At 42.2% G+C, this 59,161-nt stretch overlaps 1 protein-coding gene, 1 non-coding gene and 1 pseudogene across 2 annotated transcripts; 1 reads left to right on the top strand and 2 right to left on the bottom strand.

Moving 5' to 3' along the window:
- Window positions 1-2,420: 2,420 nt before the first annotated feature.
- Window positions 2,421-43,617, bottom strand: NPL (N-acetylneuraminate pyruvate lyase). Its single transcript, XM_044003131.1, is given in 13 exon segments — window positions 2,421-2,713; window positions 4,474-4,513; window positions 6,133-6,198; window positions 6,200-6,218; window positions 6,676-6,722; window positions 6,875-7,023; window positions 9,920-10,012; window positions 17,997-18,072; window positions 19,345-19,402; window positions 26,668-26,755; window positions 30,071-30,144; window positions 40,932-41,002; window positions 43,561-43,617. Coding segments are annotated over 13 exon segments (990 nt in total). The 3' UTR covers window positions 2,421-2,561.
- On the top strand, window positions 25,489-25,606 carry LOC122727009 (annotated as a pseudogene).
- Window positions 43,618-55,158: 11,541 nt separating the features above from the next.
- Window positions 55,159-55,264, bottom strand: LOC122726965. Its single transcript, XR_006352956.1, has one exon. It is a non-coding gene; the product is annotated as a U6 spliceosomal RNA (small nuclear RNA).
- Window positions 55,265-59,161: the final 3,897 nt, after the last annotated feature.

Here is a 59,161-nt window from a genome sequence, read left to right as displayed (position 1 = left end):
ATTACTCATCAGTTTCCTTTGCCAGATCCTCATCCAGCTCACTCCCTCTAACCATAGGTGTCCCATTGAGTTCTATGTTGGGCCCTGTTCTCTTTCCTTCTATACTACTTTATTTAGTGATCTCATCAGCTCCCATGATTTAATTACCATCTCTGTGCTGATGATTCTCAAATCTACTTGTCTTGCCCCAACCTTTCTCTGATCACAGATGTCCTTGATGGTCTTCAAAGCCACTTCTTGGGACCAGCTGGTGTTGGTGATGATGTGAAGCAGCTTTCTTACCTAGTCCTTTGGCTTGAAATGCTTGATAATATATTGGCTAATTTGACTTGAATCTCAAGTCCAACACTTACTAAGCTATGCGACTGGGTGAGTTGACAAAGTCTCAATTTCTTCACCTGTACAATGAAGATAGTAAACCTTGTACTTCCTAGCTCACAGAATGGTAAGGAAAGGCCTTTATCTAAATGATTTATTATTATTTTGAATTTGATCAACTCAGGTCTTTTGACTTTTCATTCACTGCTTTTTTTCTTTCACTTCAACACAGTCTTTCACTAGAATGGGAGACTTTTGAGGTTTCACAGTGGTCCACTCCAGTATCATGGGCCAGCCTTCAGCCTTCAGCCTTGGTCATCTGTGTCCTGGTTAGGGTTGTGTTAAGGTAACATCCCTCATCCTGCTTAATGGTGGAAACTCTTACTATTGTTTAAAAACTCTGTGTCAATTGTAATCATTATCTCAGTCTCTTTTTCTCTTTTCACCTTGTCATTACTGTTCAACCACTCCTTCCATAAGGTGTGCAGAGGAAATGGAGGGATTGATGCTAGAGGCCTTCCTCCATTTTTCTTATATTTTTTGATCACCACTGGAGTCCTCAATCTATCTTTATTTCCCCCTCGCCTCACACCCTTCTCTGATCATAGATGTCCTTCTCGGCCCTCTAGTTCAAAAGACTAGAAACAGAAGCCTAGCGGGAGGTCTTACCGAGGGCTCTACCAGCAGAGACTATTCCTGAGAATGGGAAGAAGCTGATATAATTGTCATGGGGCAATAATAAGAGCTAGCATCGATATAGCCCTTTGCAAAGCCTTGTACACATATTATAGCATTTGATCCTCACAAAAACCCTGAGGGATGGGAGTAACATTTTACAGATGAAGAAACCGCGCCTGTCAGAGGTTCAGCAATAGGCCCAGAGAGAGTCACAGCGTCTGAGGCAACATTTCAACTCAGGTCTTCTTGGCTCTAAGGCCGGCACTCTATCCATCATTCCAGTCAAGTTGCACTCCAACTAGCAAAACTAGATCTAGAACAAATGAGGAAGAATCTAAAAAAAGTTTCTGTACCACTAAAGTGAGAGCGATGTGTTCAGAGTGTGGAAAACAAAAGCAAACTCATTGTATCCTCACTCCCTCTTCCTCTTCCTCAGCCTCCCCAAATTAAGCCTAGAGGTAAAAGAAATCTTGGTCAAAGGGGAACATGGCTAACTGGATAATCAGTTATTATAAAATCCCATTTCAGTCAACAGCTCCAGCCTTTTCACCCCCATGAACTTTTCCCTGGGATTGAAAAGGGACGGAGACGGCCTCAAATGTATTTTGTCTTTTCCTGTTAGACTGTCAACTCATGTCTCTGGTGCTTAACATAGTACTCTGACACACAGTGGTTACTGTATAAATGTTTTATTGATTGATTGACCAGATTAAGAGAGGGAGTCACTTAACTTTAGTTTCCTCACCTGTACAATGAGGGTGCTCAACTAACTGGCCTCTAAGAGCTCTTTCAGTTCTAAAGTGATAAAGGGAAACAGAGTATAGTTTGGAAGGAGTGGTAAAGAACTTAGGTGAGACACTAGAAAACAAGGTATGTGGAGATTGAGAAGGTAATACCTTCTCTGAGTTTTCTCAATATCCTCTAACAATAGACAAAGATGTCTGATAGGATTAACTTTAAGAAGTTGATAAAATCACCTATGTGGTAGGTAGACCAAGTATTGTCATTTCCATTTATAGACGAAGAAAGTGAAGTTCAGATATGAGTGATGAGGGCCCCAGGAAGCAATCCCAGGAGAGCCAGGAGTGAAGGACTTTCCTTTCCAGCAGGAGGGGCTTCATTCTCTAACCTTCAGATGCCAGACCCTGGCTACCCCAGGCTTAAAGAATGTTTGCTGACTTTGATTGGCTAGAACCCAGCACTCTGATGACCCTCATGCTCTCCATACTATCTCACACTTACAGTAAGCCCAGAACCCAGCAAGATACTGGGAAAACTCCTCAGACACGTGAGGAGGGGTGTGATTTTTCTCACTACATTTCATCCCATGAGAGTAAATGGAAAAGTCCTCTTTCTGTGCTACTTGATAAAATATTACTTTGAGACTCATAGTAGGTTTAAAATACTTGATTGATCAATTGGTATAAGCCTATCCTTTCTAAAAAGGAGTGTTTAATTCAGGCTGATTACAAAATTCCCTGAGAAATGTTATATAGCATAGTGGCTGCGTTTCATCAAAGACACCCAAGTGTGATTAGTCCCAGGCTTCTCCGTGCTCAGTCTGGTCAGTAAAAACAATGGCTTTCAAGGTTCTTCAGCTTGGCCTCAACATTAAGAGTAAATTCCTTGGAGGCTTTCTGCAGGGGCAGCCGAGGTGGACCCATTTGGAGTCCAGAGACAAGAGTCATGATAACTTTTGTCTGTGCAACTCCCAGACCTAGGCAAGGAAGGAAAGCAAGCACAATTAATTCTGCTGTTCTCTACGGAAATGTTCTGATGTCTATTGAGGCAACAACTGGAGTATCATGTTCACAGCATCACTGAGTTAGAGGTGGAAGAGAACTTAAACCACTTAATTTCACATATGGGGAAACTGAGATGCAGAACATTAGGAGGGATCTGAAGGTAATAGGCATTTCTAGGATGAGGGAGGACACAAGAACTCAATTATCATCTCTTTGCAGATAACTTATTCAACCCTAACCTCTCTTTTGACCTCCAGTCTCACATCTCCAACTGCCTAATTGACATCTTGAACTGGATGTCCTGTAAATAGCTTAAAACTCTTCCCAATAATTTTCCTATTACTATCAAGGGCACCACCATTCTTCCAATCATGCAGGCTCCCAATCCAGGTGTCATCCTCAACTCTTTACTTTCTCTCACCCCTCTATATCTAATTAATTTCCAAATCCTGTCGATTCTACCTTTACAGCACTTCTTATTTATGTTCCCTCTTCTCTTCTGACACTGCCACCAACCAGATACAGCCCTCGTCACCTTACAACAACCTACTGGTTGGTTTCCCTACATCGAGTCTTTCCACACCCCAATCCATCCTCCACTCTGTCTCCCCACCTCCCCCAATTCAATAAACTCCAGTGGCTCCCTATTACCTTTTGTAAGAAGCCTTCCTCATCCCCCTTAAAGCTTGTGCCCTCTCTCTATTGATTAGCTCCAATTTATCCTGTATATATCTTGTTTGTACATGGCTGTTTAAATATTGTCTCTCCCATTAGACTATGAGTTCCTTGAAGGCAGGGACAGTGTTTTTTTTCCTTTCTTTGTATTTCCTGAGCTTACAGTACTTGGCACAAAGAAGGTACTTAATAAACACTGTAAGGGGCTAAAATCCTAGCTATACTGTCTAAAATATCTAATGAGTGGTCACCAATAAATTATAAGCTTTAGCAAGAGTATTTAAGTGTTTAAGTATTTATTAAAGAGCATTAGGATCTAATGATCAGAGAGAAAGGTAAAAATCTAACTATTTCTAAGAGACCCCATCATCCGACCTGCCATGGTGAGGTCAGGAACCAAAAAGACCCAACATTTCCTTCTTTCTTTCAGAAGCCTCCTGTGAAACTGGGAATATCCCATCCACTCGCACACACAGTTCCAAGCTAACTGGCTGGTAGCTTTGATAGACAGTATCCACAAGCAAACGTCACTTCCTGACACCAAGGAAAAGCCGCATGGCTTGCCCTCAGACGCCTTCTCCTCATGGCAGAGCTTTAGGTGGCATCACTCCAATTGTTATAACACTCATTGACTTGACAAAGCTGTGAAAGTATAAAAAGGAGGAGCACCAGAGAATTGACCATAACTATGTCTACTTCGAAATTACAGCTAGTCTTGGGAGTTGTACTGAGCAGAAGGATAAATGGGCAGTAAGCTTGTTTTCCAAAAAAAAAAAAAAATCAATGCTTAGGCTTTATAAACTTCTCAAACACCAGGCACGGGCTTTTTTCCCCCCCTCTTTTTTTGTGGGGCAATGAGGGTTAAGTGACTTGCCCAGGGTCACACAGCTAGTAAGTGTCAAGTGTCTGAGGCCGCATTTCAACTCAGGTCCTCCTGAATCCAGGGCCAATGCTTTATCCACTGCACCGCCTAGCTGCCCCAGGCATGTATTTCCTATTTCTACTCCCTTTGTAATGCTCTATAGTATGGGAAATGGAAGAAAGATGTTGTACTTACCCATTTTGATTACATAGTTCAAAAATCTCTGGATGTGAAACTAGAAAAAGTATAAAAACAACCTATAATTAGTATTAGTGACTGGGTGTCAGCTGCCTATGAAAGAGGGGCATCTCATTGTTAGAATCTAAAGATTAGAAATTGTACTTTACTTTTGAAAGTTAAAATGAAGAAAAAGAGACATGTGAGGGGACAGAATGAAGAGAACAGGAAGAGGAAAAGCTGCAGAACGGCTTAAAAATATATGTAATTTATACACACACACATTTAGTGTTTTCATATTTATGCACATAAGTATGAATACCATAAATATAAATAAATAAAAGTAAAGTGCTTTAAGGTTTGCAAAGTAGTTTACAAGTATTATCTCTTTTTATTCTCACAACATCCCTATTAAAAAGGTGCTAATATTATTCTTGTTTTTATAGATGAAGGAACTGAGGCAGATAGAATAACTTGTCCAGGGTCATCTAGCTAGGGGATGTCTGAGGCTGGTTTTGAACTTAGGTCCTCCTGATTCCAGGTCCAGTGTTCTATCCACTGGGACACCCAGCTGCCCAATAATAACTGAATAGTTGATAATTAAAATACTTGGTTACAAAGGGGGCATAGTAAAGTTGGAAAACCATGCCTGTGGATTCTGGCTGAATCACCATGGCCTGGGTATAATGCTGCCAGATTAGGGTACATGATGGGCAGCTAGGGGGCATGGTGGATAAAGCACTGGCCCTGGATTCAGGAGGACCTGAGTTCAAATCCGGCCTCAGACACTTGACACTTACTAGCGGTGTGACCCTGGGCAAGTCACTTAACCCCAATTGCCTCACCAAAAAAAAAAAAAAAAAAGAAAGAAAAAAGAAAATGAGGATGAAGATGCTAAAGATGACACCCTTGGCCTCTCGACATCATACACAGATCTTGCAGAGAACTCTGTTTTGCCCCTCCTGGAGCTCTCCAGGGCTTTGAGATGCTGAAAGTTCTTCATGTTCCCTGCTTCTCTGTCTTCTTTAATTTATAAAGTACTTCACTAACTTTTTTTGTTTATTTGTTTTTGTTTTTTTGTAGTTTTTTTTGCAGGGCAATGAGGGTTAAGTGACTTGCCCAGGGTCACACAGCTAGTAAGTGTCAAGTGTCTGAGGTCAGACTTGAACTCAGGTACTCCTGAATCCAGGGCTGGTGCTTTACCACTGCGCCATCTAGCTGCCCCATTTCACTTACTTTTGAGGTTAGGGCTCTTTCTACATTTCTGGGAAATGAATCTTCTTTACCTATGCCTGTTCTTGGGGACCATTTAGTCCGACTTCTCAATTAGATTAGCTCAGGTCACCTGCTTGTGTGTGTGTGTGTATATATATATATATATATATATATTACAATAGACAATGGCTTCTACCAAGAGAAGCTGACTATTGTTTCCTCAAAGGGGTCTAGTTATACCTGTAAAGGACACACCGATTTTGAGGTATTCAGTTTTATTTAAAACTAGGGAAGAAAGAAAAAACAAACAAGCAACTGAGAGCTTTGGGGGGGATAGGGTGATTCTGCCAATAAGAAAAGCTGAATAGGGAAGGAGGAAAGGAAACAAAAAACTAACAGGATTAACTAGCACAGGGCTAATGGAAGAGTCACGTTTTATGTGAATAGAAGATGGTTCTATACCTGGTGAGACAAAGCTAAGGAAAGGTCCTGGCACTTAAAAGCTTCCAACATCTCATTTGTTTTTTTTGCCCAGGTAGTTGTAGGTGCTGTGAAGAAAAGAAGAAATATTAGTGATTCAGTAACTACAATGAAAAGATGCACCTCTGTTGTTTACAATATCTATGCTACACCTATCCACATAGCTATGATTGTACCCTCTCCTTCCCCTCCTCTCTCTCTCTGTCTCTCTCTGTGTTCCTCCCTCCCCCCCACATACTCACATACCCATCACCCTCCCCCAAAAGGGGAAGTATGTATTTCTTTAGAAACTGTTCTCCAGAAGGTTAACAATTTCTTTGGTTTTAAGTGGCAGCAACAGGGCTAGGAAATATCACAGGGGAGGAAGAGAAAAAGAGAATGGAAAAGTCACAAAAGAGGAAGAGAAGACAGAGTGATAGAGAATGAAAGAGGACAGAGAGAGTTGAAGGGTATATAGTGGGACCTGATCAGGTGTCACCAATAACTACTTAAGGTATCCCACAGATCAGAAGATAGAGCATTTACCTGCCAATTGCTCCAGTGGCTCCCATGACCAGGGCACTCAGCAGTTGCTATTCAGAAAAAAAAAAGAAACTTGTTTAGTTTTATATAATGCCCCTCATAATATCCCTTCCCCACCCCACCCGGCCAAGGAGAATGTTGTGGGAAGCCTCTGGAGGTTGTTTTGGACTAGGGGCTCCTGATGTAGAGGGAGAACAATTACCTCATCCACCCCATAAAGGAAAGTGAGTTGCTGTTGGCTGTTTTGATCCACACATTGTCCAAAGTCTAAGAGATCTACGTCGCTGAACTTCACCCCTTGAAAGCTGGGAATTTCGTCCTGAATGCCATCCAGCAGCTCTTCAACACGAACTATTCAGAACAAGGATTGCTCATTAATCCACATCCTAATAGTAACTAAAATCCTTCTTACATCATCCCTTTCTAATGTCAAGGTAGCCAATCCTGTATTCTGCTAAGTTAGCAGCCTGGCCTCCTCTGGAGAAACATGTGCTTTGGCCTCTTAATAAAGAGCATGCTTAGCCTGAGGCTTCTTGTTGGTTCCCATGTGTGTTACTCCTTGCCTTGCCCTTGACCGGATCTGCACGGAAGAGGCAACAAGGCAACTACTCAGAATATTTTAAAGGAAGCAATAACTTCTGACCTCACTCCTTTCTACTGAAAATGTGACTTGGGACCTTCTACTCTCACAGAAGCTGTTCCCCATGGCTACCACTATATTTCTCAAAGGAGAGGGTAACCACTGACAGGAGGATGAGCCTAATCCACTTCTGGCTTTGTCAGGATAGACAGTGTAGAACTCAGCAGGGGGTGGAAGTATGGGGCGGGGCGGGGGGGGGGGTAAAATGCCCTTCATGCCCATTCAATAGTTTACAAAGGGTTTCATGTTTGGATGTTTTAAATATTAACCTCTTGGAAGGGGATAACAGGGGTTATGGGTTACTTTTTCATGTTCTGAATATTTGTTAATATGCACTTGAGTCTGGTCTTTTGTGTTTTAAGCATTTCTTTTGTAGCCAAAAGAGATAGCTGTCTTGCGCTACAAATGTTTTTTAATTTTTTTTTTTAATTTTTGCAAGGCAGTGGGGGTTAAGTGACTTGCCCAGGGTCACACAACTAGTAAGTGTCAAATGTCTGAGGCCATATTTGAACTCAGGTACTTCTGAATCCAGGGCCGGTGCTTTATCCACTGCGCGACCTAGCTGCCCCCTTCTACAAAAATTTTTAAAAATTTTTGTTACATTTTAAGTTTCAAACTTTTCCTTCCCTTTCCTCTGCCCCAGCCCCATCTCTACTAAAGAAGGGCACCATTTGACACAGATATAGAAATAAATGTTAATCCATACTATGCATACTTCTATTTATCAGTGGTATACAACCGTCTCGTGGTTCTACTCATTTCATTCTTCATTATTTCATGCAGGTCCTTCCATATTTTTCTAAAACCAACCAGCTCATCATTTCTTACAGCAAAGTAGTATTCCATCACAATAATATACCACAGTTTCTTTAGCCATTCCCAACTGATGGGCATCCCCTCAATTTCCGGTTCTTTGCCACCACAAAGGGAGCTGCTATAAATATTTTAGAACATAAGTTATTTTTCTTTTACCCTGATCACCTTGGGAAACAAACCTAATAGTAGTATTGATGTGTCAAAGGGTATATACAATTCTAGAACTCTTTGGGCATAGTTTCCGATTGCTCTCCAAAATGATTGGATCAGTTCCACCCACAGTGTATTAGTGTCCCAATTTTTCCACATCCTCTCCAACATTTGTCATTTTCCCCTTCTATCATTTTAGCCAATAAGATAGGTGTGAGATGATATCTCAAAGTTGTTTTAATTTACTTTTCTCTAATCAATGATTTAGAACATTTTTCATATGACTATATAGCTTTGATTTTTTCATTGAAAAACTGTTTATTCATATTCTTTGACCATTTTTCAATCATGGCATGACATGCATTCTTATAAATTTGACAAAGTTCTCTATATATTGCTCTATACACAGTTTCTGCCAGACTGCTTTCTTGTTTTCCCAAGAATTTTTACCAAATAGTGACTTCTTATTCCAAAAGTTTAAATCATTACATTTGTCAAACACAAGGTTACTATAATCATTTACAATACTGTGTATTGTATGTTTAGTTTGTTCCACTGATCCACCTGGTTCTTAGCTAAGATGAGATAGTTTTGATAATTACTCCCTTATAATATAGGATAAGATCTGGTACTGCTAAACCTCCTTCCTTTGTGTTGTTTTTTTTTTTCACTAATTCCTTTGATATTCTTGACCTTTTATTCTTTTTTTTTTCCTTTTTTTTTTGGTGGGGCAATGAGGGTTAAGTGACTTGCCCAGGGTCACACAGGGACACACAGTGTCAAGTGTCTGAGGCCGAATCTGAACTTAGGTCCTCCTGAATCCAGGGCCGGTGCTCTATCCACTGTGCCAACTAGCTGCCCTGGACCTTTTATTCTTCCAAAAGAATTGTTATTATTTTTTCTAGCTAAATAAAACAATTTTTGATAATTTAATTGAGATGGCATTGAATAAAAAGATTAATTTAGATAGGATTGTCCTTTTTCTTCTCTTATTGCTAGCATTTCTAGTACAACATTGAATAATATTGGTGATAATTGGTATCCTTGTTTCACTCCTGATCTCATTGGGAAGGCTTCTAGCTTATCCCCATTATAAATAATGCTTGCTGATGGTTTTAGGTAGATGTGTCTTATCATTTTATGGAAAAATCCATTTAAACCTATGCTTTCAAGTGTTTTTAATAGGAATAAGTGTATTTTATCCAAAGCCTTTTCTGTGTTTCTTTATATAATCATACGATTTGTTACTTTTGTTATCAATTATACTCAGTTTTCCTTATGTTAAACCATCCCTGCATTTCCAGTATCCTGTTCTACTTTGTACATTGGGTTTATTTCTAGAACTCTGTTAATTCCTTTTGGGGAGACCTTAGATATGAGTCAAACCTAGGCTTTGTTTATAAGACTATGTCCAGAGGTATATTCTAGGATGGGGGAATAATAAGCCAGGAACAAGGAGGAAAAAGCCCAACCCCTCTCTTTAGAGGCGAGGCTTCCTCCAAACTCAACCTGATCCACGGTAGCTGAGAGCTGGGACACATGCAGCCCCTTTGGGTCAGAGGGTCCTTATAACAAGAAGAAATGAATAACGGGGTACAAAGCAAAGGATAGAAGAAAAGAAACAAAACAAGAAGCACTCACTTTTTACCCCGGTCAAAGCTGGAATATGGTAGTAATAAAACGGCACCTGAGGGGCAGCAGCAGCCACTTCTTTTAAAAATGCAATCAGGGCACCTGAAAGCAACAAAGACAAAGTGAATTTAAGTAATCATAGCCCTAATATAAATGAAAACACCAAAACGCAGAGGAACACTGACTAGCTGGAGTGACCAGAATTGTTTTTAGGAAAACAGTAGGAGAGAAAACACTTCTTTCTTTTCAATAGAGACGGAAGGGACTACCACACATGCAGAATGTTACATACTGTCATTTGCAGCTGGTAGATTGGCAGATTTGCCCAATTTTTAAAAAAAGACTATTTCAAATTTAACATTGTAGCTTCAACACTGCCCACTCAACTGTTTTTATTTGTCATAAGGGAGGATTCATAGAGGGAGAGGTATATCAGAAAATCACCGGTGTGAGTACCAAAGAGACAATTTCTATATGTGTGACATGTGCATATATGTACACATGCAGGTGTAACATATAAACACACGTATAAGTACAAATATGGAGGTGTGTATAGAGATCTACCTATCTCTCTCTCTCACTGATGTGAACAAAGAAGCAAGTATAATGTTCACCAAAGTCCTCCTATGTGTTTCACCAAGTCATGAAGATGCTGATGGGGCCTTAGAGACTGCTAGTGGAGTGCTAGCTTTGGCAGGTCCCAATAAGCTGGACAGTCTTGGGGACAGGCCTCAGGAAGATTACTGCATCTGTCCCCTGAGGATCAGAGCTGGAAGAGACTGCAGAAGTCATTGAGTCCAACTTCCTCATTTATAGGTAAGGAAACCGAGAGCCAGAGTGGTCATGTGACTTTCTTGAGCTCATACAGGTATGAATTAAATGGCAAAGCCTTTCCCACTATTCTATCCACTCCAGTTGCTCAATACTTATTAGGTTGGATTTTTCTAGTTTGGGGAAACTGATTACTAAAGGTCTGGCCATGAGGTTGTGATGTTTTTGGTCATAGCAAATCATGGAGAATCACCTCCTAAGTAACAAAGAGGTCTCAATCCAGTCGTTGGTGCCATGGCTCAAAAAGTTTTCTGTAGGACTTAAGAGCAAGTCCTTTAAAGCAGGGTGGAGAGAAATCTGCTAACAACGGCTTCATCTAGTTCTGAAGCAGAAACTTTAGGACTGCTTCCTCATTGTCACTTTCAGTGCTAGGTCAGGGTCTTTTTCTGTTTTGCTGATCTTAGGTCCCATGTCTGTTTTTATAGGATATAACATAACTGATTTCTCATTGCCTGGGCTGTGGGAAAAAAACTGGAGTCAGCCTCAGGATGTTTTAGGATACCTCCTCTGTCACGTTTGATGGGGAAAGAGGACTTACTGCCCTGCCTACTGCATTATGATGCCATGGATGGGTGACAGAAAAAGATATGAATTAATACAAGGGTTCTTTACATAGGGTTCATAGAGCCTCAAAGGATCTATGCAAAGGTTTCAGGGGGTCTGTAAATGTTGATGGAAAAAAAATCACAACTCTATTTTCACTAACCTCTAAATGAAATTTGGCATTTCCTTCAATTATGAGTAAAAAAAAATTCAATCCACTATTTGGAGAAAGGGTCTACAGGCTTTAGCAGACTGCCAAAGGGATCTATGACATCCTAAAAGGTTTAAAACCCCTACTTCGGAATAAGGTAGAGCAGTAATTGGGGTTATTGCCTAAGGGATAAAGGACTAAAATTCTGCTTTCAGAGAGAGTCTATAAAAACAGCATGAATATCTCTCACAAGCCAGGCACCATGCTATCTCTGCCTTGAGTTTACAAATACAGAAAGAAACAGTCCCTGTCCCCAAGGAACTTACAACAATATGCATATAGAAACAGCTGAGTTCATAGAAGGCCTGGAGATGAGAGAGAGAACAGAAATTTTGAGGGATGGCAAGGTCAGTTTGGCTAGACTGTAAAATTCATGAAGGAGAGCCAAGTAGAATGTGGTTAGAAAAGTGGACCAGGATCAGGTCACGAAGGCCTTTATATCCTGAATGTAGGAGTTTCTATTTGATTCTTGAGCTATCCTGGAACTACTGGAGTTTACTGAAGATCTACGTTTTAGGAAACTCATTTTGGTGGCTGTATGGAGAGTGGATCCCTGAGGAGAGAGGCTTAGGGAGGCCGACTAAGAGACTAGTGCAAGCTAGGTGGTAGTCGTGTGACTAGGGAGAAGACAGAGAGAGGGGAGAGATGTTCTGGAGGCAGAAATGACAAGGCGTGGTAACTCACTGGGCATCTGGGGTGACAGTAAATGGGAGCTTGAGGATGATCCCACAGTTCCAGGTAACTAGAATAAGTTGGTGTCCTTGACAAAAAATGGGGAAGTTCAGAGAGGAGATGGTTTAGGTTAATAATAACTATACTATGTACAAAAATATTTATAGCTGCTCTTTTTGTGGTAGCAAAGAACTGGGAATTGAGGGGTTGCCCATCAACTGGGGAATGGCTGAACAAGTTGTGGTAACTGAATGTAATGAAATACTATTGTGCTCTAAGAAACGATGAACAGGCAGATTTCAGAGAAACCTGGAAGGACTTGCATGAACTGATGATGAGTGAGATGAGCAGAACCAGAAGAACATTGTACGTAGTATCATCAATATTACATGTCGATCAACTGTGATAGACTTGACTCTTCTCAGCAATACAATGGTCCAAGATAGTTCAAAAGGACTCATGATGTAAAATGCTCTCCAAATCCAGAAAAGAGAACCCTGGAATCTAATGCAGCTTGAACCATACTATGTCTATTTTTTTTTTCTTTTTTGAGATTTTTCCCTTTTCTTCTGATTCTTCTTTCACAGCAAGACTAACACAGAAATTTGTTTAGTGTGATTGTACATATATAACCTATATCAGATTACTTGCTGTCTTGGGGAGGGGGGAGAAACATTTGAAACTAGAAATCTTATAAAAACAAATGTTGAAAACTACCTCTACATGTAATTGGAAAATAATAAAATACTTTTATAAATGAAAAAAATAATAACTATGCTGAATCCCTTTGTATAGACTTGAGATGCATTATATGATATTTGTTATTATCACTTGTGGAATTTGGAGTTACAAACCCCCAAATATATAATTCACTGGCAATGTTCCACTAAGTCCCAACATTCTTGTGGCAACAAAGCTGTTCTATGTTTAGGCGCTGTCAGATTTGAGCTGGGAGTTCTTAGGCTATCTAGTCCAACCTCTTTATTTTATAAAAGAGAAAACAGACTCAGAAGGGTTAAATGAGATTGAATTTTACTTCTTATCTGAGACTTGTTACCAATACGAATTTCTGATGGTTTATGTGATATCGCTAACGAAACAGGTCTCAAACTTGTTCTCTTTCCCCTCAAAGAAGCATTGAGCACTGAGATCTCAGTTGTAGTATAAAAATTGAGTCTCTGTTGAATAAAGCCCCAACCAGGATTGTACATAATGACCCAAAGAAGGAAGCATCAGTGGTTAGTTCATTGGGGGTGTTTATGGTGGCCTAAGAGGGGGAATATCTTTTTACCTCCCCCCCGAAATGGAGAGATCTCTCTTTTGTTTGACCATTAACCAGACGACAAGAGGGAATCCTTAGTTTACTAAATTCATCCTCTTCAAGGATGCCTAAAGCAACACAGACTCTTTGTTTGATAATTCTAAAAGCCCTAACTGAAGCAGTACTTTTGTTTTATACAAGCTGTGAAATTTGATCTTTGGTTTCACAATTACCATGAAATGTGAGTTGGGAACTACTTGAGGGGGGAGGTCTTCTCTAATTTAATAGGACTTTGGCCAATTAGAACCCTATAGTTCAAAGATCTAGAACTGGGAAGGAGTTCAGAGGCCTTTTGGCCTAATTATTTTATTTTACAGATGAGGAAACCAAGGTTGAGAAGTTATAAGACTTGTTCAAGGTGACCCAGGTTGTATCAAAGTCAGGAAACCTCCTTCCATGTGGTTTTTTTTTTTTTTTTTGGTGAGGCAATTGGGGTTAAGTGACTTGCCCAAGGTCACACAACTAGTAAGTGTCAAGTGTCTGAGGCCGGATTTGAACTCAGGTACTCCTGACTCCAGGGTCAGTGCTCTATCCACTGCACTATCTAGCTGCCCCAAGGAAACCTCCTTCCAAGTAGACATTTGTACATTTAATAACATGTCTTTGACAGATTTGACCAAAATTCAAGAGCAGATGATTTTTTTTCTTCCACATCCCATGCTTAGCCATTGACTTAATTTCTCTCTGGGGTACTGTCTCCCAGGTTTGTAACTTTGGGGTCATCTGAGAAAACTGAAGCAATTTGCTGTAAGTTCCCACTTCTCTCTTTGTTATCTCAAAACCCCTTGAAAAGAGCCCTCACTCTCTCCTCTCCCTCAGTATCTAATGATAACTCAGTAGTCTTTGTGTCTGCTAAGGCAGACTTTCTCTCCCCTCCCATCTTCACCAGTGTCTTCATTATCCCTCTTTCTAATCTTCAGTCTCCTCCTAACTACTGGTTTCTTCCTTTCTGCCTTCAAACATGTCTAAATCTTCCCTATCCTGACAAAAAAATGTCACTAGACACTACCATTCCCTCAAGCTATTGTCCAATGTTTTCTCCTCCATTTCTTTGCCACAGCCCTAGAAAAATATGTAGCTACTCCATGGCTCCATTACCTCTCTTTTTCCTCCTCAAACCTTTCCAATCTTGTTTCTGAGCTCATCATTGAATTAAAGCTGTTTTCTCCAGTCACCAAAGATTTCTTTATTGCCAGATTTGGTGGTCTTTTGTCAGTCTTCCTCCTTCTTGATCTCTCTATAGCATGACACTGTTGACCATCCTCTTCCTCCTGGATAGCTGAGTTTTCATGACAGTACTCTTCCCTACTTCTCCTCCTACATGTCCTTCACATCCCTTATCTGTGGATGTATCAAGGCTGTGTCCTAGGTTGCCTTCTCTTTCTCTCTACTCTCTTGGTGAGTTCGTCAGTGTCAGCCCTCCTCGGGTTTAATTTTTATCTCTCTCTCTATATCACTTCCAGACATATATTCAGCAAGCTTCTCCCCTAAGACGGAAGTTTGTCACCAACTGGATATTTCAAACTGGATGTGCCCAAACTCAACATGCCCCAAACAGAACTCATTCTCTTTTCTCCAAGAGCCTCGTATGTACCAAACATATTTTCTTTCCCCGAGGCACCACTGTTCTTCTATTTTCCCAGGTTCAAAACCTTAGTGTCACCCTCAAGTTCTGATCCTCCCTCACTTCCCTCGTGCAGTCTGTTGCCAGATCTTGTCGTTTCTACCTCCATCACATCTTTCACATTTGGCCCCTTCTCTCTCTTCACATGCCACCACATCAGCTTAAGGCCTTCTTACTTCATGCCTGCATGCCTGAACTGTTGGACTGCTCTCTAACTGGTTTCCCGATTTCAAGTCTCCCTTCTCGGAAGGGCTAAGCACAGGTGGGACCCCAGAACTCCCCTCCTCGATGAATTCCACTGGCTCCCTGTTAGCTCTGGGATCAACTATGAACTCCTCTGCTTGGGATTTGGAGGCCCTCGCAGCCTGGCCCTGACTTACCTTTCTAGTCACTTTATGGCTCTTCACATTCTGGCCTTGATGTTACTCCTACACAACAGCCCAGCTGTTGCCCTTATTCCTTTGCACTGGCTGTCCCAATACCTAGAATGAATCCCCTCTTCACATCTGCTTCTTGAATGCCTCATGACTTTCAAAGCATGGGTCAAGTGCAATCATCAAAATAGTCTTTTTTTTTTGGTGAGGCAATTGGGGCAAAGTGACTTGCCCAGGGTCACACAGCTAGTAAGTGTCAAGTGTCTGAGGCCAGATTTGAACTCAGTTCCTCCCGAATCCAGGGCCAGTGCTCTATCCACTGTGCCACCTAGCTGCCCACACCACTTTTTTGTTTGGTTTGTTTTTTGTTTTTTTGCAGGCAATGGGGATTAAGTGACTTGCCCAGGGTCACACAGCTAGTAAGTGTCAAGTGTCTGAGGTCAGATTTGAACTCAGGTACTCCTGAATCCAGGGCTGGTGCTTTAACCACTGCGCCATCTAGCTGCCCCACCCCGCTTTTTTTTAAATCAACATAGTCTTTACTGATACTCCAGGGCTACTGTCTCCCAACCCCCACCAATGCCTTTTTTGTATTTGTTTTGGGTATATATGTTTATACATATACCTATGGATATACACACACCCTATAGCAGGTATGGATCAACCTTTCCTGCACGTGTTGTCTTCCCAAATCGACTGTGAGTTCCTTGAGAACACGGATTATCTTCTTTTTCTGTTTGTATCACTAGAGTTTAGCAACATGCTTGGTGTATGTTCATTAACGTATCCATCCAGAGGCAGAAGACCCAGGGTCAGGTTTCAGCTCCAACCCTACTAGCCGTTTGGCTAAGAACAAAACGGCCAACATCTCTGAGCCCCACTATTTGAATCTCTAAAACAGGTAGGATATTACTCATGCTACTTTCCCCAACAGGGTGTTGTGAAGAAAGCACTGTTTTGAGAGGCAGCGTGGTAGAGGAGATAAAGGGGTGGATTTGGAGTCAGGAAAGCCAAGGATACTTACTAGCTTTGTCACCACAAGCAGTCTCTGAACCTTACTTTCCTCAGCTATAAAATGGGGATACTAATATCTCTAGCATTCACTTTACAGGCTTATTTTGAGACTCCAAACAATGTATGCAAAGTACTTTGCAAACTTTAAAGCATCAAGGGAAGAAATCCAAGCTGATCCATTGTTGTATTTTTTTTTAAATGTTTCAAATCACTAATAATTAGAAAAATGCAAATGAAAGCAATTTTGAGGTCCTACCTTAGACAGAACAGGAAAATGATGAATGGTATAAGGGCTGCAGGAAGCAGGCCCACTGCTACACTATTGGAGGAGCTGTGAACTGGTCCAGCCATTCTGGAAAGCACTTTGGAACTATGCTCAGAGAATTACTAAACTGTGTATAACCCTTGTAGTTGCGCAGATGACTTTTTAAATTAAAGTTTAAGCTTGACATTTTTCCTTGTTAGATTCTGGGGCAGCTAAGTGGTAGGGGCAGCTAGGTGGTGCAGTGAATAAAGCACCGGCCCTGGATTCAGAATGACCTGAGTTCAAAGCCAGCCTAAGACACTTGACGCTAGCTGTGTGACCCTGGGTAAATCACTTAACCCTCATTGCCCTGACCAAAAAAAAAAAAAAAAGATTCATTCTGCATTCTCTTGAGATGGTCACTTTGCATTTTTGAATCTGCCATGAGATGTATTTGGTATTCTTTTCTAACCTCATTTTGCCATCACAACCTCTCTTGGACAGGCTCCCTTTCATTTACTCACATAACCACCATCTTAGTGCAGCAGTCTTCTATTTGGCCTCCCTGCCTCAAGTCTTTCCCCATTCGAAATCACCCTCTACTCAGTTTCCAAAGTGACTTCCCTAAAGAACAAGTCTGTGTCTGTCACTCACTCACTGCCCTCTCTGCCCTCCTTCATCAACTCCAGTGGCTTCCAAATACCTTCAGGGTTAAACACGAAATCCTGTGCTTGGCATTTGATCATCTGGCCTCCTCCTCGCTGTGTGGCCTTCTCACACTTTACTGCTTCAAGTCCCCTCAGAGGCAGCTACACGGGCCTCCCGGCGGTTCCTTGCACAGGATGCTCTGACTTCCTCCTCTGTCTGTGTCCCTCAAGCTCTTCTTGCTCACCTCCCTGTCCGGGGATCCCCCCAACTTCTTCAGGAGACTTTGTCCAGCCAGACCTTCCCACAGGTCCCCCTCTCAGATTACTTTCCATTTACACCATATACATCTTGTATATAGTTATTTGAATGTTGTCTCCCCCATTAGAATGTGAGCTTCTTGAGGGTGGGGAATATGTTTCTGCCTTTCTTTGTACCTCCGGCAATGAAGAGCAATGCCCCCCACACAAGAAAGCAAAGAACAAGTGTTAGATCACTGACAGCTTGACTGCAGAGGGGATAATTGTGGCCTCTATGCATTTTGGGGACAGGGGCGGGAGGAAGTGGGCCAGCTGAGCTCAGGACCATAGACTACAAGTCTACTCACATTTGTTTGCAGGTTTGAAGAAGGAGGGGGCTATGACAGCAATACCATCTGCTCCTATTCTGGCTGCGTGCTGAGCCTGGAAAAGGAAGAAGGAAGAAAATGTGCTCAGGTTGGTCACAATCAACTATTTACTCACGTTGTAAAAACTGTATTCATGCACACTCATGCTCTTAACTGAAAGGGGCTCCATGAACTTGGACAGGGAGAAATTTTACATTTGAATTTTTGTTAAACTTTGGTTTCCTTTGTATTTTATTTTATGCATTTAGTAAGGATCGATGACACACAAAACCTGCTTTAATAAGAGGGGTTGCTGACAAAATCCCAAAGCCCTCAGACAATGATTTGCCAATGAAAATCACCAGTTGCATTGAAGGGTTTTGTGGTGACCTCAGGCTTCTGAAGACCTTTCTTCAATTCAGGAAAAAGACAGTTCTTCTGACTTCATAGGCTCAGTTGCCCAGCACAATGGCTTCTCCATGGCAGAGAGGGAGAGGCTAGAAAAAGAGACCTGGCTGTGGGGAGGTCTGGGGTTCAGTAGGAGAAGCGTCTATACAGTGTGGATAGAGCACAGGGCCTGGAGTCAGGAAGATCTGAATTCAAATCCAGCCAAGGCACTTCCTAGTTATATGTCACTGGGCAGGTCTCAAACCTCTGTCTGCCTCAGTTTCCTCAACTGCAAACTTTGCAACCACATAAGGACAACAATAGCAGCTACCTCTCAGGACAAATGAGATGATAACTAACTGTAAAGCCCTTAGCACAGTACCTGGCACACAGTAAGTGGCTCTATAAATATTAGTTCTAATTATTATTGCTATTGTTAATTATTATCATAGCATCTCTGGATTCCTTTTCTAGTTGAAGGAAGAGAGAAATCTGAGGAAATTTACCTCCACCAGGGCATAACATAAGGGCTGAGAACTCAAATGGGTTTGGGACTATAGAGTGCCAGTTTAATTGAGAGACTGCAAGGAAACAGGAGAGTTCAGTTCTGAAAGGAATTCTGAAGGAAAGAAGCAGTTAACAGCAAGGTGCAGGCCTGATTCATTCCAGGCCCCTGTGGCTGCTGGGGCAGCCTGGCTGAAGGCTCTCAGCCTGATCTCTTCAAATGGGAAGAAGACTGAGAGACATTGTGGCCAGGAGACCATTTAATTTATGTATCTGCCCCAATTGATGCAAAACCAGCCTCCTCCAGTCAAATGCATTGCAGACCTTAAAGTACAGTATAAATGCTAGTTTATTCCATTGACCAAGATTACTCTTGGTGTTCTGTATAAAAAGGTGGGAGCAAGCCCAGGCATTGTGATTTTGCTAGCACAGATCTCTGTATACCCTGTATACATACCAGATCTTGGGAGTCCTTCAGGCTTAAAGCTCCTACGTGAATGATCACATGGTCCAACCTGCATAATTAAGATTAAGTGAGATTAAAGTTTAGCAGTTACTCAGAGAAATATAATATTTTCACGGCTACAATAAAATCACATAAACTCTATGGCATATATGACAATGGAGAAAACTGTTTCCAAGAATCCATGGGAGCTGATATCAAAGGAAGTTTTAAATAGTGATGTCTGTGTTTGCCAGGGCAGTGGGAGGTGTTTAAACACAAGAAGGATAGAGAGGTTTCTGGAGAGTACCTAGCACCATTTGCACTGAGCCCCTGAGGCCTGTCAACCCTCCCCAGGGAAATCTATAGAAATGCAAAGGACAGAATTTGTTACTGAATCAGCCACACAACAAAAGTCAAGTGGATGAAAAACATCTTAGGCCTGGTGGAGTTGTTTAGCCTTGAGCTCTAGCCTGCAGGAAAGAGTTTATGGAAGTTTTCTAGAATGAGGTCTACAACAGGAGATAGCAACAGAGATTCCTAGGATCATGTGATCAGAACTAGAAGGGGCCTCAGTTATCACTTGGGTCCAGCCCTCTCATTTTACTAATAATAAAACTGAGGCTGAGAGAGTAAATTCACTTGCCCAAGGTCATACAGGTAGTGATTTTCTGGGCAGGTATTAAAATCCAGGTGCTCTTAGTTCCAAGTCCAACAGTCTTTCCTTTACACCAAACTGCCTTTTCAAGAGAAGGAATGAGGGGCAGCTAGGTGGCGCAGTAGATAGAATGCCGGCCCTGGATTCAGGAGGACCTGAGTTCAAATCCAGCCTCAGACACTTGAAAATTATTAGCTGTGTGACCCTAGGCAAGTCACTTAACCCCACTGTCTCACCCAAAGAAAAAAAAAAGAGAGAAGGAATGAGATGAAGATGTATTATTATACATACAAATGCATGGTAATCCAGGGCAAAAAAAAAGAACAATAGTTCAAAATACAGGATATCCTATGAGAATTGCTTTGGATAAGCAGCTGCATCTTCTTCCATGAGGTAACCTGTCATTCTAACATTCTGGCCTGTGAAGGAAAGGCTAGTGATGTACTTCAGCACTGAATTAATTCCTAGCTTTCCTAGTTATAGCCAGTGGAGATATCACCTGCCAGATTGCTTATGTCTATGTAGCAGGAGATATTACTCTTTGTTGCCAGTACTTATCAATAATCCAAAGATGGGAGCGGTTGGGTGGCGCAGTGGATGGAGCACTGGCCCTGGATTCAAAGGGACCTGAGTTCGGGTCTGGCCCTAGACACTTGACACTTACTGGCTGTGTGGACCTGGGCAAGTCACTTAACCCCCATTGTCCCAGAAAAAAAATAATCCAAAGATGGCAGGAAAGTGGGCCTAACAAATCATGCTGAGGTCTACTCTACTGGCCTGCTGCTGGCCCAGATGATTCTTGGCAGATTTAAGCATGAAAGCTCCTTGAGAGTAGGGGTTATTTCCTTTTTTTTGTACTAGCATCCTCGGCACCTGCCATATTGAAGGCATGAAATAGATGTTTGTTGATTGACAAGATCTATGAAGGTCAGTTGGATGCAACTCGAGATTGAAACAATGAATTGTCATCATCATGGTGCCTTGCAAGAAGACACTAGACCTGGATGAAAGCCAGAAAAACCACAGGAAATACAGATTGAGATCCTTTTAGGGATTGGAAATGACTGGTACAGAAGCAAAGACCTCTCTGTTCCCTCCTTGAGAAATACCGAAAGCATTTAAAAATTATCCTTTTCTGGAGTTTTATTACTAACCTGAAAGAGAAACTTTTATTGGTCCTTAACTATCAAGTACCCTGCTCTACTCTCCCCAGATTAGCCCAGGAAGAATGCCTTCCTTCAGTAATTAGGATGATGGCTGGTCAAGACCAGGGGCTTTAGTTTGATCTACCAAGGAGAAGGACGAAGTCTCTTTGATTACTTCAACTACTGGAAAGCTCTCTTTTGCATTCACCTTCCACCTATTGGAGAGGAGAACCCTTGAAGAAAGTGATGTAAGAGAGACTGGTCGGTTATAGGGAAATGATTCTTTAAGGGTAAGCTTAGAGTTAAGTGATTATTACTCTGTCAGATGAAGCAAACTGTTAAGAGAACCTAAACTCTAGACCCTTGCTCAATCCTGGCTATGACATATTCCTTATTATTCAAAAATCCTATAAATCAGGACTTCAAGATGATGTCACAGGGCATGAAGAGTAACAATTTAGACATTTCTGTAAGCAGAAAAAGGCTTAGCTTTAGAATAAGTTAAAATGAATAGAAATTGGTTCTGTTGGTCTTCTGCCTACAATGCAAAGGGCAATTTTTCTTCCACATCAGGAAAGCAAGGAATTCAGTGCTGAGATGCATTAGAAGCCCATCATGGGCAAGAATGCTGCAGATAATATATGTTAATTAATGGTGATGCTTATAAAGATAAAGTTCTCATGGCAGAAAGTTCATACTGGCATACGGAATAATCCAATGAGAAAATTGAGTCTCTGAAAAGAAACTCAAGATAGAAGTTAAAAGAAAAGGTGGAACTGTCCCCAAATGCCCTTGCCAAAAGATCATATCACTCATAAGAAAACCAGCTTCCTCATGAACTAGAACACAGAGATGATGGTTAAGCTATCACAATTTGGGATTTTCTACGACATTTTGCACCTTAGTGACCAGAATGGGAATGGTAAGAAACAGGAAAATCAAGGGAAGTCTAAGGATGCCACATCAGATAGTATCCTTAAGAGGAGATGGTCATCTTCTAAGAATGGGGTAGGAGACTGGAACTGAGAAAAAAGTGATAGCCAGCATTTGTGTAGTGCTTTACAGTATTACCTGATTTGATCCTCACAGCAACCCTGTGACAGAGGTGCTATTATTATCTCTATCTTAAAGATGAAGAAACAAACTAAGGCAGATGCAGGTTAAGTGAGTTATCAAAGATTACACAGCTACTAAGTGTCTGAGGTCATATCTGAACTCAAGTGTTACTGACTCCAGGTCCAGCGTTCAATCCCAGGTGCCACCCCAGCTGCCTCTGTTCAAAGGTCAAAAGCAAGAGATTCTAGGATTCTAGGAAGAGTTGACCACAGAGTTCAAGTTGGGTATGTAAGCAAATGAAACCAGGAAGTAGCTGATCCAATGATAAAGCAGAGAAAATTCAAAGTGTGAAGGGGGGGAGTGGGTGGTTTAGAACAAAGTTTCTTAAACTGTGAGTCATGACCCCATGTGGGGCTGTGTAACAATGTGGGGTTACGAAAAATTTGGCAACAGCAAAAGGTTTTGTATACTTATTTTATATACCTTTATACCCGGGATTGCATATAAATTTCTCAGGAGAAAAGGGGTTGTGAGTGGAAAAAGTTTAAGAGGAGGCGGTTTAGAAGACAGAAGCAGAATGAAGGGGGTTAGAATGGATTGCACTGGAATACAGAGGCAAGGCAGTCATAAAAAAAGGAATGTCTGAGTTTTAGCAGCTCTGAGTGATGCTAGGACCTCTGTTCTGGGTCCAGGCTCAATGAATATTTGTCAATTGGTTGGTATAATGTGCATTTATAACCAGAAATAAACAATGAGTCACTTCCGAGCGAAGCCTCAGAAGACGGCGGCGACTGAGACTCTAGAATTATGAGCTGTGAAGCTGAAAAGACTGAGAATGCAAGAGAAGCAAACCACCACCAAGGAATTTCAGGCTTTGGCTGCTTAGCACTGCCAAGGACAGGGGCCTCCACATGCAGCCGAAGAGGGAGGAGAACTGATAAAGCTGGAGAGCAGCAGCCCTGGGAAGCTCTTTGTTTGGCCTGGAATCCTGTCTTATTTCCCCTTCATGCCCGTGACTGTGTTCCAGCCAAGCTGGCCTGCTTGGTGCTGCTCAAACCACACATTGTCAGTCCAGTGATTGGAGTGCTCTTCTTTCACCTCTGAAGAGGCCCCTGGTTCTTCCCTGTAAGGGCCACCTCTTGTGTCTTCCCCACATTGACTTTTTTTGTTTTTTTTTTTTTGCAGGGCAATTGGGGTTAAGTGACTTGCCCAGGGTCACACAGCTAGTAAATGTCAAGTATCCGAAGCCGGATTTGAACTCAGGTACTCCTGAATCCAGGGCTGGTGCTTTATCCACTGCACCACCTAGCTGCCCCCACCCCACCTTGACTTTTTATACATACTGTTTCCCCATAAAGAATGTAAGCTCTTTGAGGTCAGGGGACCTCATTTTTGTCTCTTTATGTATCAGTGTCTGGTACATAGTCAGTGCTTACTAAATACTTGTCGAAGGAAACCCCTCACAAATGCATGAAGGCCATGCTCACAGAGGATAGTATCAAAAGTATAAATAAACAGAATGGGTGATTTTTAGGCATAATGTGCTAATTTTTAAATGAACATCTGCTATTTTTAAGTCATTTCACCAGACACTGTAATGGATAGTGACATGTATAAGATTGTGTAGGAAGACAAATATAATTAGGGGAATATTTTTGAACATGGAAAAAAAAAAAGAATAAATAGCTTCTCCTAGGGGCCAGATAGATATGAAGCAGTTTCACAATTATTTCCTAGCCTGTAGGTCAGTACAGCCTAAGCAGGTATACTTTTTCCCTGTTAGGGCTGAGATCAGTGCTTGTTCTCAGAGATGAAGAAAAGAAAAGGCTCAACCACCCAATTTTCAAAAAAGGGCAGAGAACAGAGTCTACACTGTAGGTCAGTGAGCTGGACTTTGATTCCTGGGAAAATCCTCAAATGGATTCCTCAAGAATCACATAGTTTCAGAGTTGGGAGGGACCTTAGTGGTCACCTAGGCAACTGGACACTGAATAAAAAAGGATCTCTTCTACCACACAGTCAAGTGGTTACACAGCCCTGGCTTACAGACCTCCCAGGAAACTGCCTGCTGAAGGTTTTTTCTTACATCAAGTCTCAATCTGCCTCTTTCACCCATGGGTTGCTCCTAGTTCTGCCCTTGGGGACAAATAGAACAACAATCCCTGGTCTAGGGAACAGCCCTTCAAGTACTCCAGGTCCTTGACCATGATCACGTCCTCCCCAAGTCTTTTCTTCTCCAGGCTACACAGCCCCACTTCCTCATGGGGCTCAATCTCAGAGGCCATCAGCTGCCATCCATCTTTCCATCTTTCCAAAAGGTCTTTACCTAGAGGATGTGGTACTAGCAGGGTAACAGGATACCTGGATCTTCAAAGCCCCTTCAACTTTTTTTTTTTTTTTTTGGCATGGCAAGGGGGATTAAGTGACTTGCCCAGGGTCACACAGCTAAGAAGTGTCAAGTGTCTGAGGCCGGATTTGAACTCAGGTCTTCCTGAATCCAAGGCCGGTGCTTTATCCACTGCGTCACCTAGCTGCTCCCTCAGCATTAATTTTTAACATTTCAAACTATCTCAACTAGTTTAGTAGGTTTAAAGTTATATTTCTGTTATTTTACTGAGCCTTCAACTGATTGTTTTAACACCTGAATAATTAGTTTAGGTCAGTGTCAACTTGGCAGGAGATCACTAGGGATTTGTGGTTGTCCCTGTGCTAACAATTTTTGTCAAAGATTTGGATAAAAGGATTAATGGTAAATCAAGTTTGCAGATGATGAAAGGCTAGGAAGGAGATATCTATGTATGTGTCTATGTACCATCTCCTTCCCAGCCTAGCCAATCACCTGGATGAAGGCATAGTCAATCAACAACTGCTGATTATCAATCTATAAACATTTATTAAGTGCCTACTATGTGCCAGGTATTGTGCTAAGGATATCTATCTATCTAGACATACACATATGTGTATAGCCTTCCTACCCATCTACCCCCTACATGTATATTGTATGTACATACATAGACACACATGTGTATACACACACACACACACACGGTCCTGGGGCATATGGCAAGTTCTCCAGTGGCACATTCTGGTCTCTTCTTGCCCAGGCAAGCTGAATCATTTGACATTTAGCATGTCCTGTCCCGGGCAAAGTGGGGCCATGGCTCTTGTGAGCATGGTGCTGGAGGATTCCCTGCACTAGCATGCCCAACTGCGATTCAGTTCCTGCTGCCTGCTCACATGGTAGAAAGCCTACATGCTAGACTGTCTACAGTCAGTGGAACGGCCTTGAGAGCAGGTCAGGTCCTCGCTTAGGCAGCACATATACTAAAACTGGACTGATACAGAGAAGATTAGCATGGCTCCTGTGCAAGGATGACACGCAAATTTGTGAAAAGAGTAGGTCAGAGAGCAGTTTCCTTGACTGCGGGATAAAGTTTGTGTAAAAGCCCTGAGAATGCAATTGTGGAGAGAGATCGGGTCCTAAAGGTAAACTAAAGATGGCACCTGGAAAACCCCTTGGATCATCCTGAGAGAGTGAATGGCCCAATCTTCCTTGTTTTCCCCTTGGGTCCTTCTTTGCTCAAGAAACCCCAATGGCTCCTTATGACCTCTAGGATAAAATGCAAACTCTTCTGCCTGGCATTGAAAGCCCTTCACTACAGCCTGGACCCAACCTACCTTTCCAGGCATACTCTGTATGTCTGTCCCCTTCACATATTCTCCAGGTTAGTCAAACTGGTCTGTTTGCTGCTCTTCAACTGTTCCCCTCCACCATGCCTTGGCACTCAGGCCCCTTGTGGCTGGAGGGTGCTCCTGCTTCACTTCTACCTCTTCAGAGGCCTTTGTTTCCTTTGAAGCTCACCTCAGGTGCCATCTCTTACATGAGGCCTTTCCTGGTCTCCCCCACCCCCACGGCCACTGACTTTCCCAACTCCCTCAATTACTTTCTATTGATTTTATATATAATTCTATGTGTAACTGTTGTCATCTCCAACAGAATGGGAGCTCCTTGAAGTCTGGGACCTCTTTGTTTTTGGATCTCCAATGCTTAGCGTGGTGCACGGCACACAGCCGGTGCTTAATAAATGCTTGTTGGTGGATGGAATGTCTTCAATTCGTCTTTTCCTGCACCAAGCTTCCTAAATATTAACTTCAGCTTGGGGGCAGCTAGGTGGCACAGTGGATAAAGCACTGGCCCTGGATTCAAATGCGACCTCAGACACTTGACACTTACTAGCTGTGTGACCCTGGGCAAATCACTTAACCCTCATTGCCCCGCAAAAAAAAAAAAATTAAATTAAATTAACTTCAGCTTTTTAGTGGTAAGGGAGACTCCCAATATCATGTGGGCTCCTGCTCTCTGTCCAACAAAACGACTCTGTGCTCAGTCTCTGATGGAGAAAGGAAATACGCTTCATATAAAGAATAATTCTACAACAACTTAGCAAACGGTGCTTGGGATCCCAGTATGCTACTTACTTATTCTTCCCTTTTGTCACCCACTCTTCTGCAAGTTGTTGCCTCTCCAGGACACTCAGTGACAGGCCTTCTCCTGTTGAACCATTCACTGTTCCAAACACACAAGAAGCTCAGTCAGAGAAACCAGGAAGCTCCCATACGACCCCCCAACCAATGTACTTGAAAACATACAGGGGGAAGCCAGCTCCCCACAAATAACTACAAAGTTCAAATGGGATAATGTTTGTTAAGTGCTTTGAAAGTCTTAAAAGTACCATAGATTTCTTTGGGGGCAGCTAGGTGGTACAGTGGATAAAGCACTGTCTCTGAATTCGGAAGGACCCGAGTTCAAATTTGACTTCAGACACTCAACACTTACTAGCTGTGTGACCCTAGGCAAATCACTTAACCCTCATTGCCCTGGAAAAAAAAAAGTACCATAGAAATGTCAGCTTCTATTACTGTATGCAAATATGATAACCTAAATCTATGTCCCCAGATACTAAGAAGATACCCTAAGCAGATGCAGTGGAGGGGCATCTCGATGTCTGCCAGAGAAGAAGATCTGTCCATCCTCTTTCATGGTCACCTGTGGTAGGACAACAGGATAACCCATGTTTTCTCTATAATTCATAGAGATCCGTCAAGGGCCATGGGAGGAAGAAGCTCATGACAATAGGCAATGCCCACTGTAGCTATCACGGTCTTGGAGGGCCTTCCAAACAAGCAAGGCTAAGTGAGAGTCTTCTTGTTTTTCCAAGAGAAGATGGACACTCAAAACATATTCTATTTTAGGAAGGGGGACAGGATGTCTGTGTCTAGTGCAGGAGGAAGCCAGACTTGCCTACCACCCACCACAGCTAGGGGCTCAGGGTTAAATCATTGAGGATCCTTTGTGCTTTGGGGGGGGCGGGGGTGGGTGGCCTGCGATAATTCCCTATTAACCAAAGTTTTGAGATATCCTGATTAAGCCCTTGGGATTATCCTATCTCTAGGGGGATCCAGGGCAGTGTGAATTATCTTGGGGGCATGATTCGGTGACAGCATCCTCCTGCCAGGATTCCTACAGAGCTAGCATCAAGAATCAAATGCTAGAAGGGACCAGAGAGCAACAAAATCAGAACCCATTTGGAAAAGAAATGAATACTGATCAATTAGATGGTGTTTTCCATTTCCAGGCTCCAAACCCTACAAGGTACAGTGATTCAACTGCTCTTTTTTGGGAGGCAATCAGGGTTAAGTGCTTTGCACAGGGTCACACAGCTAGCAAGTGTCTGAGGTGGATCTGAACTCAGGTCCTCCTAATGCCAGGACCAGTGCTCTCTCCATTACACACCCTAGCTGCCCCTACTCAACCACTCTTGACTTGGGGGTTTTGAAGTTAGAATTGTGCAGCCCCCTTTTCTACCCTGATCAAAAGGATATAGGGATGGATTTAATTGATCAGATTGATAGTGAGACATCCCAAAGAATTACACGACTCAGTGACTCAGTTTCTAAGTTTTATTCAAAGATTGTGATGACCACAGGGAGAAAACCCAAAGGAGAGAGGTATCTTGAATAGGGAGATGAAAATGATTATATTTATAGTAAAAAATGTAGGTTATGTTATCGGCCCATAGCACCTCAGAAGTTCTCTGGGGCACATGAAAGAACCTTCTCCTTGAGAAACTAAACCAGAGGACAGACACGCCTAGACAGATAAAGTGGAACCGGATCTGACTGAGCTAGCTCCAGGACTCCCACCCTTCATTCTAGTCGCCCTCAACCCTGGGGCGATAAGATATGGTGTGGCTGCTTCCTTTGTGTCCTGAGGAGATGGCTTGAGAGATCTGCAGCCACCCAATTCCCCCAGCCACCACCCGTGGGGGATGGTCCTCCCTCACTAAGGGAACTTTCCACAGTCAGATGGTCACCCCCATCAGTCCTCTATAAAAGTACCTGCCAGTCTCCTGCTCGAGGAGATTGGTATCTCAGAGCCACTCTCTCTGTGCCATGCCTTTCTCCCCATGAGAAATCCAAGGACTTCTTTCATGGTTTCCCTTCCCTTCCCTTGCCCCTAAATAAACTACTGCCTTATTCTAACTGCTTTTGTGTGCAAGAGGGTGTAATTCTTTTATTTATTTATTTGTTTTGCGGGGCAATGGGGGTTAAGTGACTTGCCCAGGGTCACACAACTAGTAAGTGTCTAGTGTCTGAGGCCAGATTTGAACTCAGGTACTCCTGAATCCAGGGCCAGTGCTTTATCCACTGTACTACCTAGCCGCCCCTCGAGGGTGTAATTCTTTTTTTTTTTTAATTAATAAAGTATTTTATTTTTTTCTGTTACATGTAAAGATAGTTCTCAACTTTTGTTTATACAAGCTTTACAATTTCAGATTTTTCTCCCTCCCTCCCCCCTCCCCTAGACAGCAGGTAATCTGATATAGGTTATATATATATGAGGGTGTAATTCTTTAAAGAGGAACTCCTAAGGACCCCAAACCCCTACCCCTATCCCAAACCTCCTACCCTATTTTCCCCATGACAGTTATTTCCTCATTATCTTAATTTCCTCCTTGTAGGAGGTTCACATCCTATTTTGGAATTCCTGACCCCCAAGGCAGATACCTTTCTCACTAGGGGTGTGTTTTTGGGGTTTAAACACCATAAGGTGAACTTAAGGACATGTCTCATCCTTCTGAGAATGTTCCTCAAACATGTTTAAACTTGTCAGACCTCAAGGGTCTTTCTGTTTAGGATATCTCTTTACTTTAAGATCTAGTTTCTAGGTATAGTTTCTGTTTCCTGTCATATTATTAATCCCTGGCTACTGCTTAAGCTTCTGTTGATAGTATTTGTTGTACATGTATGAATATGTATATAGTTATATGTGTATATGGATGTGCATATGTATATATGTGTACATGTACGCATATGCGTATGCATATATGTATGCATAAGCATATGCATATGTAACCCTCTGGTTACTTACTGTTGATAAGAACTCAAACCTTAGTTTTTCTATTAACCCTTCTGGCCTCCTCCATCAAAATAAATCACTTCCGTTTGTGCTATGTGGTCATAGATTTCATTGTACAAACAGTCTAAAAGACAGTGTATGAAGTGTAGTCAAGTCTGTCACACAAGGGACAGGAAGAGGAAGTATGGAGATAGCAGATGAGAGCTGGCCTCAATGTCAAGAAACCCTGAGTTCGAGTTCTGACTCTTAGAAATATTGGCTGTGTGACTGACCGGGTCCTTAACCACTCAGTGCCTTCCACAGGCAAAACTTTATACCTGCAGAACAGGTGGTGAGCTATGTTGGTAAAGCGAATACCCCTATGTCAATGTAATTGGAATAAGCCCCCCCCCCAAAGGAAGGGGTTTGAATTAGACAGTCTTTAAGATGCAGATCCCACCCAACTCTGATTCTAGGACTTACCGAAAACGTTTTTCACACCCTGCTCATTTACAAGATAGTCCACATATTGACCAATTATGGATAAGTTGATTTCTCTGAAAAGCAAGGGGAAAACAAGGTTCACATGCAAACATTAAAGGCCCAGTCTTGAGTCATAAGACTAGAAGTTGTAGAGAAGGTGCCAACTTGCACTGGTGGAGGGAGTCAGCTAATCTGGGAGTTCCCTATACCAGAGAAATCACGGTCCCTGTGCCTATCCTGTAGTGATTATCTAGCATTGATCTGGAAGTAGAATTTAATTACTTGCCTAAACTTGGCCAGTAATAATGGCAGTAGCTTTGAGAAGTTTACCTGGTCTCCCTTCTCTTTCCTCCCCACACTGATGACTCCCCTATTTAGGTGTGAAATTCCTTTGACACTTACTAGCTGTGTGACTCTGGGCAAGTCACTTAACCCCAATTGCCTCACCAAAAAACAAAAAACAACAAAAAAAGAACCAATACGGACTGTCTAAATGCTTTTATTTGTATTCCTTGAGTTTATTACAGTACTTAACACATAAAAGGAGCTTAATAAATACTTGTTGACCATCCCTCATCAAAATATATTTGCCTTTGTATCTCATTGCACTCGGGCCTTGTTCCAGTGACAACTCAAGAGTGCATTTGAACTCAGGTCCTCCTGAATCCAGGGCAGGTGTGCCACCTAGCTGCCCCCAACTCACAGGCTCTTACTAGGCAACATATTTTTTTCCTTCTGTCTGGATGGACATAATACCTCAAGATATACTTGTTACCCAAAGGAATGACTCTAAAGTTAAAAATTCCACTAGAATTAAGAGGTGCCAAAAACCTGCCTTTCATACCACAGACTGCCAGCTATTTTTCCCTGTGTAGGGCTTTGCATATAATGAATGACCAATCAACCAGAGAGCATTTAGACTATGTGCCAGGCACTGTGTTAAGTGCTAGGGATACAAATGAAGCAAAAAGGCCTCTGCCTTCATGAAGCTTCTATTCCAGTGGAGGGAGACAGCATCTCCATCAATCAACATATGCCAGACAGACAGACGGCAGAGCCAAAAGACCTCAGAGTGGAAGGAAGGCTCTAGTAGTTGGGGGCCCAGGGAAGGCTTCCTGCAGAAGGCAGTGTGTGTGCTGAGTCTTGAAGGAAGCCATAGAAACTAAGAGGTGGAGGTGAGGAGAGTCCCACCCTGGTATTCAAGAAGTCAAGCGTACATGTGTCAACAGTCACCCTGGAGCCACAAAAGCTAATTGTAATCTCAGGACAAATCTGAGACACAGAGTGTACAGAACAATCCAAGTATAGTCCCACTGTATTATTCCCAGGTCCTATCTAGGGTAGGGTGTCCCACTCAGAACAATAACTAGAACACAGTAAGCCCATAATGAATGTTTTTTGGTTCATGGGAGGGAAAGGGATAAATTATATAGACGTAGTTGCAGGCATATATGCAATACACATGCACACACACGCGGTATCTTCCACTGGAGCATAGAAAGCTCATCTCATGAGTGATCTACTTTCTCTCTAGCACTAGTACAATGTTGGGGCTTTTCCTAAGCCTCGACTAGGGAAGGACCTCCCTCCCTCGTGAGTACAAAACAGCATGTTCCCCAGGAAAGAACACCGGATTATGGGGTGGGACACCTGGAGATCTCTGCAAAGCTTTGGATTTGTGAGATCCGTCTCCCCAAAGGACAGAAGCCAATGTCTTTTATGTCTCATAAAAGTTTGGAGGAAATGTTACCTTTCCCAAAGATGTATGGACATAGTCACTGGAATGGAACAGAGGTCAATTCAGGCTGTCAGGCTATTACCTCTTTAGACAGAGACAGGAACTGTTTTCAGTTATAGTATTATATTGATGCTGTTGGAGCATTATGTTTTCTCCCCATCAATTAATTAACCAACAAGCATTTCTCAAGCACCTGCCAGGTACCAGGCACTGTGGTGGGTGATGGGGATACAAAACCAACAATGAAACCGGCCATGGTTGCCCTCAAAGAGTCAGCACGATTACATTTTATCAAAGGAAATCAAGTGGACATCTGTACGTAAATACATCTCTGCAAAGTAAATAAATACAAGATCATTTGGATAGAGGACCCACTCGAAGCCTGAGGGACCCCTAATTCTGAAACCTTTATCCAACTTCCACAAGTCACCTGTGCTAAATTTTCATTGTCCTGCCCAACCTTCCCAACCATCAAGATGGGAAGCCCAATAGTTGGCCATTGTAGGATCACAGTCTTGGATTGGAAGGGACCGAGGGAGCCATCAAGTTCATCCTCCTCATTTTATCAGTAAGGAAACTGAGGCCCAGAGAGATTCTGGGACTTGTCCAAAGTCCCAGAGATACTGACAGAGGCAGGGTGTGAACCCCATTTCTCTGACCTGAGATGCTCTGTACCACATTGCTTCTCTAGACAATGAGAGGCAAGTCTGAAGTTTATGGAAAGAAGCACCTGCTTTTCCAGTTCTGAGCTCTCCTACTGCAGTGGCTTCTTCTTGTCTCCATCTGGAGGCTGAGGCCTCCTCTCACTCTGCCACTAGCCCTGGCACTGGGCAGGAAGCTTGGAAGGTGCCTCAGAAGGGGGCTGGCTCAGGATCAAGTTCCTAGGCTTGCTGCTTGTATCTTGTGACTATTAATTAGACACAGGGCTCTATTTGACAGGGCTCCATGGCCTGGGTGCATGATGTTCTGTTTCCTAAAACCAGTCAGCCTGGCTCAATCCCTGGCCCTCTGGACTCTCAGGGTCTCCTAGCCAGGGTTCCTAATCCATGATCCATAAACTCCCGTATTCGACCTTTTGCTTGCCTTAATCCTTAAGCAAAGGATCAAATGAGCTAACGTATGTAATGTGCTTTGAAAACCTTATGGTACCATAGAAATGGCTTCCTGCCTTTGCTGCCTTGAGTTTGAACCCTGGCTCTGTCTGTCAGTGAAAATGTACTGAGCACATTAATAAATGACTAAGCGATCCTTTTTAATTTAATTTTTTTTTTTTGGTGAGGAAATTGGGGTTAAGCGACTTGCCCAGGGTCACACAGCTAGTAAGTGTCAAGTGTCTGAGGTCAGATTTGAACTCAGGTCCTCCTGAATGCAGGACCAGTGCTTTATCCACTGCATCACCTAGCTGCCCCGAAGCGGTCCTTTTTTAAGCACCTACTATGTGCCAGGCACTGAGGATGAAAAGAGAAGGTAAAAGACAAGCTCTGGGGGCAGCTAGGTGGCACAGTGAGTACAGCACCAGTTCTGGAGGACCTGAGTTCAAATCTGGCCTCAGACACTTGACACTTATTGCTCTCAAGGAACTCACAACAGAATGGAGAACATACAAACCACCATGTACAATAAAGCTACAGGATAAACTGGAAATAACCACTTTACCCTGTGCCTTGTAGAGGGAGGGCACTAGACTTAGGGGTCACCCTGTGTGACCCTGGAATTGGTCTCTTTGCCTCTCTGAGGCAGTTTCCTCTCCTCGGAAATGAAGGAGTAGCCTCCATGATCACTAATCTTCTAACTTCAAGTCTTATAATACTATACATGACCCCTCTGAACTTGAACTCCGGCAAGGTCTAATGCTCGATTTGGTCCCTTTCTGACTCACTCATCTCATTCCCGTGAAGCCCCAGGGAGTGACCTCATGCTCATCTAGCTGCAGCAGCCATCCGGAGCTAGCTTTGTCAGCCTCCGCAGGGAGTCACGTGGTTTGGATGCACTGGGAACCAAGCCTGCACCTCCTTCCCTCCCAGCTCTCAGTTTTAGACCAAAATCTCGCCCTGTGAATGTGCCCAGAGCTATTGTGTTTGGGTACATTCCTGGGTGACTTCTTTGATCTTTCATTCTCCAGCTGAATGCATATATAAAACCCAGCACCATTTAAAAGTACCTCTCTCCCTAGGAGAACAAAGGCCTTGGTGAACCTGACCTGATTTACTACCCCTATCACCCAAGCTTCAGTGTGTGTATACTGGAGCCAGCCCAGACTCTAGGTCTGCTGAATGCCAGCCTAGACTCCTTTCTCTTTAAGCCACGAGGGACATAGGATTGTTCTAAGGGTGGTTTTTCGGAGAAAAACTCTATTGTTCCTGCTCCCTTATCCTGGTCTTGTGGCTAATCTCGGTGCAAAAAAACCACGAAGAGACTTAGGTTCCTCATTTGAGAATTAATAGGGCATGTTCTCTTAATTGGCACAAATGTTTAAAGACCCGCTTCTTTTCTAGGTTGTGCTTTTAAAGATCACTTTCAGTATCTAAAAAGAGCTGAAATGCGCATAGGTCTTTGCCAAACTTGCAACTGTATAATCAACACAAAGTTGTTCCACAAAGGAGCAAGTAAGGAAGGCCCTGCATGCCTGAAGAATGTGTCCGGTCCCAGGGTGGGAGGTCATTCTTTTCCCTGACAACTGGGTTATACAGTTACATAACACGGAGCAGGGCAGGAAGGACTCCATCTCCATGGAGTTTATGGGCACCAGGCTCCTCGGCGTCCATAAACATGACCAAGCTTCTCACTAAAAACAACAAGCAACTAAGGAAGGGAAATGGGGAAGGAGAGGAAGCACTCAAGGGGCCCTTGAATACCCAGCCCACTGAGTGAACAGACAGCAATGATGAGTGCAGATTACTCCCTCACCGCAAGTCTTCAGCATTACTAACTAGCACTTTTATAGGCAAACAGCTGATCATAGAATTCGGGTATTTAGAGCTAGCTTCCCTCGTTCAATTAAAAAAAGTTTTTATTCTGAATTGAACCAATCCCCCAAACCCCCCAGGTATTTCTGTATACACAGTGGAACAGAAAGAGAATATTAATATCGTACACAAAACCATGAATCTGTTATGTACAGCTTGCTTTTCTTTTAAGCAATACAATAAATTCAACACTAACTTTTTTTTTGTTTTTAGTGAGGCAATTGGGGTTAAGTGACTTGCCCAGGGTCACACAGCTAGTTAAGTATTAAGTGCCTGAGGCCGGATTTGAACTCAGGTACTCCTGACTCCAGGGCCGGTGCTCTATCCACTGCGCCATCTAGCTGCCCCAACACTAACTTTTAAAGTTGGCAATTTGTTTTTGTTTTTTCTATCCTTCCTTCTGTTCTTTTGTTCATTTAAAAACAACCTTTCTTCCTTCTTTCCTTCCTCTCCTTCCCTTTCCCTCCCTGTCTATCCCCTTCCTTAGCTAAGCTAATCTCTACATTGGCTGTATCTAAAAATTAATCATCTGGGGACAGCTAGATGGCACAGTGGATAGAGCACCGGCCCTGGAATCAGGAGTACCTGAGTTCAAATTCGGCCTCAGACACTTAACACTTACTAGCTGTGTGACCCTGGGCAAGTCACTGAACCCCAATTGCCTCACTTAAAAAAAAATAATAATCATCTGCTGCATCTTGAGTTAATCACCAGCCAGGAGGTGGGTAAGGTACCTCTTCATTAATCTCCTGGAATCATGATTGATCATTGCATTGATCAGAGTTCTTAAGTCTTTCAAAGTTGCCTGTCTTTGCAATGCTGATGCTATAGTTTTCTTGCTTCTGCTTATTTCACTCTGTTCATAGAAGTCTCTCCAGATTTCTCTGAAATGGATCCTTTTAGCATTTCTTATGGTACAATAATATTGTATTAGGTTAATATATAATGATTATTTAGCCATTGCTTCAATTGATGGGCATCCCTTTAGTTTCTAGAAAAAGATGCTACAAATATTTTGGCACTTATGGGTCCTTTTTCCATTTCTCTGATCTCTTTACATTATAGGCCTAGTAGTGATACACAGCTGAATTCAAAGGTGTATCTGGTAAAGTGACTTTTGGAGCATACCTACAGCTTACTTTCCAGCATGGCTGAACCAAGTCGCAGCTCTACTAATAGAGCACTGATATACTGTTTCCTGCTAGCCCCTCCAACACTTGTCATTTTCCTTTTTTGTCACCTTTGCCAATCTAATGGCTATGAGACAATCTCAGAGTTACTTTAATTTGCATTTCTCTCATGATTAGTGATTTGGAGCATCTTTCCCCCATATGGCTATAGTTTGGTTTTCTTCTCTAGAGAAGTGCCTGTTCTTATCCTTTGATCATTCATTGCTAGGGGAATGGCTTTTCTTCTTTGATTTCATTCTTTATATATCTTGGAAATGAGGTTTTTATCAGAGAAATTTGATGACAAGATTTTTTCACAGTTTAATTATTCCCCTTCTAATCTTAGCTATACTGGATTTATTTGTACAAAAACTTCTGAATTTTATGTAATCAAATTTGTCTGCTTTATCTTTTGTGGTCCTCTCTATCCTATGTGGTTATTAGCTCTTTCCCCATCCACAATTGCTAAAGGTATCATCTTTCTTTTTTCCTGTAAGATGTTTATGATGTGACTGTATATATCTTAGTTCCATATCCACTGGAACTTATCAAGGTATATAGCGTGAATCTCCATCATTTTACAAATGGGGAAACAGACTCAGAGAGATGAACTATCACTCAGGTTTGAAGAGGTTGAACTGAGATTGGAACCTAGAGTCTTTTCTTTATAAATTCAGGGGACTTTCCGCTAATGCAGAACCATTCTGTGAAAAGTTAATAGTTTCTACTTTTTCTGGAATCAGGAGGTGCAAAATAATTTTTTCTTCACTTGTTATAAGGATTAAACATAGTTAGGGGAATCTAGCTACTAGCCTGAGAATCATGATGTGCCAGAACTAGAAGGGCTCTTGGAGGCCAATCTATTCTAACACCCTCATTTTCAGGGGAGGAAACTATGGCTCAGGGAAATTCAGTGACTTGTCCCAGGTCACACAACTATTAAGTGCTACAGCTTGGATTTGAACTCAGATTTCCTGACCCCTAGTCCAGTGTCCTTCCCATGATGTCACAATAATGGACTTCAGGATCTAACAATTGCACATGCTTCTTTATCTGTCTTATCTCTTCAAGATCATTATCTAAAGGAAAGGAATTAGCTTCCCTTCCAGTAGATACCAAAACCCAGCTCCTGGTACACAGAATTCATAGCATGTGGTAAGTGGTCTTATCTACAGTAGTATGTAGGCATAAGCAAGTTATTTGACTTGGGGTCAGAAGTCAGTTCAGTTTCTATTTTTACCACTCATTAACTATGTGACCTAAGGCAAATCACTTAACCTCTCAACCTCAAGGGCACCTCAGGCCTATAGTCAGGAAAACCTGCATTCAAATTCAGGCTCAGACTCTTACAAGCTGTGTGACCCTATGCCAGTCACTTACAGTTTCCTCAACTGTAAAATGGGGATAGTAACAGCACCTGCCTCCTAAAGTTGTCGTGAGGATCAAATGAGAAAATATTTGTAAAGGGCTTAACACAGTGCCTGGCATATAGTGGGTGCTTCCCTTCCATCTTCTCTGAGACTCCATTTTCTTATTTTTGCAAAATAGAATGAAGAAGGAAACAGGCAGAAGAGTCAGTGGAAAGGGTTTCTTCTACAGGCTTACAAAGTTGTTTGAGGGCTAGCCAGCTTGTACTAACTGGACGCGGTTCTCAAGGAAACCTGGCCACTGGAGAGACCATTGTGAACACAACAGTGCCCAGTGTCTGGGATCTGGGGGGACAGCAATGATCTCAAGAAAAGCAAGCCGCTTTTTAATGAGGTTTTGTAAAAGGAATATCCTTTGTCAGCTCCTGGACCCATTTGTAGCTCAAATATATCTGTATCTGTATCTATATCTATATGCACATATTTGCATACATAAACACACACATATATACATATATACATATATATATATATCCACACATATGCATACACACGTGTGTGTTCTAATTGGAAATGCTCACATCAATGAAGTTCTCAGTCCAACCATGTAGCTCAAGTCTTACTCAAGGGCTTCAAGACATTCATTCTTCCTCTCTCTCTCTGCTTTCCCCCCTTCCCCCAACCCACATACATGTTCACCAAACAAGTCACTCAAATCCTTGAAAACATGGACTTAAAGACTCAAAAGGGCATTCCTATTCTAATGAGGCACCTGCCCAGTTTGTGCATCTCTATAGATTAGTGTTCTCCCCTAAGTTTGCCATAGGGGAGGGGGGTACCCAACATGCTAGAGGATTCCCTTGCATTTTCTGGATCATTCAGAGGCACAGGGGCAAGCTGTTAGTCTACCTTCTTTGCATGTGCATTTCTTTGACAGATATCACTTCAGTTTGTAATTCATTCTTTGTGACTGCTGTAGCTCGCTCCTGCCCATCATGCCTGGGTCTCTCCACTGCCCTCTGGGTGATGCTACGTTTCAGTTCTTTGGAAACTACAGTGTTCCATGATACATGACCATATACCACTTGACAAAGTATGAAAAGTACAAATAGGTCAAATTCCTTTGGCTGAGCAGTGAACAAATGCCTGGTTGCTTTCTGAGGGAGCCCAGACCTGCTTGTTTCTGTACTGAGCATGTCTAGTTGGGAGGGGGGGGTGGCATTCACCTTTATTGTTACAGGGACTCCTTTGGTATCGTCTGCTTAAGTCTACAGACACCTGCTCAGAATCATATTTTCAAATATGTGAAATAAAATTCACAGCATCATGAAGGAAAATTATACTATAATACAGTAATACAGTTAAAGACTTTTTTCTTAATTCACAAGCTCCAGGTTAAGAAGCCTGAGGCTAGAATTAAGAGGAAGACAGGATGAATCAGTAGTGAGAAAGGAAGAGAGAAAAGCAGAGCTGAGCCCTGGGTAGCTGGGCAAAAGGAGATGGATTCATGGAAGAAAAATAGTTACTTGAAGGGTGTTTTGTTGGTTACGAGACGAGATGGAAGAACACACTAATATTCTCAACAGGTCACAAGATGAGTAAACTAGGAATTGTTTTTTAAAGTTGTTTCCAGGCTAAAAGGAAGCCAGTTTAAAAAGGTTAAAGTAACATCCACCAGATGCAGCTCTTCAGTTTGAAAAAGGATCTCCCATAACAGGATGTGAAAATTGTAAATTCTTACAATCACATGTTTTCTATCTTATCTGCCTGACAAAAGCCTAGACACATTGAGAAATAGGTGATTTCAAGCTCTATCCACAGAACTCGTGGGAAGGGTAGAGAAGCAGACAAATTTGATATTAACCAGCTGTAGACACAGAAATGCCACATCCTCAGCAAGAATTTGACTTTCACTTGGTGCCTGTCCAACAGCACTTTTTGGCTAACTAGATGGACAAACTGAGGCAAGTCACATCACCTTTAGTAGCAACTATAACGAGGTGGCTTGAATGGATGGTTCCTAAGGGTCCCTCCACTCTTATTTTGGGATTCTAGTGAGTGTTCAAAGCATGTCCCCAGAGGCCCTTGAGTAGGACCTGAGCAACTCAGGTGAACTGAGAACTGACTCAATGGGACCAATTTCTAATTAGAAGAGTAGAATCATAGAAATTTAGAGCTGGAAGGAACCTTAGAGGTGATCTGGTTCAACCCCTTTGTTTAACAAATAGGAAAAAAGATTTAGAGATTAAGATTCAGAGATTAAGCCAAGATCATTGACTCAGTTAAATAGAACTAAGTTTAGAAGTCAGGTTTCCTGACTCCCCAGCTATATGACTCATATTTATTAGCTGTGTGATCATTATCAGATTAGATATCTTTCAGGCACTTAGCAGAGTGTCCAGCACATAGTAGGCACTTAGAAAATGCTTGTTCCTTTCCTTCTTTCTAGAGGCAAATCACCTATCTGAGCCTCACTTTTTTCATCTGGAAAATGGAAATAATAATATTTGAAGTACCTGTCTAACAGATTGTCAGATTTCAAATCATAAAGTGCTTTACAAACATGAAAGTGCTATATCAGCTTCATCGCTTAGACTGCAGAATGGTCTAAGGAAGCTGGATCTGATGTCAGAGGAACTGGCTTTAAAGCCTGCTCGTGCAATGCAAGACCAGAGGAAGACCATGCATCTATTCCTCTGGGTTGGGCTCTGAGATAGTCTTCTATCAACTTGATCTTGGGCCAGGGGTTGGGGTAGGAGAGTTTAGGATGGGATATTATATATTTTTTGGTCTAGGTTAGTGATTTAGAAAATAGAAACAATAACATCTAGAGATACTCTATGCTATCTCTCACTGTCTATATCCAATATGTTTCCAAGTTCTGTTGATTTCACCTTTGCAATCTCTCTCCAATGCACCCCTTCTCTCCTCTGAGACTGCCCCCCATCATCTCACCCCATGATTTACTGCAATAGCTGCTGGTGGGTCTGTCTGCTTCAAGTCTCTCCTCTCCAATCCACCCTCCATTCAGCCACTAAAGTGATTTTCCCGATCACAGGTCTGACCTTGTCATTCCTCCAACTCAAACTCCTGGGCTGCCCTATTATTTTCAGGATCAAACACAAAATCCTTAGCTTGGCATCATAGCCCTTCATAACCTAGCCCCCTCCTGCCCTCCCAGGCTTCTTACACCTTATTCCTGCCCAAATACTCTTCATTCCAGTGACGTTGGCCTCCAGGCTAGCTCCATCTCTTAGCTCCTGGCTTTTTCTCGGGCTGTCCCTCATGCCGGGAATTCTCTCCCTCCTCACTTCTGCCTCTGTCTTCCTTCAGGTCTCGGCTAAAATCTCACCTTTCCCAAATCCTCTTAATCCCAGTGCCTTCCCTCCATTAATGCTTTCTGATTCCTCCTCTGTATAACTTGTTTGTATACAGTTGTTTAGCTCCCCCCAAGCACCCATAAGACTGTGAGCTCCTTGAAGGCAGGGACTGCCTTCTGCCTCCTTTTGTATCCCCAGTGCTTAGTACAATACCTGGCACACAGTAGGCACTTAATAAATGTTGAACGACACTCCCATGAGGCTATCAAGACAAGCCCATATGTCCCAAAGTAATATTTACCCAGTCTCAGTCATAGGTGTGAGAGTTGCAGCAACGAGGCCTTGAAGCTTCTCCTTGGGAGGACCATTGTTCTGTTGGAAGAAGTTAGGAAAACACACAGTTTAGATTCTCTCCTTCTACAGAGAGCTAGCTACCATTAATGGCAAAACTCCCAGGCAAAGTCCGCTCCCAGGTGCTTTGGTGAGTGCCTTTCAAGTCAAGTTAATTAACAGGTACAAGGTCCCCACTTAGAATACAATGGGTACACACACAGAGCTAAAGGGGGGTCCCTGACAAATCTTACCTTATCTGCACAAATAAACATATAGATAATATCTAAAAATCTCACAGGGGTGGAGAGCCGGGAGGCCAAGAAAAGTCTTTTATACAACGAACTCAGTAGGTACAAACAAGGAGGAAATTTGAACAGGACAAAGGATATCCTTTTCTCACACTCTCTCTCTTTTTTGAAGAAACATTACCAAATTAGGACCCTCCTTAAGATCATGGGATTTAGAGTGAGGAAGGACCTACAAATTGTAAGGGAATTCCTCAATCCAGAGAGCCCAAGATCCTCCTAGAGATGAATTCCTCTCACCTGGGTTGCTTTGATTGGAGGTCAGTAAATCAAGAGGCTCCTAGAAGATAAAATGTTTAATTAGCATCAGCTGATGGTAGCACTGATGATAGCACTGGCCAGGTGACTAGTAACTGCAGAACAGAGAAACAAATATATATATAGGATTGGGGTGTTTTTTTTTTTTTTTAACGGAGCTCTAGGGGAGGTAGCTAAAGGAGCCTATCAGGTAAGGCTCCTCTGCCACTTCCGTGATTTGGGAGGGTCAGTGACTGAGAGACCATGTCAGGTGACTTTTCTTGTGGGGGGTGGGGTGGGATAACGTCTTAAGTTTAGGGTTAATCACACCAAATCATCTTGCTGGGGGAGGGGGAGGCCAAAGAAAGGTCTCTTTTAAGAGAGAATCAGAAGGGGCAGCTAGGTGGACCTAAGTTAAGATCTGGCCTCAGACACTTGCTGTGTGACCCTGGGCAAGTCACTTAACCCTCAGTGCCCCACAAAAAAAACAAGAAAGAATCAGAAGAGAGTAGACAGAGCTGTCTTTATACAATCTAGAAGGTTCCATTTCTTTGGCCTCTAATCCTACTTTGGGGGGGGAGATGTTTTGCCCACCAAAGTCACAGCATGCTAACCAATGAGCTTTCCTCCAGAAAACTACCCAGCCCAAACTCCTAAGACTGAAAACACCCCCCTCAGGACTCTGGCATCAGTCCACGCCAATGTTTCTTTGCCCAATGGGCTGGCTGGAAATCAGCATTGCATATCTTTGCAGGGAGAGAAAGTCATGGGCCTTTCTATCTGGTGCAGTCCAGCTTGATAGGTGTGAAATGAAAGCCGAACTTGTGAATAAGAGGTCTAATAGCCTTTTGATACGTTTTAAATACAATTTATTTATATACAGTTTTTGTTTTCACATTGTGGAAATGGGTACCTTGATTTGCCTGAGGCCCCCTCCCTATCCCCAATTATCCAGGTAACCCTAACAAGGTTCTGTATAAGGACTGGATTCATTGGCTAACAACACACCAATAATCCTTTGTGTTACCTAGAGTAAACCTAGCTGTATAGTCAGTAACTCTGAACTAAAGACTGAATTGTATTCTTTTTAGTCACTTGGCATTTTATTTTATTTTAATTTGATTTGATTAAAAAAATTCCAATTACATGTAAAGATTTTTCTGAGCTCCAAATTTTTCTCCCACCCTCCCTTCCTTTCCTGCTCCCAAGGTCAGCAAGCAATCTGATAGGTTATACATTACAATCACATTAAACATATTTCCACATTAGGTTGTAAGAGAAGAATCGGAACAAAAGGAAAAAAAAACCCACAGGAATAAACAACAACAAAAAAGCAATAACAAAAGTGAAAATAGTATTATTCAATCTGCATCCAGACTCCATAGTTCTTTTTCTGAATGTAGAGAGCATTTTCCACCCTAAATCCCAAAGGCTTTAACTGACTGCAGGATATGCAACTGTGTATATGGACCTTACTTTGTCTTTTTGAGGAGTTCTCCTCATCAAATACCTTTAATTGAACTGGTAATCAGGCTAGATTTTCTTCCCTACTTAATAAAACCTTTCTTTCAATTTGTACAGGAATTGCCTTTCTCTGGTTTCCTTCTCTTTTAGGAAGAAGGGGATTTAAATATCAAGAACTCAGGGCAACAAACATACCTAAGAGAGGGTGTGTGTGTGTGTGTGTGTGTGTGTGTGTGTGTGTGTGTGTGTGTGTGTGTGTGTGTGTGTGTGTGTGTGTGTGTGTGTGTGCGTGCGCGCGCGCGCGCGCGCACGCACATGAGAAAGGGAGAGAGAGAGGGAGGGAGGGAAGGAGGGAGGGAGAGAGGGGGAGGGGGAGAGGGAGAGGGAGAGGGAGAGACAGACAGAGACAGAGGAGAGACAGACAGCGACCCCTGGGTTCCATTCTACTAGAAGGCTTCTAAGGTCCCTTCTAGCTTTAAATCTACCATCTTGGGACTGGAGGAATGCACAACTTGGGAGGAACCTGTGCAGGTTCCCCTCGTTAACCCCAGTAAATCTCATTCAGCATGGAATGCCCTCTATTCCCCTGACCCACGGCCCCTCTTCAGCCTCAATCTGAATATCTCCCAGGTCACTCCTTAAAGGCATTCTGTTCCACAATCTCTTGGCAGTCCACTATCTGAGAACAGACTTGACAGGGGTCAGACTGGCCCTGCTGTAGCGGACAGAGTATGGTTGTCTGCTAAACTACTTCTGTGGTGACTCATGGTGGTGTGGAGGTGACGCTGGAGGGCTGGTCTAGGGGAGTACAGGCTTTAGCCAGTCTAACCAAGACGTTCTTGGTCAGTTGTTTCAGTCATGTTCCACCCTTTGTGATCCCATTTGGGGTTTTCTTGGCAAAGATCCTGGGAAGGATTGTGGTGGAAGCACATTAAAACCTTTTTTAGTTCAACTGAAAATATTAAATAAGTATTTTTCCAGCCCAAAGTCTATTCTGCATGTCTTGTTCAGTCGTGTCCAACTCTTCGTGAGCCCACACAGTGTTGTAAAGTTCAGTTGTGTCTGACTCTTTGTGACCCCATTTGGGGTTTTCTTGGCAAAGACACTGGAGTGGTTTGCCACTGCCTTCTCCAGCTTCTTTCATAGATGAGGAAACAGAGGCAAACAGGTTAAGTGACTTGTCACACAGCTAGTGTCTGAGGCTGGATTTGAACTCAGGAAGGAGTCATCCTGATGCCAGGCCAGGCACTCTATGCCCTATGGCACCATCTAGCTGCTCTCTAACTAACCTGGAATGGCTTTAAATAAATGCCCAGTGGTGGAGTGTGTTTGTGGTTCAAGAACCAATTTAGCTCAAGTCTTTAAGGCTGCCTTATCACCAAGTTGGCCTTGGGGTGATAAAGTTTTTGGACACTGCAACTCTGAAAGAGCATCTGGATAGCTGGGTGGCAAAGCAGATAGAACGCTGGGCTTGAGAGTCAGGAAGACCCAAACTCAAATCCAGCCTCAGTCAGTTACTAGCTGTGTGACCTTGGACAAGTCATTTGATATCTCTCTCGGTCTGTTTCCTTATCTGTAAAATGGGGATAAGAATAGAAACTACCTCATAGGATTTGTTGTAAGGATCAAATAAGATGAAAGATGTAAAGAACTATGTACTACATAAATGCTGTTATCTTCTACTAAGTTTAGGAAGGGGCTGCAATCTGTCATGGAGGGGAACCCACACTGATGAAATGATATAGCCTTGAAATATTGAAGTTTGCTGGGATATGTGCCATGGTGTGTTTTTAAAAATATCTAAAATATTCACTTATTTAAAAAACAAGAAGTTGCATAAACCACAGGAAATGAACCCAAGCGAGCCTCAGATCATGAGGTAACAATGCAATATGTGCCAAGTAACTCAAGAAAAAATAAAACAAAACCAGTTAACGTTTGGCAGAAATGAAAAAAAAAACAACCAACACCAACCCCAAACCATTAAGCTTTCTGAAAGTAAAGGGACGCCTTAAGGGTACCACCTGTAGTTCTACCAACTAATCAAACTGGTGGTTAAAGATTAAGTACCTTCCAAACATGTAGTTAAAAGGCAATGGACCACTTTTGAAAATAGTGAAATTTCTTCCTGGCTGAGTTATTTAGCTTGCTAATTTCTCCTTTTTGTAATTTTACCTATACGATTGAAAGTAAATGAAGAGGGGCAGCTAGATGGTGAAGTGGATAAGGCACTGGCCCTGGATTCAGGAGTACCTGAGTTCAAATCTGACCTCAGACACTTAACACTTACTAGCTGTGTGACCTTGGGCAAGTCATTTAACCCCAATTGCCTCACAAAAAAAAAAAAGAAAGTAAACGAAGTCTAGGTTGAATATAAATATAGTTACAGCTTTAATTTCGTGTGTAATTTAAATTGAGAGACACTTTAGCTAACATTAGCAGGGGCTCTCAAATTATTTTTACTACAACCCACAGAATAAAGCTATCAAATCTACCATCTTAGAAAGCCCAAGGTGACCAGTCAGCCAAATTCCTTTCATTAAAGATTACCCTAATGATAGATGAAGCAATAAAAGTGATTTAAATTCTTAAGGGGAAAAAAGAAAATATAAACATTTCTTCTAGCCTGGAACAGTCTTCTAACATAGTCTAATCTTATTTCTCTTCAAGCCTAATTTAAGTAACTACCTTCTTCATGAAGCCTTTCATATCTACTGTAGCTGTGGCTTCATACAGTGCTTACAATCTGCACCATCCATTCTAGCACTTAGCCTTTCACGTGTGTTCAACTTATCTCCCCAACTACATAATAAAGTTTTTTTTGAAGGTAGGGGCTACGAACATTTTTTTTCTTTTTCTATGGGATACCGGACCCAGAAAAGTGTTGTGCACATGGAAAACAGCCATTAAATTGGCTTGCTTGTTGAAAAGTCACAGGATCAAAGAATTTCTGAGTTGGAAGTCATTTCAGAGGCCATTTGGACACTTGAAAAAAGAGTCCCCACTACAGTACGCTCAACAGGTGGGTCTTCTGGCAGTCAACCCCCCCCCTCCACCCCGGAAACTCTTTCCATTTCTGGACAGCTCCAATTATCAGGCATCCTGATGTCAAACCTAAATTGCCTCATCAATTTCTACTCCACTGCTCCCTCCTTCTGTCTTCTGGGGATAAGAAGAACTAAATCCAAACCCTCTGTTATGTCAGCCTTTCAAGCACTGGAAGGTGGGGATCATGTCCCTTTTTCCGACTTCTGCTCTTTAGAGTAATCGTCCAGCTACTTCAGCTGAACTTCATATGCCAGGGACTCCAGGCCATTCACTATTCTTGCCCTCTGGATACAAGAGATACAAATTGAAATCTACTTTAAATCTTGCCTATAGATTTGTTGTTTCATGTGGCAGAGCAGGGGATCCATCCCAGACACAAAACGAAGGAAGTATTTTTTTCCTATTCTAAACAAAGGGAAATTTTTTGTTATTGTTGTTTTCGTTTTGAAAGGGATTTTACACGTGTGATCATGGACTGACTCTTTGACCAAAACTACTCTAACAGAAAGTGAAAATCAAAGAATATGATTTAGATCCTTGAAATAATGAAATCTGTGGAGACAGACAGAAGCTGCACATCACGTAGCAGAAATTTTTTTCTTCAAAATTTAAGCATTTGCATATTTCAAAAAGCAAGGTAGACAAAACATAAGCAATGAACCCAAGTGACCCTATCTTCCTGTTGCCATTTGACTTTTAGATAGAGGTATGATACTTCAGAATATCCGATCCCTGAAATTCAAAGTCTCTACTTTGTGTCAAAGGAAACTGGTTGAAATGTTCTCTACTTAATACTCAAGGGGAAATTCTAATGCAGCTGCTGAAGGATGTTAAAGAATTGCCTCTAGGAATCAGAAGCTCATTGCACAGAAGAGAATATCAGGAGATGCCATCAGAAGGGTAAAATAAATTTAGACTCCATGATTAATGCAATCACAGCACTGGAGAATCTTGGAGCTGTCAGGAACTTTAGAAGTGATCAAAGAGGCAGCTAGGTGGCACAGTGGATAAAGCACTGGCCCCCGGATTCAGGAGGACCTGAGTTCAAATCCAGCCTCAGACACTTGACCCTGGGCAAGTCACTTAACCCTCGTTGCCCCACAAAAAAAAAAAAAAAGTGATCAAGGGTGGATTTCTCCACCCTGCCCCCTTAATTTTAAAGGTGAGGAAACCGAGGACTTGCTCAAAATCATACAACTAGTTAGTGGCCTGGCTGGAACTAGAACTCAAGCATCCGTCTGGTCCCCCTAGTCTTTCCGCTATACCGTGCTTAGATCTCCATTTTTAATTGCTTGTATCTCAGTTTTATGAAGTTACAGTTATCTGAACCAAACCAAACTCCAGCCCATGCATGGTACTTGGGGATTACAAAGGCACCACATATAACAAACTCAAAGTTAATCCCCAAAGCTGCTTAAATATTTCCACAAACTCCAGCAAACCTCCAGAGGTCCTAACAAGTGATCAAGCTTGACTTTCATCTTCTTATTAATCTCTTCCTCTCCCACTTGAAGAGGCTCCTAATGAACATTGACATCTCAACTTACTGGGCAGGAAGAAGGAACAATATTCCATTTCAGGCTCAGGAAGCTGGCCCGAATTCAAACTAGTAAGCGTTTCTGAGTTCTCCTGTCTAGGATTTGTGTTTTCAGAGAGAACTTGATTTTGTGAACGGCAGCAGAGGAGAGGAAATCACGTGCCTAATCAGCAACACCCCCATCCCCAGTCTTTCAGCAGATTTACAGACAGTTCAGGGGATATCTTATAACTGACCCTAAGAGCACAAAGTCTTAAGAAGAAAAAGGACTGGAGGCTGGTTAATGGTGGGTGGAGAGGGTCAAGTCAAAGAGGAAGATCTGGGGGCAGCTAGGTGGCACAGTGGCTAGAGCACCGGCCCTGGATTCAGGAGGACCCGAGTTCAAATCTGGCCTCAGACACATGATACTAGCTGTGTGACCCTGGGCAAGTCACTTAACCCTCATTGCCTAGCAAAAAAACCCCAAAAAAACAAAAGAAAAGAGGAAGATCTGTCACAAAGAGGAAATAAAGGGGGAAAGAATTTTGAGCATTCCCATGTTTTAAAGAAGTTTCTGAATGGAGCCTGGATGGTAACTAAGATTGATGTGGTGGTTTACACAGTAATCTTGTGAGGTAGTGACTATGCACTTTAGTCCCATTTTACCCAAGGGGAAACAGATGCTCAGTTTTAGAAGCAGGATTTAAACCCAGGTCTTTCTGGCTCTACGCCCAGTACTCCCTCTCTCCACAGCCTTGAAAAACAGGAAAAGAAATATGAAAGGAAAAGAAAACACTTCAGAGGAAAATGCTTCCCTCTATTTTTTTCTCCCCGAAATATTTTCCTACCTATCATTCCTCCTTCTCCCCTTCCATTCTCAGTTTTGGATGGATGACTGAAATATTTAAGATAAAGCGTCCATTTGTTTACATCATCTTTGTGAGAGAGGTACGATCTTGATCTCTCTTCGTGAGGAGGCTGAGCATCAGATAGGTGGCCTTGTCTGAGGTTCTTTATCTAATTAGGAGGAAGAGTTGGAGGCTCAAATTCAGCTCTTCTGATTTCAAAATCAGGGCCCCATGTCATCTCTCAAACAGTTATCTCTTTCAAATGAGAGACTAACCTGTTGTTGGACGTCTGCTTTGTTTGAAGTTTTTTTTTTAAATTTTTGCTAAGACAGAAAATGCTAATATAAATATTTTGAAGCAAATTGGACCTTCCTTTCTATCTTGGCTTCCTTGCAGTATGTATCTAGCAGTTAATTTGGGGGTCAAATGACATGAAGATTTTTAGGTGCTGTCAACATGGTTCCAAATCACTTTCCAGAATAAATGGGTTAATCAATATAGCTTCACCAATAGAAATGGTATACCCGTGTTTCCACAATCCCTCCAACATTAACTGCTACCACATTTTCTGTCATTTTTTCCATCTTGCTGACTGTGAAGTAAAATATTTTTTATTTCATTTTAAAAAATTAGTGACTTTGATTAAACCTTCATATAGTTTTTTTTTAAAATGGGAGACAGGGGCAGCTAGATGGCGCAGTGGATAGAGCACCGGCCCTGGTGTAGTCAAGAGTACCTGAGTTCAAATTGTACACAGTAACATCAACATTGAGTGTTGATCTACTGTGATGGACTATATTCTTCTCACCAATGCAATGGCACAGAAGAGTTCCAGGGAACTCGTAATGGAAGAGGATCTCCAAATCCAGGAAAAAAAAAAAAGAACTGTGGAGTATAGATGATGAATGAACCATACTGTTTCTTTTGTTTTTGATGCTGTTGTTTTTTTTCTATTTTGAGGTTTTCCATCATTGCTCTGATTTTTTTTTCTCTTATAACATGACTAATGCAGAAATAGGATTAATGCTATTATGTGTGTATGTGTATATATATATATATGTATATAACCTATATCAGATTACCTGCTGTCTAGGGAGGGGGGGAGGGAGGGAGAAAAATCTGAAATTGTAAAGCTTGTATAAACAAAGGTTGAGAACTATCTTTACATGTAACGGAAAAAAAAATAAAATGCTTTATTAATAATAAAAAAAAAAGAGTACCTGAGTTCAAATCTGGCCTCAGACACTTAACACTCACTAGCTATGTGACCCTGGGCAAGTCACTTAGCCCCAACTGCCTCCCTAAAAAAAAAAGGGAGACAAAGCCAAATCTCTGTTCCCAAGGGAGCAATACTATTTTCACAAGAGAAGGAAGGAAAATTCAATGCTTTCTTTGCTAGTGGACTTCCTCTTGTTTACTTTGGATCTAAGAGATGATGTATCTATTCCAGTCTTCCTGACTAGAATGGGAAGTAGTAAGGATGCAGGAAGTTACTGTATAGATATATAGATAGAGCAGTCGAACAGATATTAGAGGCTTATTGCCCAAGTTTCTCAAAAGGCTCTAGACAGTGAAGATTAAGAGAGTATCGAAAGGTTTCCTTGGAGTTGGAGAAGAATCTGGTTCTTTTTGGCTCTTTGATCTTTAGATCCACAATTAAACCCCCTAAAATACACACTTCCTTTAAAATTTTCTCCTTGGCTTTGACCATAAGCCTACAAATTTGTGTACTACCAAGTGGATGGGGATCAATGTGTAAAGGTTTGCATTTTGCACTTAATTTCTGCCCTTAGTCTGAGACATCATTTTTTTTTCCAAAGCAGCTCATCCTGTTGCCTTTTCTAAACCCCAGAGCAATGAAGACTCAGAACATAGGGACCCTCATTTTACAGAGGAGGAAACAGAGGCTTAGGGAGTTAAAGTGATGGTCTCAAGTCAGGAAGCTGATTGACAGCAGGGCTCAGACTAGAATCCAGGTATGTTCTCACAGTCAATTACGCTTCCCATTCCATCAGATAGGGCAGCCTAATGAGTAACAGGAAAACTTGGTCCCCTCTTCTCCCTATGTCAATTGCCACTCTCACTTTCTTTTTTGCATTTTTTTGGGGGGGCAGGGCAATGGGGGTTAAGTGACTTGTCCAGGGTCAACACAGCTAGTAAGTGTCAAGTGTCTGAGGCTAGATTTGAACTCAGGTACTCCTGAATCCAGGGCCAGTGCTCTATCCACTGGGCCACCTAGCTGCCCCTCACTCTCACTTTCTTGACCTCCCTCACCCCCAACTCAAATCTCCCACCATCCTGTGTTTGCTTCACTAGTTGTCACATAATAAATTCTCTGAGGCCCCAGAATTTAACACTTCTTATTAATCACACAAACTAGCATTTACATAGCATTTTTAAGGACTGCAATGCACTACACAAATATCTCATTCTATCCTCACTAAAACCTTGGGAGGGAAAAGCTATTATCATCATTAATTCACACTTGAGGCTGAGGAGGGGAAATGACTTGCCCAGGGTCACACAACTAATAGTGTTTGATGCTGGAGGGTTTCCTGATTCTAGGCCCAGAGTGCTCTCCACTGAGCCACTCAACTGCCTGGGTTTTGCTTAGATCACATAATCAAAAGCTTTTTGGGGGATCCTCAATAATTTTAAGAATGTCAAGGGGCTCTAAACAAAAAAGTTTGAGAACCTCTGGACAAGATGATATCTGAAGTCCATTCCAGTTCTATGCATCTAGGAAGATGCTACTGAAGGTCTGGTTGTGAGTGGAATAAGGGGGCAGAGTATAATTATGGATGATGCTTCTAGTGGCAAGTGTTGCATATGTATCCATATGCACAATGAAGTGCTCATAGGAAACATTTGCCACTGAAAAGTGGTCTTTTGGGGCAGGTGACCATAGGGGAAAAAAATTAATACTATACTATGCATTTTTTGTTTGCCAGAAACTGTCTTTTATTAATTTATCATGTTTCTAAAACTAAGCATTTTTTTTTCAGTTCAGAACTGTCCAAATTGTCAGAATCCTCTCATGCCCTTTGCCATAACTCCCCAATTTATAGGACATTTAAAAGTGACATTTACAAGAATCCTGGAGGATAATTTTACAGTATGATAAAATACTGTATAAGATAAAAGTTGATGTCTTGCTTTATCAATCTAGAACAATATTCCCTTAACTTTCAGGCATGCCCTTGAGGAACACATTTCCTAAAACCATTTCATCTTTCTGTCCGAAAGGGTTAACTCAGCTGACCTCACAGAGAAATAATCCAAGAGATCTCCATCCTCAGGAAATGGGGAAAGGGGATATGGCTTTAGTTGGGTCATCATTAATCCCTTCAGGGAAAGGCACAGTCCTTAAAATAGGCTAAAGGCCTCTCTCTCTCTCTCTCTCTCTCTCTCTCTCTCTCTCTCTCTCTCCTCTCTCTCTCTCTCTCTCTTACTTTCTATATATTTCAAAACAAGATGGGATTTTATAAGGTTAAATGTACATGAAGCTTTACCTTTTATTCTTGACCTTTTGCACACATTCTTAAAAGAAAGGGGTTCTAAGAGAAAAGGCAAAAGGATTTGAGAGGAAGGTATTATTATTATAAGAGTTAGCCTTTATAGAGCAGCAGGTACTGGGCTAAACAGACATTATCTCACTTGATCCTTACAACAACCTGGTAGGTGCTAATATCATCTTCATTTTACAGCAGAGGAAACTGGGACAGAGGTTAAGTGACTTTTCCAAGATCACACAGCTAGTAAATATTTGAGGTTGAATTTGAACACAGGTCTTCCTTACTCCAAGTCAAGCTCTCTATCTACTGCACCATCGAGAAAAGTTTCTTTCCTTCAGATAAGTTTGGAATGGGCAGCTAGGTGGTCCAGGAGATATTAATATGCCAAACCTGGGAGTCAGGAAGTCTCATCTTCCTGAGTTCAATTCTGGCCTTAGACACTTACTAGCTGTGTGACCCTGAGCAAATCACTTACCTCTGTTTTACCTCAGTTTCCTCATCTGTAAAATAAGCTGGAGAAAGAAATGGCAAACGACTCCAGTATCTTTTCCAAAAAAACTCTAAATGGGGTCACAAAGAGTTGGGCATGACTGAACAAGTCTGGAATGGACTTTAGGCTGGAGAAATATTTATTAACATTTTCAGTTGAAATAAAAAAGGGTTTAAATTTCATGCTAACAAACTTAAAGGTAGCTGCCTTTCCAGCAGATAGTTTTACAGGGGTGTGTGTGTTCACATTTAGGTGGGATCATAGAATTCAGAGTTTGAACCGAGAGAGCATCTAACCCTCTAATTTCACAGAGGAGGAAACTGGCCTCACGTGACCCCCCCCCCCCCCCAGTTCACAGCAGGAGACTTGGAAACTTGAAAACTAGGCAGTCAGGCAGCACAGTGGGTAGAGCCTCGGGCACTTGCTAACTGCGTGACCCCGGGATAGTCACTTAAGCCTGTTTGCCTCAGTTTCCCCATCTGTAAAACGGGCTGGAGAAAGGAATGGTGAACCCCTCCAGGATCTCTGCCAAGAAAGCCCCTAATGGGGACACGGAGAGTCAGACAGAGATAGTACGGATCAGAGAGACATGCAAAACACATTATACCCTCAAGGAGTTTACGAACGCTTTGAGAGACAACCCGAGAAAAGCGCTCGTTTTACGGATGGAGAAACTGAGGCACAGAGCTCAATGGAGGGCTGTAAAGCGCTCCGTACCGTGCTAGGTACACAGCATGCGCTCAATCATCGCTCGTTCCCGGAGGATTCGAACCCAGCTCTCCTGACATCGCCCTCCAGCACGCTTTCTGCGCGTGGCCAAGGGCTGGGGACCCAGTTCGCCCAACCTTCCCAGCTGCTCTCTCCCCGCTGCTTCCCCTCCCCGTCCGCCCCGGGACCCCGAGGAAGCCCCCCCCGCCCCGGCCCTGCCAGCCCTCCGCCTGTCCCTGCCAGTCCAGCGGCAGCGCTGCCGTCTCTCTGCTCGCCCTCACCCGCGCAGGTGGACGAAGCTCGTCTCCCGTGGCCGTGGCCGTCGCAGCTCTGCTCCCCGCAGCCGGGTCAGGAGCTACAACTTGCACTCGGCCGGCCCGGGAGACTCATTCAGGCCACCCAGCGCTCGCGCGCTCTCGGGTCCACGGGCCCGCGCGTCGCCCTCTAGCTGCCCCTCCTTCCCCTCCCGGTCCAGTCGCGCGCGCGATCACGCGACCACGGCCGCAAGGAACGCTGGGAGTTGTAGTTCCCGTCTTCCCAGGCGCTAACTGCGGCGTTGGGTCAGCTAGCTCCGCTGGGGAGGGAGGGGAGAGACTCTACCACCGTGGTTCAAGGCGTCCGGGCCCAGACTGGCGTGGTATTCAGCTCTGGGCGGTTATATTACAGTTTATACATGTCCTCCATGCCAAAAGAGAACTGGAAGCAGCCCTGCGGGGGGTCGGGGTGGTGTAGGAGGTGCATTAGTCCAGTGCGCCTGCGCCGCGGCCTGCATCAGGCCGCTTATCAGCTAACCCACTCTTTCCGGGGCCTTCTTTTATCTTTTTTCTTTCCAGGGCCTCAGGCGACTTGAGGCCTTCCTGCTACTATGGCCTCTAACGTGCAGGACCCGGTCTGGCCCAGACTTCATCAGGCCCCTTGTCAAGAGGCCTGCAGTAAACTCAGAAAAATGGGCTCCTCTTCCCCTTGAGGCATTCGAGCTGTCAGATGGGCAGATGCCAGCTACTGGTGCGCTTCAGTAGCCGCATTTCCCAACATTAGTTCTTCTGAACTAGGGGGTGCCCCAACGTGCTATTGACATCCCCTCTCTCCCCCTTCTTAGCAAGTGCCTAATGCCCATCGCAATACACCTCCTATGCCAGGCCTGCTCTGGGCACCTAGGCTGTCTTTTCTTCCTTTAAAAAAAAGATTTTGAATTTAAATGCCAAAAAAGTATTCCCCTCTATCCAGCTGAACGCACCCAGGAAGGATTGCATGCCAAAGAGTGACTCTCCTTTTCATGCCACTTTTTTTTTTAAAGTTATAAAATCCACACATTACTTAAATTAAAAAATAGACATTATATATATAATGTCTATTTTATATATATATATATTGTTATGATGAATGTATGAACCACCTGGATTTGATGGAGCTGCCTTATTATACAAAAGGATTTTATAAAACCGTGGATTAATAAGATCATAATGCCCTCCAACTGAACTACAAATTGAACCCAGATAGCTAACAGGTAAGTTGCTATCTGACTTCTTTCCCCAGGATAGCAAGTCTTGTAAAAACATCTGTGCATACTTGTCCTTGCCAAACCCCTTTTGGAATCACATCATCTTATAGTGTTTCCCTTAAATCAAACTATCAAAATGATTGGCATTTCATTTGTTTTTATTATAGTTGAAATTGTTAAAATGATTTGTATTTTATACATTCTTGTCATAGTGTTTGCTTTTAAGTTAGTTTGTATCATGCTGATGAAACTGATAACACCCTGTTTATATATCTGCACAAAAAAGGTGTGTCTTTGAGTTCTTTCTTTGCAAGGAGTCTTTGCATGATTCACGCCTGCTTGTTCTTGGGAAAAATAAACTGGTACTATGTTTTTCCTGTCTGTCTTTGATCTGGTTTTTTCCGTAGGAGATATTATGAAAATAATAATTTCTCTGATCTGTTACAGGCATAAAAATAAAAAATCGATTACACAGTTTTAATATTCATTTTGTAAAATTTTGAGTTCCAAATTTTCACCCCCCAGGCCTTCCACTGATTGAGAAGGCTAGCAATATATCAATTATACATGTGTGAAAATGCTTCACAAATTTGCGTGTCATCTTTGCTCAGGGGCCATGCTAATCTTCTCTGTATCGTTTCAATTTTGGTATATGTGCTGCTGAAGCAAGCCCAAGTGTGTAAAAATGGATACCTTGAATCCCCCAATTATCCAGGTAATCAGAACAAGTGTTTGAGGGCTGGCTGCTTTGGCTAACACACCAACAATCCTTTGAGTGAAGACCAAAAGCAAACCTAGTTGGACATGCAGGGGATTAGTAACTGAAGTCAATCAAAGACTTATCTGACTGCAGGATATGAATCTATTTTCATATCCTGTTTATGGTCTTTTTGGAGACTCCCTTAACTTTGGAATAATCCTTTGAGAGATCTTCTTATCAAGACATCTCCTAATAAGGCCTTGGACTGAACAGCTTTACCACCAAGGCTGCCTTCTGATTTGTGTATCAAAGGCCACATCCTTGACCCATGGAATTCCTCATCACCTTCCCCCCTCCTTGGGAGTGGGCCTTTCTAAGCCCACCTTTCCTTCCACATTCCATACCTGCCTTTGTTTAAACTGTATATAGGGGGCAGCTAGGTGGCAAAGGGGATGAAACACTAGCCCTGGATTCAGGAGGACCTGAGTTCAAATGTGGACTCAGACACTTAATACTTACTAGCCATGTGACCCTGGCCAAGTCACTTAACCCTCATCACCTGCAGAGAGAGAGAGCATGAGAGCATGAGAGCACAAGAGCACGAGTGAATATTTGTCTCAGTTTACACATGCGGAGTCATGAAAAACATTTCCATGTTAACCAAGTTGAAAAAAAAAGTAAGAACACACATTACTGTTTCTTTCCTTGTGGATTTCCTTCTGTTTTCTACTGTGCATTATATACACACGTATATATACACATTTAGACATATTTCGGTGGCCTTCATATTTTTTTGTCAACTCTATTACTAATCCTCTTTTCAGGCCCATCTTTCCTTCTCTGTTTTTAAATTTGTTTATTAGATGAATTTACTGATACCTAGTGTTTTAATACAAACACTGTATTCTTTCTCAGCTGGTCAGCCCTGCTACTTAACAAAAAGCTAAGCAAAACCAATGGAATGCCCATTGGACTGTGTATAATATTCTTTTATCTTTTTGTGGGGCAATGGGGGTTAAGTGACTTGCCCAGGGTCACACAGCTAGTAAGTGCCAAGTGTCTGGGGCCAGATTTGAACTCCTGAATCCAGGGCCGGTGCTTTATCCACTGTACCACCTAGCCGCCCCGTGTATAATATTCTGAAACTGTTTACTGAAGAGGGAAGTGCATTTCCTCTTCTGTGAGATTGCTGAGAACCAATAATTGGTAAAAGGTAAGATTGGGTAGCATCGATAATTGATAGCTGTGTCACATACTGTTCTGGTTCTGCTTACTTCAGTTTAAATCGGCTCAGCCTATCATCTCAGTCTCTAAATCTCTCAGATTCATGGTTTTCTATAGTAATATTCCATGGCATTCACATGCTGTAATTTGTTCAGCTATCCTTGATCCATGGATACCCACTTTGTTTCCAGATTTTTGGTTTTTTGCTACCACAGAAAAGTGCAACTGTGACTTTTTTATACACAGGCCTTTCATTTTCTTTTATTTATATCTCCTTAGCAGATAAAAAGGAATAGTGGGATTCCTGGATATGAAAAATTGTAGTAACCTTTCTCTCATAATTCCCATTTTTCTCCCCCTGAGGATGGTTGTACCAATTCACAGGTATACTGATGGTGTAATAGAATGCTTGTCTTCCCTTAGTGCCTCTAACATTTTGCTGTTTTTGTCTTTTATCATCTTTGCCAGTTTGATGAGTCATACATATTTTCTTTGTCACCATTTCCCTCTGTGTTGAGTGGGTAACTTTTTTCCACCTGCTACCTTCAAAAATGGAATTCATTATATTCCCTCCTTTCCCCTGGGTTTAGCTGTTTTCAGGTTCCCTCTCTGGAATCCAATCCTGGGTCACCTTCACCTCTGGTCATTATAGTGGACCCTGTGAGTACCATCTGAAGTTGAAAAGGAAGAGCCCATCGTGTGAGAAAATGGGTAGTTGTCTTCTCTCAATGAGGATATAACAGTCAATCATGCCCCTCCTGACCTGCTTGTAGGACAAAGGTCTCAGATCCTTTCCTCCTCCGGCAAACAAAATCACATGGTTCTAGGAGCCTGAGCTGGTCTGAATTAGGTTCAACTGGTCTGAATTAGGTCAATAATTAGGGTTGAGAATACTGCATTCCAATTAGCTCAACTTTGCTGGTAGATTGTAACTCTTGAGTAATCAATTAGTGATGAAAAAGGGGAGGGTCTATTTGCACTAGGGATAAGGGGATAAAATGGGGCCTGCAAGCTTCCACTCTGGGTACCCACTAGCTGCACACTAGGGTGCCTCCTCATGAGAAGGAAATAAAGAGCCTTTGTCACATCGATGCTGAGTTCCTGAAAATTATTGAGAAGAGGATTGATTTTCCCTCACACATTGCCAGTGTGGTGCCTATTCCCTCTCCACAGCCATATTAAAAGGAAGGTGTTAAAGAGATTGGAGCAGCTAGATGTAGAAGTGGATAGAATGGCAGGCCTGGAGTCATGAAGACTCTTTTCCTTGAGTTCAAATCTGGCCTCAGACACTTATTAGCTGTGTGACCTTGAGCAAGTCACTCTGTTTACCTCAGTTTCCCCATCTCTAAAATGAGGTGAAGAAGGAAATGGCAAACTACTCTAGTATCTCTGTCAAGAAAACCCCAGATGGGGGTCACAAAGAGTCAGACATGACTGAACAACAAAAGTCAGATTAGCATCTTACTGAGTGCTAATCAAAAGACTCCAAAGAGCATTGAAAACATTCGTTTTGGAAAGAAATGAGGGCAACTGTCCACAGCAGGAGAAACAGATATTTCTGTTTCTAATTGCAATGATTTCCAGAAACTATCCTCCTAAATTTAATATAGTATCTATATTATGTTAGCAAATGAGAATTTTTTCTGTGGCATTAACATGATTTCAACCAGTTCCTCAGCTTTCTTTGGCTAAATGAGGATGAAATTAGACTTTGGGTAAAATCTAGGACAATTTCCAAGATATTTTGGTATAGATGGATGTCATGTTGAATAGAAAAAGACATATTAAATACATTTTACCAAGGCCAGAGTTTTCAGAAATTGATGAAAATTCCATATTTCAATGGAAAAATATGAAAGAAAATATCCAGTTACGAAATGTGAATTCTACTTTGAAAAGCAACAAAATCAATCATACATAAATTCATGCCAAGTAGAATATTTCAGTACCCCAAAGACACTGGCTCAAATTAACAATATTAAATGAGCAAGCTAGTCTCCTGTAGGGTTAAAATAACAGAAGAGACTGAGAGTTATTTTACAACTAATAATGACTGTCTGACATTCAATGCAAGTGACAGCAAACCCCACACTATGCACGATTTTCATCCCCGAAGAATGTTACATTTTAAAATATTCCATTTGAATGACTGTGCTAAAATAGGATTTTAATTATACAATGCACACAACAAGATCACTTGTCTCACGATTCCTGTGTTTTTAACAAATTTGACAGTAATGGATTCAGATATGAACAAGTATTTTATTTTTCCTGAACCATTATCTGACAATGGGCAGTTTTTGATAGCTTGTATGGACTATGAAAAGAGAATCTAGTTCCAAGTGAAAGATATGAGCAAGTCTACTTAAATGAAAGACACTGACTATGGAGACACTGAAAAAGAAAGAGTCCTTGTCCTAAGGAGCTTACATTCTATTGGAGTTATGCAATATGTACTGCTTACAAGTTAGAAAATGCAAAATATGTACAAAGTAATAAAAAGTAATTTAAAGAGGTAGAGAATATGAATAAACAGGGTGAGGAAAGGGGAAAACAGAGGGACTCAGAAAAGACTTTGTATAAGAGCTAGGCGGCACAGTGGATAAAGTACTGGCCCTGGAGTCAGGAGGAGCTGAGTTCAA

The sequence above is a fragment of the Dromiciops gliroides genome, chromosome 4 (genome assembly GCF_019393635.1).
Source record: "Dromiciops gliroides isolate mDroGli1 chromosome 4, mDroGli1.pri, whole genome shotgun sequence".
NCBI lineage: Eukaryota > Metazoa > Chordata > Mammalia > Microbiotheria > Microbiotheriidae > Dromiciops > Dromiciops gliroides.
Note: the sequence above shows the minus strand (reverse complement) of the source record. Positions and strands in the feature narration are given on the sequence as shown.